General features: G+C 44.8%; 1 protein-coding gene across 1 annotated transcript; it reads right to left on the bottom strand.

Annotated features, from left to right (window-relative positions):
* Nucleotides 1-33,717: 33,717 nt before the first annotated feature.
* LOC120047527 (transforming growth factor beta-2 proprotein-like) lies at nt 33,718-56,621 on the bottom strand. Its single transcript, XM_038993053.1, has 7 exons — nt 55,276-56,621; nt 38,567-38,730; nt 35,526-35,658; nt 35,296-35,406; nt 34,769-34,937; nt 34,257-34,410; nt 33,718-33,971 (listed from the first exon to the last, which is right to left on the bottom strand). The coding sequence occupies exons 1-7, from the start codon at nt 55,619-55,621 to the stop codon at nt 33,813-33,815; spliced, it is 1,236 nt and encodes a 411-aa protein (XP_038848981.1). The 5' UTR covers nt 55,622-56,621; the 3' UTR covers nt 33,718-33,812.
* Nucleotides 56,622-72,089: the final 15,468 nt, after the last annotated feature.

The raw sequence follows: 72,089 nt of genomic DNA, 5'->3' as shown, positions 1-72,089 counted from the left end.
AGCAGTTTATCAAGTTGCGACATTAGGAAAACAATAACAATAACAAAGAGAAAAAGATAAAAAGCGGGGAGGGGGGGATTGAAAGGGATTCTGTTCCGCTGCAGGCCGAGCTGGGTCACCATCGTCCCAGGGCCTGTGAAGTGAGTAGACTCAAACCCACGCTAGAGGGGACCTCCGTTCACACACACACCAAACAATGTGAGGATGGGAGCCTGCTGTGTGTGCGTGCATGCGTGCTTGAGTGAGTGTGTGTGTTAAAGAGAGTGAAAGTATGAGTGCATGTATGTGCATGTGTGTGCGTACATGTTTGTATGTATGTGAGAGAGAGAAAGAGTGCAAGTGTGATAGAGCTTGATAAACGACAGCTCCCTGCCTCTGTCTGTGTTTAGCAAGGCCTGTGCATCGTCTCCTGCAGAGCAGACGGATAACCTCTGACCTCTACTTCCTGCAAACAGAGAAACACAACCTCCACTGACCTTGACAATGGGACAAGGACAGCTGGGGGGGACAGCTGCCTCGGCCCAGGATGGGGAGAGGAGCACTTGGACATGGAGACACAGGGAGAGACAGGGAGACAAAAAATAACAAATCTGTTTTATTGTTTGGCCTCCCGAGTGGCGCAGTGGTCTAAGGCACTGCTTCTCAGTGCTAGAGGCGTCACTATAGACCCTGGTTTGATTCCAGGCTGTATCACAACAGGCCGTGATTGGGAGTCCCATATGGCGGCGCACAATTGGCCCAGCGTCGTCCGGGTTTGGCTGGGGTAGGCCGTCATTGTAAATTAGAATTTGTTCTTAACTGACTTGCCTAGTTAAATAAAGGTTAAATAAATTGTCACACATAGGTGCAGTAAAATGTGTGGATTTACAGGGTCAGCCATAGTAGAACCTCACCCCTGGAGAAAATTAGGGTTAAGTGCCTTGCCCAAGGGCACATTGACAGATTGTTCCCCTTGTTGGCTCGGGTATTCGAACCAACGGCTCAAACACACACACACACACACACACACACACACACACACACACACACACACACACACACACACACACACACACACACACACACACACACACACACACACACACACACACACACACATATCGAGAGACACCCTAGGGATGGGAGGACCAGTGGGGAAGCGTTCCCATGCTGCTCTGACTCAAATGTCTTGGCTGATCCCAGGCAGGGACACACCACAGTCAGTCTTCATACAGGAAGGAGAGAGCTTTTTGCTGACAGTGAAGCAGACATACACCAGCAGGTCTGCACAAACACACACCCACACATGGTGTCTATCCCTTACTACTCCTGTTCTCCTCTCCCACACACACTATACACACATACAGTGTCTACTGACTAATATTTGCAACCGCTTTATGCTTTGTTTATTTTGTTGTATCATGGCCTATTCTTTGAGATAACACAGCGACTTGGGAGCAGATCAATTTGCAGCTAAGTGTCCCTTCCCCACCCAAGTGGAAGCCGAACATAGTGAAGCACCCCGGACCTTGGACTCCCACCCCCTTCCCAGGATGCACTTCTCTGTCCAGGTCATTGGGTTTATCCTCCATTGGTCTCGTCACACTGATGGACAGGGACAGTTGGGTTTCATGGCTCCGAATCAAGGCCGGCACTCGGTCTGGGAGACAACGCTCTATTCAATAAGAGGGACTATTCCACAAGGGAGAAAGCAGCGTTGAGTTATTCAATACACTGCTGTCTCACATGCCCAACCCAAACAACTCTGCCGAAAGAGAGGGAGAAAGGGGGGGGGGGGGGGGGGGGGTGAGACACACACACACACACACACACACACACACGCACGCACAGGTTGACATTTATTGCCATGTGTCTTGTCCTGGAGGCAGAACTGAGCAATTTCCCCTTAGATAGGCAAGCTGCAAAGTCAAAATTTGCTATATTTTAATAATTCATGAAAACAAAAATGTGCTTTTTGGTCTTAATTTAAGGTTAGGGTTAGGCATTAGGGTTAGCAGTGTGGTAAGTTTAGGGTTAAGGGTTAGGTTTAAAATCAGATTTTTATGACTTTGTGGCTGCGCCAGCTAGTTATCACTCTGTAGAGCTGCCTCCAGAACAAGATTCATGACGAAAAACACTAACCTGGCACACGCACGCACACACAAACTCTGGATTACGGAACTAAGAACTGCATGGACAAAAACATTGCCAATCATCCGTGTCCAGGGTTCCTGAAAACGAAAAATACCATTATGAACGAGAGCTGAAGCTTAGTTTTGATTTATGCGATCAAGATAGAGTACCGTGACCCTGATGCTTCAAACAGCAAACATCAGCTTTAGAAGGACTAAAACTGTAATTGGGTTCTCAGAGAGAAAAAGGGGACTCTCAGAATGACAAACTATGCCAAATCCTCCATTTGCTTTTGTAAGCCATAGTTTATCCACATAATGATGTTATCAGATCCTCTGGGGGGAAAGGGGAGAGCTAGCTGGCTACATTGCCTGAGACACTGTCCTCAGTGTGGTGTGACCTGCAACACAACCTCTGTGCCTGTCATTGACCTGCTAAGCCAGTCAACCAACCAGGATTTGACAGATAATGAAGATACAGTGTAGACATTGTTAATGTTGTAAATGACTATTGTAGCTGGAAACAGATTTTTTATGGAATATCTACATAGGCGTACAGAGGCCCATTATCAGCAACCATCACTCCTGTGTTCCATTGGTATGTTGTGTTAGCTAATCCAAGTTTATCATTTTAAAAGGCTAATTGATCATTAGCAATTAGGTTAGCACAGCTGAAAACTGTTGTTCTGATTAAGAATCAATAAAACTGGCCTTCTTTAGACTAGTTGAGTATCGGGAGCATCAGCATTTGTGACCTGATTCAGGAAACTAGGCGTATGTCGCAAGTCACTTCACAGGAGAGCTGTTGGAACGTAAAAAACATGTTTTTTTTAATCCAAATGTGTTTCTTCTCAAACATGTGAACTTTCATGTGCCTTAATACCTTAATAGTATGCCATCTGTAAATACAAATAAAATGGTCAGTGGTCAGTTGTGCACCGGGGCCTCCCACTCTTTCTATTCTGGTTAGAGCCAGTTTGAGCTGTTCTGTGAAGGGAGTAGTACACAGTGTTGTACGAGATCTTCAGTTTCTTGGCAATTTCTCGCATGGAATAGCCTTCATTTCTCAGAACAAGAACAGACTGAAAGGTCTTTGTTTATAGCCAATTGGAGCGTGTAATTGAACCCACAAATGCTGATGCTGTCACGTTCTGACCCTAGTTCTTTTGTTATTTCTTTGTTTTAGTGTGGTCAGGGCGTGAGTTGGGTGGGTTGTCTATGTTAGTTTTTCTATGATTTTCTATTTCTGTGTTTGGCCTGATATGGTTCTCAATCAGAGGCAGCTGTCAATCGTTGTCCCTGATTGAGAACCACATTTAGGTAGCCTGTTTTCTATTGTGTTTTGTGGGTGGTTATTTTCAGTCTTTGTGTGTCTGCACCAGACATAACTGTTTCGGTTGTTTCTTTGTTGTTTTGTTATTCAGTGTTCAAGTTTTGATTATTATTAAATATCATGAACACTTACCACGCTGCACCTTGGTCCTCACCTTCTTCCACCGACGACAGCCGTTACAGAACCACCCACCAAAAAAGGACCAATCAGCGTGGTATCGGGCAGCAGTGATCTCAGGACTCCTGGACATGGGAGGACGTTCTGGACGGCAAGGGAGTCTACACATGGGAGGAGATCCTGGCGGGAAGGGATCGCCTTCCATGGGAACAGGTGGAGGCAGCTAGGAGAGCAGAGGCAGCCGGAGAGAGGAACCAGCGGTATATGGGAACACGGCTGGCAAGGAAGCCCGAGAGGCAGCCCCAAAGATTTCTTGGGGGGAGGGGCACACGGGGAGTGTGGCGAAGTCAGGTAGGAGACTTGCGCCAATTCCCCGTGCTTACCTTGGAGAGAGAGGGACCGGGCAGGCACCGTGTTATGCCGTGAGGCGCACAGTGTCCCCGGTGAGCAGGCATAGTCCGGTGCGGTACATAGCAGTGCCTCGTATTGGCCGGGCTAGAGTGGGCATCGAGCCAGGTGCCATGAAGCCGGCTCAACGCATCTGGTCTCCAGTGCGTGTCCCCGGTTCGCCAACACAGCCGTAGCCAAGCCAGTGCGGCGAGGTGGAATAGGCCGCACTGGCTTGGCTACGGGGAGCATTCAGCCAGGTAGGGTTGGACAGGTTCGGTGCTCAAGACCTGCAGTGCGCCTCCATGGTCCGGTCTGTCCGGTACCACCTCCACGCACCAGCCCTCCGGTGGCAGCCCCCCGCACCAGGCTGTCTCTCTGTCTCCTTACTACAGGTGCTTCCGTCTGTCCAGCACCGCCTGAGTTACCCGTCTGTCCAGCGCTGCCTGAGCTGCCCGTCTGTCCAGCGCCGCCTGAGCTGCCCGTCTGTCCAGCGCCGCCTGAGCTGCCCGTCTGTCCAGCGCCGCCTGAGTTGCCCGTCTGTCCAGAGCCGCCTGAGCTGCCCGTCTGTCCAGAGCCGCCTGAGCCGCCCGTCTGTCCAGCGCCGCCCGTCTGTCCAGCGCCGCCTGAGCCGCCCGTCTGTCCAGCGCCTTCCGAGCCACCCGTCTGTCCAGCGTCGCCCGTCTGTCCTGAGCCGTCTGAGTCCTGAGACGCCAGAGCCGTCCGTCAGTCAGGAGCTGCCAGAGCCGTCCGTCAGTCAGGAGCTGCCAGAGCCGCCCGCCAGTCAGGAGCTGCCAGAGCCGCCCGCCAGTCAGGAGCTGCCAGAGCCGCACGCCAGTCAGGAGCTGCCGGAGCCGCCCGCCAGTCAGGAGCTGCCGGAGCCGCCCGCCAGTCAGGAGCTGCCAGAGCCGCCCGCCAGTCATGAGCTGCCCTTCAGTCCTGAGCTGCCCCTCAGACCTGAGCTGCCCCTCAGTCCGGAGCTGCCCCTCAGTCCGGAGCTACCCCTCAGTCCGGAGCTGCCCCTCAGTCCGGAGCTGCCCCTCAGTCCAGAGGCGTCCTTCAGTCCAGAGGCGTCCTTCAGTCCAGAGGCGTCCCTCAGTCCCGTGGGCCCATTTATTAGGGTTCCCAGGCCAAGGTCGGCGGCGAGGGTCGCAGCTCAAAGGACGCTACTGAAGCGGACTAAGACAATGGTGGAGTGGGGTCCACGTCCAGCGCCAGAGCCGCCACCGCGGACAGATGCCCACCCAGACCCTCCCCTATAGGTTCAGGTTTTGCGGCCGGAGTCCGCACCTTGGGGGGGGGGGGGGGGGTACTGTCACGTTCTGACCCTAGTTCTTTTGTTATTTCTTTGTTTTAGTGTGGTCAGGGCGTGAGTTGGGTGGGTTGTCTATATTAGTTTTTCTATGATTTTCTATTTCTGTGTTTGGCCTGATATGGTTCTCAATCAGAAGCAGCTGTCAATCGTTGTCCCTGATTGAGAACCATATTTAGGTAGCCTGTTTTCTATTGTGTTTTGTGGGTGGTTATTTTCAGTCTTTGTGTGTCTGCACCAGACAGAACTGTTTCGGTTGTTTCTTTGTTGTTTTGTTATTCAGTGTTCAAGTTTTGATTATTCTTAAATATCATGAACACTTACCACGCTGCACCTTGGTCCTCACCTTCTTCCACCGACGACAGCCATTACAGATGCTCCAGATACTCAACTAGTCTAAAGAAGTTTTATTGCTTCTTTAAACAGAACAACAGTTTTCAGCTGTGCTAACCTAATTGCAAAAGGGTTTTCTAATGATCAATTAGCCTTTTAAAATGATACACTTGGATTAGCTAACACAACTTGTCATTGGAACAGAGGAGTGATGGTTGCTGATAATGGGCATCTGTACGCCTATACAGATATTACATAAAAAATCTGCTGTTTCCAGCTACAATAGTAATTTACAACATTAACAATGTCTACACTGTATTTCTGATCAATTCAATGTTATTTTAATTAACAAATGTGCTTTTCTTTCAAAAACAAGGACATTTCTAAGTGACTCAACTTTTGAACAGTAGTGTATTTTTTCCCCATTTATTTAAGCAGGGAGCCATGCTGAGACTAGGGTTGCAAAAGGTCGGACATTTTCCATGGAAGGTTAAACCCGGGACTTTGGGGAATTTTGCTTAAATTCATCAAAAATAAGTTTATAATGGTCAACCTTTTTTTGGGGGATACACATGAGGAAATTCTAGTGTCTTGTGGCATATTTTTGTTAAGCTATCCACAATTCAATGGAATTGCAACCCTCTGCATGCACAGTGCATTCTTCCATCACATGTACAGCTGATTCTCAAGATCTTGCACACTAATGAGATGCTATTGAGCCCACACTACTACACTGCCTGAGCCAAGGACTACATGCTTTCTGGTAAGTTTTGATTACAATACTGGGTGGGGTGAATACCTGGTCCTTGTTTGGGAACACACACACCAAGGCACGCAACAGGCTGACCAATACAAGGGTTGAAAAATTGGTGGCCATCCGGGCAAATCTGAGGCTTTTTGAGCCTGACAACGAGCCAAGATTCAACAAGATTGGAAAGTGACAGTGAAGATGAGGCCTCAGAGTCTTATGCTCAAGAGGTGGACATTGAGGAAGTCCAGGGAGAAGACATGGAAGCCTGAGAGGAAGACAACCACAGCTTTAGTTTCTAGACTATCATTTCACAGATGTATGTTGAAAACGTTTTGGGGAGATGCAATGGATCGTTGGGGATCATTCAATATTCCCTTTCTTTTCTTGTTCAGTGAAGTCATCCCATATGTAGAGTCAACTCATTTAATTAAAGTTCAATTCGTAACTCAATTGGAGATCATTTCACATGAGAAGCGCAAAAAAACTAAAAGCACTATCTCGCCTGAGTCCGGGTTTGGTAACTTAAATGTCTGAAGATTTACAATGAGGTAAGGTATGGAGGAAGTTAATGCAGGAGGGCTTTATAGACAAAAAGACTGCAACGCATACTGTTGCTACAGTATGGACCCCACTCTATCAAACACTGGGTTATGGCCCCAGTCCCAGTTGTAATATGTTGGCTTCAGACATACACTGTCACATGAAAGGGTAGTGCCTCCCTGAGGGATGTGGAGCAGACCACTGGGGTGGGGGTGGGGGGATTTCCTCAGACATCAAGCCGCCCTATGGATTCTCAGAAATGGGACAGGTCTGACCATGTCTTTTCCCCCCCTTACCCCCTTAGTCCATGTCTAGTAGTAGACGGTTCAGACATCGGTTCAGATCTTATAACAGGGAGGGGGGCTCCCTGTTATAAGATCCACAGAAAGTTCAGCCCTGACCATGTATTAGACCCTCCCTTTATAATCCATAGATAGGACTTACCATGTCTTGTGGGAGAGAGGGGGCCCCGGGGACATGAGACCGACTGGGAGCTCCGAGGGAACACAAGGCGTGAGATGATGCAAGGTCCTGCTGTTCCTCAAGCATGGCCAGTGACAGCTCGATTACGGGCGGCAATACAAACCATTAAGTGCTATTAATCTCCCTGGCTGGCAACGAGTCATTATGGGTCATTCATCTCGCTGGGCTGGGGTGTGAGTCATTATGTGTCCTTACTCTCCTACCCGCTGGGTGCTGGGTTAGGGGCGCAGGCAGGACGGGGGCAAGTGGGGTTGAGGTCGCCCCGTTGGACCCCAAGCTGAGCAGGCAGGTCTACCAGGTCAGACGGTTGGCACTGGTGCTGAAATATGTATGGAGGACTCATGAACAACAGCCAAGCCAAAGAAGCCCTATTTGGGGGTAATTGTTTCCTTACACGGTCAACATGTCACAGGGGTTAATCGGACCACTGTGGCTCTCCGTTCAGTCTTAGTCTCAGTCTCTCTAGACTCTCTTTCTGCTCTCTCTCTCTCTCTCTCTCTCTCTCTCTCTCTCTGTTTTTTTCTCTGACTCTCTCTCACTATCTTTTTGCTTTCTCTTTCTCTCCTCTCTCTCTACCAGTGTGCTATAACTTTCAATCACCCATTTTTTCCCCCAATGCACACTCAGAGAAAGGTTTAGGGCCATGTCAATGTACATAAAGCCAAGGCATTAAACTGACTATGTGGCAAAGTGGGGTGGTGACCTCAATGAAACCCTAATGCTATTTCATGGTTGTGGGGTGGGAGTTGAGGGAACTCACTCGACCCCACACCTGGACAAGAACCCTCTATATAAGGCCTTATGGTGGAAATATAGTGGACCTCTCCACCCCTTGCCCCCCCCCTAAGCGTGTCGCCCCCCTCCGTCCTCCCAGCCCATAAAAGTATGGGAAAGTCCCAGCGCTGCTATGTGTCTGTGTAAAACATAATACTGTCTGCAGGACTGTGCCTGAGTCCTGACTGAGTCCTCCGCCACTACAGCGACAGATGTTTTATTTAGAATCCAAAAACACTGGCTAGGTAATTTGCTTAAAGGAGGGGAAACAGAGCAGAGAGTGCTGTTGCGGTGTGACGACCATGCCAGAGCACGTGAGGGAGAGAGAGAGCGAGAGACCAGCTTTGTAGAGTTTCCACTCCTCAGCCCTGATATATCCTCTCTCCAACATCAGCTCTTTCTCACACGCCTGTTTTTCTCTGTCTCTCTTTCTCTCTCTCACAAACACTGTTAATCTCTGTCACAGTCTCCTTCCTATCTCTTTACTCTGTCTATCTAGCCTTGTCTCTGTCAAGCACTCTAATTCTCTCTTTCTCCCTTTCTCATCCGTTTCTTTCCCTCTTTCATTGTCTGACTGACTGTTGGCTATAGGACCAGGTGGTGTTCCCTTCTCTCTTCTCTCCCTACCCTCTTTTTCTCCCCTCCTCCCCCCCGTCTCAACAGGCGGTGCAAATTGACCCTGCTCGTTAAGCGCAGGTTGATAGTTACTCATTTACCAGTGAGTAATACCACAGTGACTGTCATATACTGTAAAATATTGTGTGTGTGTGTGTGTGTGTGTGTGTGTGTGCGTGCGTGCGTGCGTGCGTGCGTGCGTGCGTGCGTGCGTGCGTGCGTGCGTGCGTGCGTGCGTGTGCGTGCGTGTGTGAATGTCATATTGTACTAAGCAGAGCTCTGGTCTAGTGCGCTGTACTAGGGAAGAGTTAAACCCCACACTGGTTGCTGTGAATGTCTTGGCAGCCTCCCCATAATGACAATCCCAGATCGCTATTATCAGAGGTAATATGGATGCCCAGTTCAGCCCCCTCCTCTACACCCCACTCCTCCCCATACACCTCTCCCTTCTCTATTGCCAATGGGAATCCAGCTCACTTTCAACAGCTATCCACTTTTAATTATTATTGTTGATCATGGTAAATGGGATTTTACACGCACAGCTCTAATATTCCATGGTGGTCACTCAACCAATATGGAATAGCTGTTACTCAATCCGCATGTTCTCATCCCCGACTTCCACAAACACAGAGACGTACACACACACACGAACAAGCACACACACACACATACAAACGCACATACACGCATGCACACACACCCACACATACAACATGCATGCGCATGCACACACACATAGCCCTGGGCAAAGCTTCTCTGTGTGGCCCACCCACGCCACACACCAGGAGTTTCCCTTACACACTCACCCTGGGAGAAAACGTGGAGCTAAACTCTCCAGCAGACCCAGGTATACCGGCCAGAGTACACTCAACCCAACTCAACAACAGGCTGGAAGCCACAACAGCAAATCACTCCAACAATGAATGCAGCTGTCTACAGGGTCTACTCTGTGAGGATTTGGATGTGGGTGTTATGTAAAAGTGTGTGCGCCCATTTTATACAGTTATAAATGTAAATGTACATCAAACGAATGAAGATGGTGAGTGAATGAGGGAGTGAGTCAGTGAGTGATTGAGTGACTGAATGACTGACTGACTGACTAAATGTGTGACTGTGTTCTTACATACTGTATAATGTGTGTGTGTGTGGGGAGGTGTTCAATAGCTTGGTTTGGAGCTTTGTCTGGCGAGAGAAAGGCAGGCAGTGTGTGTGTGGGGAGGTGTTCAGTAGCTTGGTTTGGAGCTTTGTCTGGCGAGAGAAAGGCAGGCAGTGTGTGTGTGTGTGTTTGTGTGTGCATGCGTGCAGGCCGGCGCTGAAGGGATTGAATGTCTGGGGCTTCAGGGCTCCCTTCCTGCTTCTATCGTGATATCTCCAAGACGCTTGTCAAACTCAAGGAGAAGGGAGACGGAAGGGGGAAAAAACACTTCGTACTTGGATTCTGTGTGATACTTCAATCTGCCTCCTTTTGTGCCTCTTTCTGTCCGCTCACAAAGAGAGTTGCTAATCCGGAGCTCAAAGGAGAGCTGGCTTTTCCTGTGTAATTACAGATGCAACGCAACACTCTGTCTGCCAGGCAATTACAGCTGCCACACGGGAGAGATGGAGGGAGAGAGAGAAAGTAAGGGGTAAAGGGGAAAAAGAGGTGAAAACTGAGTGATATTGAGTTCAGTCAAATTGCTATCAAAGGCATGTCTTTGCCACACACACACGAACCCACACGCACACACACAAACACGCACACATGTAACGGATGTGAAATGGCTAGTTAGTTAGCGGTGCTGCGCGCTAATAGCATTTCAATCGGTGACGTCACTCACTTTGAGACCCTGAAGTAGTGGTTCCCCTTGCTAGGGCCTGCGGCTTTTGTGGAGCGATGGGTAACGATGCTTCGTGGGTGACTGTTGTTGATGTGTGCAGAGGGTCCCTGGTTCGCGCCCGGGTCGGGGCGAGGGGACGGACTAAAGTTAAACTGTTACACACACACACAGCATATGTTTTACTATCCTTGTGGGGACTTAAAATTGATTGCAATTCAAAATCCTATTTACCCTAACCTCTAACCCTAAACCTCACCTTAATCCTAACCCCAACCCTAACCTTAACCATAACCCTAACCTTAAAGGGAAATTTCATCGCTGCTTTTTCACTGTAAATGTCCATTAAAATGCTATTAACATATATGTGTCATAAAAATCGCGAATTTCCTCCCTGGATGCAAATACGAGCATTTCTGCATCTCACTGGTAGAAATGGGCCATCTAAATTTCCTGGCTGTAAGCAAACCACAATATTCAGAATTCATTGCTTTTTCAGGATGTATTACCGCCCGTGTCAAGTTGGATCCAATTGAGAATGGGTATCAAAAGGTAGCTAGCTAATGATACTCCCTGGATTAGCCATTCATCCATAGAACGTCAGCTTGCAAATAACTATTTATTTGTATTTTTGTGTAGAGAACAACTGTAACATTTTGTCATGGTGTGGTACTCAGTACTTGGATGTGCAAACTACAAGCAAGCACAGGCTGTTGGGGTAACATTTCATTGGTTACCTTACTAAGAAGTCAAGCAGAGGTAAAGTAGCTAACTTAGCTAGCTAACTATATTTGTTTATCTAAACCCAAATCTAGCTAGCTTTCATAATACGCTGGCTAGACATTCCAAAGCAAATCACTGTAATTAGCCAGCTACTATCGGGCGATGTAATTTGTAACTTTGCAAGCTAACATTAGCTATGTTCGGTTACGTTAGCTACAGACTACCGGACCATATCTAACCGTTAGCTAGCTAACTAACTACCGCAGAGGCTAATGTGACTGGCCTATGTGTTCTATTCACAGAGTCCAATTCCATCAACATCTATAGCTTCATAAACATCGAGCTAAGCACCAGGAACCTTTGCTAAATCTTTCCATGACTCCATGATGTGCAAATAAATATACTGGAGCTAGGCATAAACATGGCCTGTGTCTTGCTGTCATAGTTGGTGTGTTTATAAGTAGGCTATAGCTTTTACTGTAGTTTTTCTGTATTAAGGAGGCTTAGTTGATTGTTTATGCAGAGCTTGAGGTCTAAATTGAAGAAAATCTGAGTTATTAGTAAGGAGGGATTGGTGTGGGTGACTGACTGGTGTCTGTTGGGGGTGGGTTTTATTTGTGAAGTTTAGTATGCATGATCTATTGACACGAGGAGGATGGGTCAATATAGTACAGTGTTTGAGTGTGTACTGATGTACTGAAAATAGTCAAATGTTGGCTAATCACTGACTAGTGTATGTCCTACAGACTAATCATGCTGCTGCTGCTGCTCTTACGAAAAAAGATTGCAGTCAGAGTGCAGTATAACTGCAGTTATAGTGCACTATAACTGCAATTATTTTGCAATTACTGCATCCAAAATAGCATAGTTGACTGCAGTTACTACACATTAACTGCAGTTTTAATATATATATATATTTTGTTAGGCCTGTAGACCCATTGGATGAAAGCTTTCAGCCGGGAACACGTTCAAGCTCAACATCATCTGACTCGGATGAGGAAAAGACTGCACATGGCTGGCAAGAGTCAAAGTGTATAGTCTATGAGTGTCAGGTCTGCTGCCATTGCACAACACAAAACGAGGTTCACGCTGCTTGGAAGATTCAGCCAACACAACATCCATATTCAGTTAGACTGATGTTGTAGTATAATATAGAATGCCTAGTATGCTCGCAGCAGTGTTGTGGTATAGATAGTGCAATCTATTCTGCATACGGTGCCTTTGGAAAGTATTCAGACCCCTTCTCCCAAATTTTGTTAGGTTACAGCATTATTCTAAAATTGATGAAATCATTTTTCCCCCTCATCAATCTAAACACATTACCCCATAATGACAAAGCAAAAACAGGTTTTTTGAAATGTTTGCTAATTTATATATACACTGCTCAAAAAAATAAAGGGAACACTTAAACAACACAATGTAACTCCAAGTCAATCACACTTCTGTGAAATCAAACTGTCCACTTAGGAAGCAACACTGATTGACAATAAATTTCACATGCTGTTGTGCAAATGGAATAGACAACAGGTGGAAATTATAGGCAATTAGCAAGACACCCCCAATAAAGGAGTGGTTCTGCAGGTGGTGACCACAGACCACTTCTCAGTTCCTATGCTTCCTGGCTGATGTTTTGGTCACTTTTGAATGCTGGCGGTGCTTTCACTCTAGTGGTAGCATGAGACGGAGTCTACAACCCACACAAGTGGCTCAGGTAGTGCAGCTCATCCAGGATGGCACATCAATGCGAGCTGTGGCAAGGTTTGCTGTGTCTGTCAGCGTAGTGTCCAGAGCATGGAGGCGCTACCAGGAGACAGGCCAGTACATCAGGAGATGTGGAGGAGGCCGTAGGAGGGCAACAACCCAGCAGCAGGACCGCTACCTCCGCCTTTGTGCAAGGAGGAGCACTGCCAGAGCCCTGCAAAATGACATCCAGCAGGCCACAAATGTGCATGTGTCTGCTCAAACGGTCAGAAACAGACTCCATGAGGGTGGTATGAGGGCCCGACGTCCACAGGTGGGGGTTGTGCTTACAGCCCAACACCGTGCAGGACGTTTGGCATTTGCCAGAGAACACCAAGATTGGCAAATTCGCCACTGGCGCCCTGTGTTCTTCACAGATGAAAGCAGGTTCACACTGAGCACGTGACAGACGTGACAGAGTCTGGAGACGCCGTGGAGAACGTTCTGCTGCCTTCAACATCCTCCAGCATGACCGGTTTGGCGGTGGGTCAGTCATGGTGTGGGGTGGCATTTCTTTGGGGGGCCGCACAGCCCTCCATGGGCTCGCCAGAGGTAGCCTGACTGCCATTAGGTACCGAGATGAGATCCTCAGACCCCTTGTGAGACCATATGCTGGTGCGGTTGGCCCTGGGTTCCTCCTAATACAAGACAATGCTAGACCTCATGTGGCTGGATTGTGTCAGCAGTTCCTGCAAGAGGAAGGCATTGATGCTATGGACTGGCCCGCCCGTTCCCCAGACCTGAATCCAATTGAGCACATCTGGGACATCATGTCTCGCTCCATCCACCAACGCCACATTGCACCACAGACTGTCCAGGAGTTGGCGGATGCTTTAGTCCAGGTCTGGGAGGAGATCCCTCAGGAGACCATCCGCCACCTCATCAGGAGCATGCCCAGGCGTTGTAGGAAGGTCATACAGGCACGTGGAGGCCACACACACTACTGAGCCTCATTTTGACTTGTTTTAAGGACATTACATCAAAGTTGGATCAGCCTGTAGTGTGGTTTTCCACTTTAATTTTGAGTGTGACTCCAAATCCAGACCTCCATGGGTTGATAAATTTGATTTCCATTGATAATTTTTGTGTGATTTTGTTGTCAGCACATTCAACTATGTAAAGAAAAAAGTATTTAATAACAATAGTTCATTCATTCAGATCTAGGATGTGTTATTTTAGTGTTCCCTTTATTTTTTTGAGCAGTGTATATATATATATAAAAAAGAAATATAACATTTACATAAGTATTCAGACCCTTTACTCAGTACTTTGTTGAAGCACCTTTGGCATCGATTACAGCCTCGAGTCTTCTTGGGTATGACGCTACAAGCATGGCACACCTGTATTTGAGGAGTTTCTCCCATTCTTCTCTGCAGATCCTCTCAATCTCAAGTCAGGTTGAATGGGGAGTGTCGCTACACAGCTATTTTCAGGTCTCTCCAGAGATGTTTGATCGGGTTGAAGCCCAGGCTCTGGCTGGGCCACTCAAGGACATTCAGAGACTTATCCCAAAGCCACTCCTGCATTGTCTCGGATGTGTGCTTAGGGTCGTTGTCCTGTTGAAAGATGAACCTTCTCCCCAGTCTGAGGTCCTGAGCGCTCTGGAGCAGGTTTTCATCAAGGATCTCTCTGTACTTTGCTCCGTTCATCTTTCTCTCGATCCTGACTAGTCTCCCAGTCCCTGCCACTGAAAAACACCCCCACAGCATGATGCTGCCGCCACCATGCTTCACCGTAGGGATGGTGCCAGGTTTCCTCCAGACGTGACGCTTGGCATTCATGCCATAGAGTTCAATCTTGGTTTCATTAGACGAGAGAATCTTGTTTCTCATGGTCTGAGAGTCTTTAGGTGCCTTTTGGCAAACTCCAAGCGGGCTGTCATATGCGTTTAACTGAGGAGTGGCTTCCGTCTGGCCACTCTACCATGAAGGCCAGATGGTGGAGTGCTGCAGAGATGGTTGTCCTTCTGGAAGGTTCTCCCATCTCCACAGAGGAACTCTTGAGCTCTGTCAGAGTGACCACTGTATTCTTGGTCACCTCCCTGACCAAGGCCTTTCTCCCCCGATTGCTCAGTTTAGCTGGGAGGCCAGCTCTAGGAAGAGTCCTGGTGGTTCCAAACTTCTTCCATTTAAGAATGATGGAGGCCACTATGTTCTTGGGGACCTTCAATACTGCAGAAATGTTTTGATGCCCTTTCCCAGTCTGTGCCTCGACACAATCCTGTCTTGGAGCTCTATGGACAATTCCTTCTTGGTTTTTGCTCTGACAACTGTTGGACCTTATATAGATATGTGTGTGCCTTTCCAAATCATGTCCAATCAGTTCAATTTACCACAGGTGGACTCCAATGAAGTTGGCCAGAAATGCTTATGTGACCATCCCGGAGTCGCATCTTCATTGTTGATGTTGAGACTGGTGTTTTGCGGTTACTATTTAATGAAGCTGCCAGTTGAGGACTTGTGAGGCATCTGTTTCTCAAACTAGACACTCTAATGTACTTGTCCTCTTGGTCAGCTGTGCACCAGGGCCTCCCACTTCTCTTTCTATTCTGGTTAGAGCCAGTTTGAGCTCTTCTGTGAAGGGAGTAGTACACAGTGTTGTACGAGATTTTCAGTTTCTTGGCAATTTCTCGCATGGAATAGCCTTAATTTCTCAGAACAAGAATAGGCTGACGAGTTTCAGAAGAAAGTACTTTGTTTCTGACCATTTTGAGCTTGTAATCAAACCCACAAATGCTGATGCTCCCGATACTCTACTAGTCTAAAGAAGGCCAGTCAGAATCAGAACAACAGTTTTCAGCTGTGCTAACATAATTGCAGAATGGTTTTCTAATGATCAATTAGTTAATCCAAGTTTATAATTTTAAAAGGCTAACACAGTGTGCCATTGGAACACAGGAGTGATGTTTGCTGATAATGGGCCTTTGTACGCCTATGTAGATATTCCATAAAAAATCTGCCGTTTCCAGCTACAATAGTCATTTACAACATTAACAATGTCTACACTGTGTTTCTGATCTATTTGATGTTATTTTAATGGACAAAACGTGTGCTTTTTTTCAAACAAGGACATTTCTAATTGACCCCAAACTTTTGAACGGTAGTGTACTGTATATAAACATAGAGATACAGTATATATTATACAACTTTTGAAGTTAATGCAATGCCATTGTTAAGTGAGAAAACCACTCTGGAGAAGGGCGGAACACCTCCTCTGGATGTGAGCATGAAACAGATTTTGAATTCACTGTCTAGTGATATGAAGAACCATTTCAAAGTAGAGAAGTGTAGGCAAGAGATTTGGGGAAAAATACAGAGAATGTCAAACTCCTTGACAAAGACTCGATGGTCTAACTGCTTTAGCCGAAGTAAGAAAACGGGATGAGAAATTATTTCTGGAGAATCATGACAGGACATTGCAGAGAGATAAAGATAGTTTGAGAGCTCTTGGTGAACAGATAAAAACCTTGAAAGGAGAAATTCAACAATTACAGGCAAGGGTCGTAAAAACAGACTTGGCTCCAACATGTGGACCCTTTGTTCCCTCAATCTACCCTCACACTGAGTTTCGCAAGGCAGATCGGGTTTCAAGCCTCTGGTCAGCATTGCCTGGCTTTGAGTCAACAGATACTGACAGCGGTGACGAACGATGTCTTAGGCCAAGGGCTTGCTTCTGTCAATGCCACCAATTCCGCCACCTGTGCTCATGTTCCTGCAGGTAACGTGCCTGTCACTATCACAAAAGAGGAAGTGTGGGAATGGATGGCTGCAGGATGCAAACTCAACCAAGAAGGTGTGTGGAAATACACCCTGAGATGTGTAGCGCCAAATGCACTCTTACCCTACTTGGTGACACAGATCCACTCTTTGGGACACATTGGTGTGAACAATATAGTTATCGTTTTTGTGGGCAAATGGTGGAATCCTGGTGTGCGGAAAGAGGGTGAGGCTGTTGTGGCGAATTGCAACATTTGTATGGAAAACAACACCAAGGGACGAGTGAAAGTACAGACACGACGAGCGCCTGCCCCACCAGGATCCTTCAGACATCTACATCTACATCACGCCGCCCAAATGTAAAGGACACGAAGATATGCTGGTCGTTGTTGATCGTTTCTCACGATGGGTTGAAGCCTACCCTACTAAGAACGGAACTGCACATCACACAGCTAAAATTCGGATTCGAGAAATCATAGACAAATTCCACCTATGAGGATGACACACAGCTGTACATTTCAATGAAGTATGGTGAAGCCCCAAAATTGCCCTCGCTAGAAGCCTGTGTTTCAGACATAAGGAAGTGGATGGCTGCAAACTTTCTACTTTTAAACTCGGACAAAACAGAGATGCTTGTTCTAGGTCCCAAGAAACAAAGAGATCTTCTGTTGAATCTGACAAATAATCTTGATGGTTGTAAAGTCGTCTCAAATAAAACTGTGAAGGACCTCGGCGTTACTCTGGACCCTGATCTCTCTTTTGACGAACATATCAAGACTGTTTCAAGGACAGCTTTTTTCCATCTATATAACATTGCAAAAATCAGAAACTTTCTGTCCAAAAATGATGCAGAAAAATTAATCCATGCTTTTGTTACTTCTAGGTTAAACTACTGCAATGCTCTACTTTCCGGCTACCCGGATAAAGCACTAAATAAACTTCAGTTAGTGCTAAATACGGCTGCTAGAATCCTGACTAGAACCCCAAAATTTGATCATATTACTCCAGTGCTAGCCTCCCTACACTGGCTTCATGTTAAGGCAAGGGCTGATTTCAAGGTTTTACTGCTAACCTACAAAGCATTGCATGGGCTTGCTCCCACCTATCTTTCCGATTTGGTCCTGCCGTACATACCTACACATACGCTACGGTCACAAGACGCAGGCCTCCTAATTGTCCCTAGAATTTCTAAGCAAACAGCTGGAGGCAGGGCTTTCTCCTATAGAGCTCCATTTTTATGGAATGGTCTGCCTACCCATGTGAGAGACGCAGACTCGGTCTCAACCTTTAAGTCTTTACTGAAGACTCATCTCTTCAGTGGGTCATATGATTGAGTGTAATCTGGCCCAGGAGTGTGAAGGTGGACGGAAAGGCTCTGGAGCAACGAACCGCCCTTGCTGTCTCTGCCTGGCCGGATCCCCTCTCTCCACTGGGATACTCTGCCTCTAACCCTATTACAGGGGCTAAGTCACTGGCTTACTGGTGCTCTTTCATGCCGTCCCTAGGAGGGGTGCGTTACTTGAGTGGGTTGAGTCACTGATGTGATCTTCCTTCCACTGATGTGATCTTCCTTGGGTTGTGCCGTGGCGGAGATCTTTGTGGGCTATACTCGGCCTTGTCTCAGGATGTTAAGTTGGTGGTTGAAGATATCCCTCTAGTGGTGTGGGGGCTGTGCTTTGGCAAAGTGGGTGGGGTTATATCCTTCCTGTTTGGCCCTGTCCGTGGGTATCATCGGATGGGGCCACAGTGTCTCCTGACCCCTCCTGTCTCAGCCTCCAGTATTTATGCTGCAGTAGTTTATGTGTCGGGGGGCTAGGGTCAGTTTATTATATCTGGAGTACTTCTCCTGTCTTATCCGGTGTCCTGTGTGAATTTAAGTATGCTCTCTCTAATGCTCTCTTTCTTTCTCTCTCTCGGAGGACCTGAGCCCTAGGACCATGCCTCAGGACTACCTGGCATGATGACTCCTTGCTGTCCCCAGTCCACCTGGCCGTGCTGCTGCTCCAGTTTTAACTGTTCTGCCTGCGGCTATGGAACCCTGACCTGTTCACCGGACGTGCTACCTGTCCCAGACCTGCTGTTTTCAACTCTCTAGAGACAGCAGGAGCGGTAGAAATACTCTTAATGATCGGCTATGAAAAGCCAACTGACATTTACTCCTGAGGTGCTGACTTGCTGCACCCTCGACAACTACTGTGATTATTATTATTTGACCATGCTGGTAATTTATGAAAATTTGAACATCTTGGCCATGTTCTGGTTCCTCTCTAGGTTTCTTCCTAGGTTTTGGCCTTTCTAGGGAGTTTTTCCTAGCCACCGTACTTCTACACCTGCATTGCTTGCTGTTTGGGGTTTTAGGCTGGGTTTCTGTACAGCACTTTGAGATATCAGCTGATGTAAGAAGGGCTATATAAATAAATTTGATTTGATGTGATAGACAGACAAGTAAAAGAGGCGTGGGGAATAACTCCCGAGGGGAGACATGACGTAATACCAGGACAGTGGGTGATGGTAAAAAAATATGTAACAGACACATTAGGGACAAAATGGGAAGGTCCTTATCAAGTTTTGCTCATAATGAGTTAAAGTCCAGGGAAAATCACGATGAATACATGTCACTCATTGCAAGATTGTCCATTTTGATGACAAAGTGGAGCCTGGAGAATAAAGAACTGATTGAATGGCAATCGGGGGCCTATCTCGGGTGAAGAAGCATTAGTAAGATGATCAGAACATGATAAGCTTCTATGTTGTACACCGGAGTCATCATATTAGGGATATCTAGGTGAAATCTCCAACTTTTTCCTGAACATTGGAACATGCTTACTTCGGGAAATCTATGTGAAATATAATTTTCTCTTGAAACAAGGACTTTCACTCTTTTGTTTCCTTCGTTACAGGTTATGAGAATCTACCATCTGAAGCTGAAGCAATATACCTTGAACCAAGGACTGTACTTGACATGATACAAGATCAACGGTGAAGTGTTCATTACAGAAGTCCTTATCAACCAGTGGAACGGAAGAAGAATTCCTCACTACCAGCAGACTGTCAGAATATAATTTCTAATAGTTATCTATGTGGGACTGATACCAGTGTGGAAGAGCTGGCCACTTTTAAAAGACTTGGTGAATGATTACCTTGCCAATTGGACGATTTAATATTATTGTCTTCCTCCAAATACAGGATGTGGTAGGAATCGTAAGCGACATCATCATTACACATGTCAATACTTATTTTATATAACTTTGTTTGAAATCTATTTCTTATTGTAACAGCAAGTAGAATATGACCTTTGTGTTTTATAGAAATGCAAGGTGTTTCATGTGAATGATTTTATGCTTACTGTCACGACTTCGACCGAGGCAGGCTCTCCTTCCCGTGCGGGTGGCGTTCGGCGGTCGTCGTCACCGGCCTATTAGCTGCCACTGATCCTTTTCTCCCCCTCCCTATGTGGTTATTGGGTTCACCTGTTGTGTATTAGGGTTAATTAGTTGGGCTTATTAGTCAGCCGGCCCGCACGTTTCTTTGTGCGGGATTGTTTGTTTGTAAGTAGTGGTGTTGGTTTTGTGCTACGTGTTTTCTGGACTGTGTTCCTTTCCCCCGTGTCTGGGGTTGGTTAAGTAGTACACCCAGTGTGTTAGTAGGGTGGCCTACTTTGTCCGTGTTCATTAAAGAACATTTTGTATTGGCACCTGCTGTTTCCTGCGCTTTGACTCCACACTCCGACACCCAGGCCTTACACTTACTGCTAATGTTTTTTATACTGTCTATTTTTTTATGTTTTCTATTGTTTTCTAAAAATACATTTTAAGTATATTTATTTTTAAAATGGTCTAGGGGGAGTGTAAGAATATTTAGAAGATAAATACACAATGCAGAGGACGAGAGGTCAATAGAGTATTAACTGTCAAGAGGACTAAAAGCCAATGGAGTACTAACGATCAATGGAAATAGTGTTTTTTTCTGTAATAGGGGATTAATGAGACATGGGAGGAATTGCAGTCTGGGACTCATAGCTACATGGCAAGTTCTCATTGGTCCAAATTGTTTATACATTGAGCCTGAAATATGATACTTGTTATTTGGCCATTGTCCCAGCTAATTGCAAGGAATTCTAATTGGTCAACCACAGGCTAGGGTTGGGTTATAAAACTACATCCTGTCCCTTTGTTCTGTGGAGAGAATCATTGAGGAGAGAATCACTGAGAGAATCACTGAGGACAGGAGAGAATGAACATCTACCTCCCTGCATGATTTGTTCTCTTTGAATAAACCTATTTTCCTCCCCCTGATTTGCTTTGGGGTCTGTGTTATTGACGAGTAACATCAACAGCTAACACATGCGACAAATACAACTGGTGTAGACTTTACAGTGAAATGCTTGCTTACGAACCTTTCCCAACGATGCAGAGTTTAAAGAATAATAATACAAAATTAAATGGTAACTAACACAAGGGGAATAAAATAAAATACACAAGAATGGAGCTATATACAAGGAGTACCAGTACCAGATCAATGTGCAGAGGTACAAGGTACTTGAGGTAGATATGTACACGAAGGCAGGGTAAAGTGACTATGCATCTGGATAGATAGTAATAAGAGCAAAATAAAGAACAGTGTAGCAGTGGCAAATGATGTGTAAAAGTGAGTGATTATGTGTATGTATGTTTGTGTTGTGTTGTGTCGGTATGCGTGTGTGTGTTTTAAGTGTGTATACGTATGTAGTGTTTGAATGTGTGAGAGATTTGTGTGGGACTGACAGTGTGTGTGTGAGTGTGTATATGGTGTGTATATAAAATCGAATGAGTGTGCAAAGGGTCAGTACAAGATAGAGTCATTGTAGATAGTTTATGTACCATTAATTGACTATTTAGCAGTCTTTTGGCTTGGGGGTAGAAGCTGTGTCGGAGCTGTTGGTCCGAGAGCCGATGCTCCGGTACAGTTTGCCGGACGGTAGCAGAGTGAACAGTCTATGGCTTGGTTGGCTTTAGTCTTTGGCAATTTTTCGGGCCTTCCTCTGACAACGCCTGATTGAAAATGAATTACAGAACCCTCAAACAATACTTTGTAGAAGCACCTTTGGCAGCGATTACAACTGTGAGTCTTTCTGGGTAAGTTTCTAAGAGCTTTTCACAACTGGACTGTGCAACATTAGCCCAAAATTCTAAATTCTTCAAGCTCTGTCAAATTGATTGTTGATTATTGCTAGAAAACCATTCTCAGGTCTTACCATATATTTTCAAGTAGATTAAAGTCAAAACTGTAACTTAGCCACTCAGGAACTTTCACTGTCTTCTTGGTGAGCAACTACAGTGTATATTTAGCCTTGGGTTTTATGTTATTATCCTGCTGAAAGGTGAATCCTTCTCCAAGTGTCTGGTGGAAAGCAGACTGAACCAGGTTTTCTAGGATTTTGTCTGTGTTTAGCTCCATTTACTTTATTTTTTATCCCCCCAAAACTCCCCATTCCTTAACGATTACAAGAATACCCATAACATGATGCAGCCACCACTATGCTTGAAAATATGGAGAGTGGTACTCAGTAATGTGTTGGATTGGATTTGCCCCAAACAAACACTTTGTATTCAGGACAAAAAGTTAATTGCTTTGGCACATTATTTGCAGTATTACTTTAGTGTGTTGTTGCAAACAGGATGCATGTTTAGGAATATTTTAAATCTGTACATGCTTCCTTCTTTTCACTGTCAATTAGGTAAATATTGTTGAGTAACTGCAATGTTGTTGATCTATCCTCAGTTTTCATCCATCACAGCAATTAAGCTCTGTAACTGTTTAAGTCACCATTGTCCTTATGGTGAAATCCCTGAGAGGTTTCCATCCTCTCTGACAACTGAGTTAGGAAGCATGCCTGTATCTTTGTAGTGACTGGGTATATTGATACACCATCCAAAAATGTTATTAATAACTTCAGTGTCTGTTTTTTTTTTTTACCCATCTACCAATAGGTGCCCTTTGCGAGGCATTGGAAAACCTCCCTGGTCTTTGTGGTTGAAATTCACTGCTCGACTTAGGGATCTCACAGATAATTGTATGTGTGGGGTACAGAGTTGAGGCGGTCATTCAAAAATCACGTTAAACACTATTAGTCCATACAACTTATGTGACTAAGAAATTTCACACTCCTGAACTTATTTAGGCTCGCCCTAACAAAGGGGTTTAATACTTATTGACTCAATACATTTCAGCTTTTCATTTTTTATTAATTTGTAAACATTTCGAAAAACAGAATTACACTTTGACATTATGGGGTATTCTGTGTAGGCCAGTGAAAAAACATTACATTTATAACATTTTAAATTCAGGCTGTAACACAACAAAATTTGGAAAAAGTCAAGGTGTGTGAATACATTCTGAAGGCACTGTAGCTACAATCTTACTGCTAAAACAAATTATGCAGGGAGTTGGTTTATCATTTCAACTTTTATTTCTTGGCAAGTAAACATATTTCAATAAAACAGTAGCAAATAAATAGACATGGATTGTATTCAAGATAAAGTTTATTTGCTCAGGAGAACGAGGTGAGTTAACACAGCAGTATGCAGGAACAGTTATGACCAAATATACTACTAACACCTATAATAAATACTACAGTTCTACAAAGAGAATACTTGCATATGGTGTGTTTGGTGGGTGCAGTGAGGTGTTCGGAGTCACTTTGATACAACGGGAGATTTCACATCTCCTCTTGAGTCATCAACTTATTTGTATCCAACATGTCCATCTTGTGAGGGATGAATGGCCCCAACAGCACACACAGGCAAGGAGATTCGGTGTCCTGTGCCTAGCTTCTCCCCACATAGAACTAACTCCAAACAGAATCCGTAGGCCACCAAATAGTGTTGCCTGTACGAGAACGACAAACGCTATTAGACTTTCATGAGCAATCGTTGTGTACAGTCTGTATTCCTACTGTAGCAGCACAATGAATAATATTACACATCTCACAGGCATACGTTAGCATTCTAGCTACAACATACAGGTATAGTTACTCAAAGACTAATATGTGTCATAAAACCAAAGTCATTCCATTCTTTGTTGTCATCATCATTATCAACAAAACATTTCTCCAGTTTTGCTAATAAGAATATCCTAATAAGATGCTAGCTATCTAGCTATAACATTAGGCTACAGTACATTTTGGCTATAACAAACAAAGCTACCTAGCTCAACTTGGCTACCTTGGCTTGTAGTGGTCCTAGCAAGCCCCGTTACGGCTGACTCGATCACAAAATTACACTGCACAACACTGCCTTGTGTGAAAAGAGAGCTTATATTGCTAGCCAACTACTGACAGCAAAACAACTTACTCGTTTGTCATTTAACCTCCTGGTCAAGTTGGTCTAGGCTGCCACCGCCAGTTGATCATGGAGGTTCTGAGGAATGTCTCCAACACACCTCTATCCATATTTGCATCGAAACTGTGATGGTCTGTCACAGACACACGATCCAGTAAGAACTGTCGGCCCCGTTTACAGCTGTCAGGCTGCAGTCTGCATGTTGTGGCTCTATTGAACAAGGACATCCATATTTATGCGCTGCTAGTGTGATTGTGCAATCGGCGACACACAAAGGCCAGCATAATCGCTACAAAACATGACTCCATTCAATTTTAGATCAGACAGCAGGCTCAATCAACCAATGACGTCATTGGCTGAACTCTCCCAGCGCAAAAATTCTAAAATACTACTATGGTGCATAATTATGTCTGAAACACCTCTCATCACTCATAATTATGTAGGGAGACTGAAAAAACATTCCAAATAGTAGTGTTTAGTGGTGAAGTTTCCCTTTAACCCCTAACCCACTGTCACACCCTGATCAGTTTCACCTGTCCTCGTTATTGTCTCCACCCTCACCAGGTGTCGCTTGTTTCCCCCAGTGTATTTATCCCTGTGTTTCCTGTCTCTCTGTGCCAGTTCATCTTGTATGTTTCCAAGTCAACCTGCGGTTTTCCCGTTCTCCTGCTTTTGCTATTCTCCTTTTTCTAGTCCTCCCGGTTTTGACCCTTGCCTGTTTCTGGACTTTGAACCTGCCTGCCTGACCATTCTGCCTGCCTTGACCATGAGCCTGTCTGCCACTCTGTACCTCCTGGACTCTGATCTGATTTTGACCTTTTTGCCTGTCCACGAACATTCTCTTGCCTACCCCTTTGGATTATTAAACATTGTAAGACTCCAACTATCTGCCTCCTGTGTCTACATCTGGGTCTCGCCTTGTGCCTTGATACCCACGAGGGAGAATTTCCTTGTTTTACTATCCTTGTGGGGACTTTCGGGGATTTCCAGTACCCATTAGGGTAGCCACACACACACACACACACACACACACACACACACACACACACACACACACACACACACACACACACACACACACACACACACACACACACACACAAACAAACTGTCATCAGACATACATTTTCTGACAAGTAGCCTGAGATTTTCTCTGTGATAATCAGGGCCTGTGCATTGCTCCATGCTGATGTCACCGTTCAGAGTGCCTCTCTCTGATTTCATATTATTGTGTGCCGCCAGCTGCGGCTGAATCACCAAATCGCTTTACTCCCTCGGGACGAGGAGCCCTTTCACCCCAAACCCCTCGCTCTGATCTGCTGGATACTCTCAGGCTTTCACTGTGTGTTTGTGCATGAAGGCCAAGGAGGGAGAACACTTCTGAGGTATTGTGGACATCTAAAAGTGTGTGGTGTGGGCAGTATGGGTGTTTGCAGTATGGGTGTGTATGTGTGTAAGAGAGAAAAAGAATGCATGTGTGCATACGCATGTGTGAGAAAGATCGAATGTCTACGTGCCTGTGCATATGTATGCGTGTGTTAGAGCAGACAAGTGTGCATGTGTGTATACGTTTGTGTATGTGTGTGCCAGCGGGGAGGAAGTTGAGAAGCAGATAAGACATTAAACAGTGTCTCAGAAGTGAATGTGAAATCTCCAGCATTCCCCCTAGGTTACAAACCCTGAGAGAGAGGCCACACCTGGACACAGTAAGAATCACAACAAAGAGGAAACGACAACCCAATTAGACTGCTCATCCTGCTGCCACAGCTGGTCTTTGTCTAAAGCCCAACAGCACTATACTCCCTGAGCTGTGTGTTAGTGTTTCTCAGTTGAATCCCATAGCCCTGCACCTATCAACCATTGGTAATCTTTCCCGTTGTTTATAATGTTTATGACTGCCTATGACAGATGTTATAATGTCTTATGTAGCTGTTATAAAGACTTTATAAATGTATACATAAGGGGAGTTGCAGTAAAGTGTCCCAACCATAACAGGTGAGAAGTTCTTACCTAGCTCTTCCAATGATCAAAATGCTATCTAATACTTTATAAGCATAATTATTTCTAATGGCTTAAACGGTTTGTCACTCTGTTGTCCTCCGTTTGATAATTCATATGAGTAATTATGATGCCATCTTGATGCTTAGGAAGAATTGGGGTGGGCAGGGGAGGGACTGCTGGAAGAAACTCGATGCTGTTCAGTGATTTTTGCACTGCTGGGAACTGTGACATCATCAGTTAGTAGAGCATTTATCTCTCCAAGCACAACTCTGTCTCAATCACAGGAAGTGCCTGTTATTATCAACAGCCTGTGTTCTCCATAAAGGACCAGAATGCTGCTATGGATGGTATTCTATAGATGTGCTTAAGAATTGGTTTGCAAATCTCTGACTATGAGTGAGAAGGTCGTTTCGTACTGTAGTTAGTGATATATTGTTGCATATTGCATATAAATAGTTAATTGCCTAACCCATATTGCAACTTATTAGTTTCAAGTTTTAATGTCACTTGGACAAGTGCAGTGAAATGCCATTCTTGCAAACTAAAAACCCAAGAATGCAACAATCAATAACAACGTATTACTAGAAAAAAACCACGAAAAATAAGAATAAGAAATTTGAAATACACAATAAAGTAAGTAATCATACTATATGTAGGAAATATTTAAGAAGTCAGTTCCAATAGCATATTTACATGTGCAGGGATACTGGAGTGATGGGGGTAGATATGTATAGGGGTAAGGGCACCAGGCAACAGAATATTAGATAAACAGAGTAGAAGCAGCTTGCATGTGAGGGGGTGTGTGGGTGTGTACAGTCAAATGTATGTGCATATTATGTGTGAGCGAGCAAGTGATGGATCGAGTGTTTGTGTGTGACAGTGTGTGTGAGTGTGTAGGCATCTGTGAGTGTGCATAGAGATATTGAAATAAAAGGTAAATTATGATACAAGGTAAACTCGGTGATAGAAGCTGTTCAAGAGCCTGTTGGCAGACTTGATGCACCGGTACCTCTTGCCATGCGGCAGCAGAGAAAATAGTCTATGGCTTGGGTGGTAGGGGTCTTTGACGATTTTTCCGGGCCTTCTTTTCACACCACCTGATATAGAGGTCCTGGACGGCAGGGACCAGCAGCTACTCTTCCTGGGGTCCAGCGAAATTAAGGCACCTGTACATTTTAAAAACATTACAATACATTCATAACAGATTTCACAAAATATTAAGTGTGTGCCCTCAGGCCTCCACTCTACTACCACATAAACTCAACAAAAAAAGAAACGTCCCTTTTTCAGGACCCTGTCTTTAACTTCACTAGGGTAGGGGGCAGCATTCGGAATTGTGGATGAAAAGCGTGCCCAAATTAAACTGCCTGCTACTCAGCCATAAAAGCTAGAATATGCATATAATTAGTAGATTTGGATAGAAAACACTCCGAAGTTTCTAAAATTGTTTGAATGATGTCTGTGAGTATAACAGAACTCATATGGCAGGCAAACACCTGAGAAAAACATGAAGTCCTATGAGTGCCATCTGATGAAGATCATCAAAGGTTAGTGATTAATTTTATCTCTGTTTCTGCTTTTTGTGACTCCTCTCTTTGGCTGGAAAATGGCTGTAGGTTTTTTGTGACTAGGCTCTGACCTAACATAATCATATGGTGTGCTTTCGCTGTAAAGCCTTTTTGAAATCAGACATGATGGGTAGATTAACAAGAAGTTAAGCTTTAATTTGGTGTATTGCACTTGTGAATGTATGAAAGTTAAATATTTCAAAAAAATATTTTTGAATTTCGCGCTCTGCCTTTTCAGCGGATGTTGTCGAGGGGTTCCCTAGCCTCAAGAATTAAGAACACGGATGACTGTGATCATTTTAAAACGTGTGGTGATTACGGACTGGGACAAGGAGAGGTTTAAAATGACCATGAGCAAAAAAAGAAACGTCCTCTCACTGTCAGCTGCGTTTATTTTCAGCAAACTTAACATTAGTAAATATTTTAATGAACATAACAAAATTCAACAACTGATATGTAAACTGAACAAGTTCCACAGACATGTGACTAACAGATATGGAATAATGTGTCCCTGAACAAAGGGGGGGGGGGGTCAAAATCAAAAGTAACAGTCAGTATTTGGTGTGGCCACCAGCTACAGTGGGGCAAAAAAGTATTTAGTCAGCCACCAATTGTGCAAGTTCTCCCACTTAAAAAGATGAGAGAGGCCTGTAATTTTCATCATAGGTACACTTCAACTATGACAGACAAAATTTGAGAAAAAAAATCCAGAAAATCACATTGTAGGATTTTTAATGAATTTATTTGCAAATTATGGTGGAAAATAAGTATTTGGTCAATAACAAAAGTTTATCTCAATACTTTGTTATATACCCTTTGTTGGCAATGACAGAGGTCAAGCGTTTTCTGTAAGTCTTCACAAGGTTTTCACACACTGTTGCTGGTATTTTGGCCCATTCCTCCATGCAGATCTCCTCTAGAGCAGTGATGTTTTGGGGCTGTTGCTGGGCAACACGGACTTTCAACTCCCTCCAAAGATTTCTATGGGGTTGAGATCTGGAGACTGGCTAGGCCACTCCAGGACCTTGAAATGCTTCTTACGAAGCCACTCCTTCGTTGCCCGGGCGGTGTGTTTGGGATCATTGTCATGCTGAAAGACCCAGCCACGTTTCATCTTCAATGCCCTTGCTGATGGAAGGAGGTTTTCACTCAAAATCTCACGATACATGGCCCTATTCATTCTTTCCTTTACACGGATCAGACGTCCTGGTCCCTTTGCAGAAAAACAGCCCCAAAGCATGATGTTTCCACCCCCATGCTTCACAGTAGGTATGGTGTTCTTTGGAAGCAACTCAGCATTCTTTGTCCTCCAAACACGACGAGTTGAGTTTTTACCAAAAAGTTCTATTTTGGTTTCATCTGACCATATGACATTCTCCCAATCTTCTTCTGGATCATCCAAATGGTCTCTAGCAAACTTCAGACGGGCCTGGACATGTACTGGCTTAAGCAGGGGGACACGTCTTGCACTGCAGGATTTGAGTCCCTGGCGGCGTAGTGTGTTACTGATGGTAGGCTTTGTTACTTTGGTCCCAGCACTCTGCAGGTCATTCACTAGGTCCCCCCGTGTGGTTCTGGGATTTTTGCTCACCGCTCTTGTGATCAATTTGACCCCACGGGGTGAGATCTTGCGTGGAGCCCCAGATCGAGGGAGATTATCAGTGGTCTTGTATGTCTTCCATTTCCTAATAATTGCTCCCACAGTTGATTTCTTCAAACCAAGCTGCTTACCTATTGCAGATTCAGTCTTCCCAGCCTGGTGCAGGTCTACAATTTTGTTTCTGGTGTCCTTTGACAGCTCTTTGGTCTTGGCCATAGTGGAGTTTGGAGTGTGACTGTTTGGGGTTGTGGACAGGTGTCTTTTATACTGATAACAAGTTCAAACAGGTGCCATTAATACAGGTAACGAGTGGAGGACAGAGGAGCCTCTTAAAGAAGAAGTTACAGGTCTGTGAGAGCCAGAAATCTTGCTTGTTTGTAGGTGACCAAATACTTATTTTCCACCATAATTTGCAAATAAATTCATAAAAAATTCTACAATGTTTTTTTTGTGGATTTTTTCCCTCATTTTGTCTGTCATAGTTGAAGTGTACCTATGATGAAAATTACAGGCCTCTCTCATCTTTTTAAGTGGGAGAACAATGCACAATTGGTGGCTGACTAAATACTTTTTTGCCCCACTGTACATTAAGTACTGCAGTGCATCTCTTCATGGACTGCACCAGATGTGCCAGTTCTTGCTGTGAGATGTTACCCCACTCTTCCACCAAGGCACCTGCAAGTTCCCGGACATTTCTGGGGGGAATGGTCCTAGCTCTCACCCGCCGATCCAACAGGTCCCAGACGTGCTCAATGGGATTGAGATCCGAGCTCTTCGCTGGTCATGGCAGAACACTGACATTCCTGTCTTGCATGGAATCACGCACAGAACGAGCAGTATGGCTGGTGGCATTGTCATGTTGGAGGGTCATGTCAGGATGAGCCTGCAGGAAGGGTACCACATGAGCGAGGAGGATGTCTTCCCTGTAACGCACAGTGTTGAGATTGCCTGCAATGACAACAAGCTCAGTCCTATGATGCTGTGACACACCGCCCCAGAACATGACGGACCCTCCACCTCCAAATCGATCCCGCTCCAGAGTACAGGCCTTGGTGTTATGCTCATTCCTTCGACAATAAACGTGAATCCGACCATCACCCCTGGTGAGACAAAACCGTGGTCTGCCACAGTGGTCTGCCACTGCGAGGACGATCAGCTGTCCCATCCTGTCTCCCTGTAGCGCTGTCTTAGGCGTTTCACAGTACGGACATTGCAATTTATTGCCCTGGCCACATCTGCAGTACTCATGCCTCCTTGCAGCATGCCTAAGGCACATTCACGCAGATGAGCAGGGACCCTGGGCATCTTTCTTTTGGTGTTTTTCAGAGTCAGTAGAAAGGCCTCTTTAGTGTCCTAAGTTTTCAGAACTTTGACCTTATTTGCCTACCGTCTGTAAGCTGTTAGTGACTTAACGACCGTTCCACAGGTGCATGTTCATTAATTGTTTATGGTTCATTGAACAAGCATGGGAAACTTGATTTCTACGAAATATCTTTGAAAGACAGGGTCCTGAAAAAGGGTTTATATGCCTCCCTGCTTTTCTGCGCGTGCTCTGAGAACGCGCCCTGGAATACGCGGCCTTGCGGGTGTTGACCTGATTAAAGACCTTTCTCACGTCGCCCTTGCAGAGCGAGCTCACCCAGTCCTCTGGGTCGGTGATGGCCCTCACACCCGGCTCGATATTGTTTTTTTCAAACGTCCCAGTTTTCAAAGCGTGCATAAAATGCATTGAGAATGAAGTGTTGAACATTGCAGTCGTGTCCAACGGGGTCATTTGAGAATAGAACTGACCCCCCATTGGTTCAGGCTCAGATGATGCCAGAGTCTCGTTGGGTCCAGCAGAGATGTTGAGACATGTTTTATAAGGGGCCAGATGTCTTTAGAGTGGAGCCAGGCACTAGGTTGGCCTAGAGGGTGTGTGCGTGTCTTCCTTAGTTACCACACAGTAAGCCCAGCTATGCCTGGGACCACACTGTCTTTATTTATCTCAGCGGTTACGTAGATATCTGCCATGTCATATTTCTCCCTGGGCAGCCTGCCTGTCTCCCTCTCACTTTCAAGGTGAGAAGCGTCATACCAGAACAAACTGACTCACACCTCCCACATACTTTTAACACTGTTCATAATCCTTCCATCTCTCTTTACTTTCCTGCACCCTATCTGTGCACACACTCCCTCTTTTTCCCTCCTCATCTGCAGACTCCCTTTCGTTCCCTTAGTCAATATCTGGCAGTTACTCTTCTGGAGAGTTATTAAATTCTGGCAAATACTGTAAATGTATATTCATGGAGTACTAACAACGTGCCATTCTAGCTTACCTCCATAGCTTTTCACAGTAAGAAATAGAGAGAGATGCATTCAGTGCTTGTGTTGGAGATGGAAATGACAGCACACTCATGCAACATAAGAAAATCATAATGTTATTGTTTTGCTCAATGGGAGTGTCAAAGAAAATCTGTTTTTGAAACTTCTCTCTCAATGTTTGATCAAATGTTTGTAATATCACGCTTCGTTTAACACAGATTAACAGAAAAAAGAAAAGGCGAATTGTGTTATTCCCTTGTAATTTAAATAATTTATTTACCACTAGAGTACAACAACAATAATGTGTTACAATACATCATAGTGGGTCAACAACAACAAAAACATAATTATCATAAACAACAACAACGAAAAATAATAGCTCTATCATGACAAGATTGGTGCCTCGCTCCTCTTCCTGGTTTTCCAGGAAGTCCACTGGCGCGGGTGCCCAAAGGGGGGTGGGGTTAGGGGCGGGGTGGTGTCACCTACACTTCCTGCTCTAAGTCACATCATCAAAACTCCTCATTTAATAAGGGGGAAGTAACGACTAATAAAAAATAAAAAACAGAATCAAAATAGCGTCAGTGCAATTCTTTGTATCCAACAATTTTTATTCCTACAAAGGACAAAAACCTATGACTGAATAATGGCTTTACACTTTGAGGGAGGCGGGCGAGACGAAGCTTTTCAGATGCAAATGAGCAGATATAACGCTGGTGTCCATAACAACTACTGCACAAATGCAAATATGACCTTTTGACCTCCGACCTAAAGTAATCTCAGACCTAATGGAATGGTCTCAAAGGTTCATGGAGAATCTCTGAACCAGGTCACATCTACTGTCCATTCTCACCTATTGTACCCCTTCTCTCGAATTATCACTACAACACTACTATACCTCCCTAACTAATATACCTCCCCATTCCTATACCACTGCGTCATATAGACAAGGACAACCCTGTTCCAATAAGAACAAACCAACATATCCACAGAAATCTTAAATGTGTGTTTATGGTGACATACCTTGTGTGGTTGATGGAATCACTGTTGGGCTCCCTAAAGCATTCAAGATTCAATGCACAAGGTAAACAGAGCTCAACAGTACTTTGGGACACTTTTACATTTTTTAAAAATCAAAATGTCAGAACTGTTCATTCCAGCAGTCTGAATATGTTGCCTGCTGCAGGGTTCGGGATGGGTGTGTGCTTTTTTGATGAATATGCCTGTGTGAGGATGAGTCTCTGTTGAAAAGGTAGGCATACTAGGTGTGCTTATTTTCTTTCATTCTGTCTCTCTCTCGCAGTCTCCCGCTTACAGTCTCCGAGCCTCTTTCTGCCTTACGTGGCTGTTACAGCACATATAAACAGCATATGGGATGCGATTATAACACGACTATGTTATAACATATTAGTAAACTGACATTGGGGAGTGGATTCATCCACCACTTCTCGAGAGAGTTGAAAACGCGTTGGGTGCTAACCATAAAACACTGGATTTGAAATAGGCAATACAATTATCAAAAAATCAAAACAAAATATAAAATTACATTAGTTTCAAAAGGATGCAAAACGAGACAAACAAAATCAAGGAGATGGCTTGCTTTGAATGATGAAACCGGGGGGCGGTCGTCTTTGTTTCTCAGACGTATTATTTCACATATAGACACGTATACTTTTTTTCCAGTGTTTGCCGTACTCTTGCGTCTTTGTGTGACAAGTGTGTGAGGTGAGGCATGTTAACAGGGCCTTTCTAAACACAAAAACACAGGCACGCCTGTACAAAAGCCACAGCTGTGTGTGCGTGTGTGCACATGCGTGTGTGTGTGTGTGTGTGTGTGTGTGTGTGTGTGTGTGTGTGTGTGTGTGTGTGTGTGTGTGTGTGTGTGTGTGTGTGTGTGTGTGCATGGTTGTTTCGGGAGACATGTTTTCTGTACCTAGATCTGCTCAGCACCTTTTCCACTTGTGCTTGTAGGAGATCAAATATGTCTTTACAATAGTGCAGGAGAGTGATCGTGTGACTGACTGTGTGAATGTACAGTATGTGTTTGTTGATGAATGTGTGTATGTGTATATGTACAGTATGTGTATTTGTGTGTGTGTGTACATGTGTGTGTACGTGTGGGTGGGTGGGTGTGTGTGTGTGTGTGTGTGTGTGTGTGTGTGTGTGTGTGTGTGTTTGTGTGTGTGTTTGTGTGACTGAATATGCACGCGTGTATGAATATGTATGACTGAATGTGTGTGTATGCACATGTGTGTTGCCTTGTAACAGTTCCTAGCTGCACTTGCAGGACTTGACGATCATGTTGGAGAGCTGCTCTATCTTGGGGGTCTTGCCGATGTAGTAGAGGATGGTGAGAGGTTCAAGATCCTGAGACACACAGCAGGGCGAAGCTGACGCCTCCGGGTTGATGGTGTTGTACAGACCTAGCACCTGAAGCGAAGAATCACACACAGAGGTCAAGTATGAGGCTTGATGTGGACAAAGGCAATGGTCTTTGACCAGTGCTGCTTGAAACTATGAAAAAAACAAAAAAATAGGAATGAGACGATCTACAGAAGAACTCCACTGCACAACGCTGCCACAATGATCGCTACGCCACACTGCTACTCTCACCACTGCTCTACACTACCACTCTGACCTCTGCTGGCTCTAAACTGTGGATTATTTGGATTATTATCCTGTGGATTATTTAACCTTTGACCCTTGACTTCTCACCTTGGAATGCTGGGTGTCAGCGCTCCATAGATAGGGACAGGCACCGGCGCAGAAGTTAGCGTTGTAACCCTTGGGCTCGTGGATCCACCTCCAGCCCAGATCCTTCTTGAAGTCGATGTAGAGCGACCGCAAGCAGCAGTTATCCTGGACGTTTCTGTGTGTAGGAAGACCGAGAGAGTTAGGAGTGAGGGATGGATACGGTTCTGTGGGAGCCACACGTGTGTGTGTGTTTGTCTGTGTGTGGGGGTGTGTGTGTAAGAGAGTGAATACATGCATAGCTGTGAGCAGAGAGAGTTCTGCAATAAGAACAATTGAGAAGTGTGTGTGTGTCACTGAGAGGGTGAACTGCTGACAGAGAAGGTAACTATTTACTCGGTATGTAAAGTATCTATTAGGTGTGTGTGTGTGTGTATGCGCACATGCTTGTGTGTGTGTTGAGTTCCCGACAGCAGAGTGGTGTCGGGGTCATGTGAGAATCAGTGGGATCAGTAGGGATCAGTATGGGTCAGTACCTGGAGCAGAAGGCAGCGTCCAGGGCTCGTTTGGAGCGGTGGCTCTTGTGCTGGGACTCCAGGCGGTAGGAGGGCAGCAGCATCATGAGCAGGTGTGGAGCCTGGGCGCTGTGGCGCCGCTTCCTATACACCTTCAGGTCTCCGCTGTGGTGGAAGCTGTCATCTATACCTGTCAATCACACACATACATATCATCAATATTCATCATGTTCATACAATGTCAAATCAAGTTAGGGGAAATCAAGTGTGACATTTTAAAGTGGAAATGACACATTTTTGAAGTTTAAAAAAAACCTTGAATACACTACAATTTGCATTTCCTGCTGCACAGGAAAATTCTCTGTGACACTTAAAAATTTCAGACTTGATTTTCCCAAATGAAAAATGTATCAACCCCTTCAAAACTGTCCATAATAATTCACATTTCCTGTTGCTGCAGGATTCTTTTCCTGCTGTGAGAAACTGGTCAAATTAAGATAGCATCTGTATACCTGTAGAGTAACACACTTATACTGTCCAATACATACCTGCAAAGTGGGTTTCCAGCTCCTCACTCTTATTGGGGATGATGTAGTTGTTTGAGGGCACAAACGTGCAGCACGGACAGTGCAAGCTGATCTTGAATCCACTGTTTCTGTCTGGGGGAGATATAGACAGGATTGTTCATATACAACAGGCCAATGAGATTTCAGCAACATGTACTGTCTGATCAGTGATTCAGTTGTAGTATAGGAGGTAAAAAACCTCTGTGTCCTACCTCTGTGAAGCAACCATTCACTGACTGCCTCTGTCACGTCAAAAGACAGCCACTCCCCCTCCATGCGCGTGCGTACCACCTTGCTGTCGATGTAGCGCTGCGTCGGGGAAGCCAGGTCCTTGTGACTTAAAATCTGTGGAAACACATCAAGCGCACAACACAAGTCCTATGTATGAGAACAACCTGGAGGGAAATTCTGGTAAGTCCCAGAAGTCGCTCCTGGTTCAGTTACTCGGGTCTAGTAGTGGTCCCCCCTGTCCCCCCCAGTCTCCCAGACTGCTCTCTCCCTGATCGATTGAGCAGGTCTAGGAGGAGCCGAGCTGGGCCGGAAACAGATGCCGGACAGAGCGTTGTTATTCTGCTGTCCTTCATAACCATGTATTGATGTTGGCCATGCTCTCCTTAATGTGAAAAACACTGCTCCTCTACTCCACCACTGTCTGCTACACCACTGAGATCTACTGCTGCTACAGGGAAGCCTGACGAGAGACGCGAGAGAGGGAGGGAGAAGAGGTAGGGGAAAGGCGAGAGAGAGGCAGAGAGAGAGAGAGAGGCAGAGCGAGAGAAAAAGGAGGTTGAGACCAGTCAAAATCTCTGAAAAGTAAGCCTACAGAGACTGTAGCCAATTGCTTACAAACCCTTGAGATGAGAGACAGACATGGGGGGCCCATCGACCTGGATGGTCACTTACTTCAACATATCTAGGCCCTAGCTATCTTTCCTCTAGGCCCTGGTTAGTCTTCACTAGGCCCTGGCGAGTGAACCATCTCAGGGCCCGATCACTCCTCAACAGTCATGGCAAAGAGAAAACCTTCCTAGTAGTTAATGTATAGTATCACTGTATCTCTGAAAAATACATAATTATGATAGGCTCAATTCCACTCTGTATCTAAATGTGTGTGGAACTACACACATCGGCGTAAGGTTTTGGGTGTCCAGTTCATGTACAGCGCGACTTGAATGTATTACTGAAGGTTGTCAGTTGATCTCCTTGGAGAAACGCTCCCTGGTTGTACCGGCTCTATCCGTCCTCCCTCACACGCTTTCAATCGCCTGTGTTCGCGTGAGAAAATCCTTCATGTTGAGCTGTGTTTAGGCCACCTGTCATTCACCCTGGCTGGACATAAACACTACCACGCCCTGGGAATGGGCTGGTGCCGACGGTCCTACACTGTGTGGAGGTAGTAGACATTGGGCTGGCTGGGCCGGAGCGCAGCCCTCGGAGACTCAGCACCGGGTCTAAATCACCGCTCTGCATTCCACACTCCTCTCTCGACTCACAAATAACGCTGGACTGATCCATGAGCCGCCCGGCTCCCGACACTACTGACTCACACATTTCTAACAGGCCCACGCTGAGCTTCATAATGTGTGTGTGAGTGCACGCATGTACGTTCAAGTACGGCATATAGTAATTTAGTGGTAAGCATTACGTACTGGTGTGAAGTGGTAAAACTTGGGGGATTAAAACAAAAAATAGTATATTTGTGGAATACCACCATATTGTTATTCATGCTATGTCAAATGTGCTAATAGAGACACAGTATGTATATAGTATGGAGTGGTTGAGTAAAGAATAAAGGAAAATACACACCATAATGTACATCAGCCGTGCACAGTAAATCACCTGCTGAGTGTCGATGAATGGTGGCGATTGAACATGTAGAATCGTCGGGAAATTAACAGAAAATTACAGCTGTTGTTCTGTGGTCAGAGGTGATAAAATGGCCACTCACTGCTTTTAATTCGCTGGCACGTTCTGTTTTGTCCTTAAGTGGAAATGACACTAGATCCAGCTCAGAGTGGTTCATCAACTAGGTTTTCATCCAATTGGCGAAAGATTTTCATGCAAATATTCTAAAATCCGCATAAAAACAATATGCACATTCTCCCACCGGAGATGTGTTTTCATAAAATGGACTTGTTGTGGATAAAAAGCTGTGCGTGATGACATAGTGCACATGTACCGAATAAAAAAGTAAAATGGGTTTCCAATGCATTTTCAACTCTACTGATGGTTTTCTCACAAAAGATGTTGCGTTATATAGCGAGTGTGCCCACTGGTATTGACACATGCGCTCTAGCCAACAGATACACTGCGGTTAGGCCTATAGCCTACAAAATGAGATTATTATGGACAAAAGAGCAAGATTATTTGTATTTGTCAAACGCCAAGCATCGATGATCACGTCACCAAAATAAGACCCTCGGTATTTATTGGAAAGGAGCATCAAGCTCATCACATTGCACTTTCACCAACCTGTGAAGTTCATCTTAATTGATTTAATCTGTAACCTAATAAATTGCATGCTTTCCTGGACAAGTCGTAGTGGGAGTACCACACAACATGTCATCGTGTCACTCCAAGTTTACTTCAATATGATGGTTATTATATCAATATTGGTGAATAAAAGCATTTCCACCGACATTTCTCGCATAATTAATTATACTGACACAAAAAGATGCCAACTTGTCTAGTGTACTTTGTTCAGTCTACATTTGGTAAGTTTACTGAAAAATGTTCTGTTTCCATCAGGCTCGTCTTACATTTTTTATCCAACATGTACTTCACTCACATAAAAAGGTTGGAGTGGCGTCACTACAGACTTAGGTTCGAACCCAGGCTGTATCACAACCGGCCGTGATCGGGAGTCCCATAAGGCGGCGCACAGCGTCGTCCGGGTTAGGGGAGGGTTTGGCCGGGGGGCTTTACTTGGCTCATCACGCTCTAGCGACTCCTTGTGGCGGGCCGGGCGCCTGCAGGCTGACTTCGGATGTCAGTTGAACGGTGTTTCCTCTGACACATTGGTGCAGCTGGTTTCCAGGTTAAGCGGGCGGGTATTAAGAAGTGTGGTTTGGCGGGTCATGTTTCGGAGGACGCATGACTGGACATTTGCCTCCCGAGCACGTTGGGGAGTTTCAGCGATGAGACAAGATCGAAATTGGGGAGAAAAAGGGGGTTAAAAAAAATCGAATACATAAAAATAAAAAAAAAAATGGATGGAAACCTGGTTAGAGATGAGGACAGAAGGGAGGTTTACCTGGTACAGCTCAATCCTCTGTTCAGACACACGGGCATTGGTGTTCTGGAGACGGAAGACGCGTAGCTCAGCTTTGACCAGGTTAGAGGCATTCTTTTCCATGGAGGTCACGTCGAAGGTGAGCCGTCTGTAGTACGGGTTGTAGTGCATGGGAGAGATGACATCTGAAATACAGGAAGGAGGGCGAAGTTTAGCAACACGACTGACGATTGTGTTTGTGTGTGTGTAAAGACAAGACCAATCCAAATGTAATGGCTGACAGTGTGGAAATTCTTCCCTACTTTTACTCTTCCCCAGTTAATTCACTCACTGTGTTCAGTTGAGAGGTCATAAAAAGGCAAAATGACATTCCCTCTCATCTTTGCAACTTCAAAGAATTCTCATAGTTTCTCTATGAGAAACCACAGCAGTTATCAAAATGGCTCACACACCAGATTAGAATTGATGCCATTCGCTCTCTTGCAATGTTAAGACACACACATCTCCCTGTCTCTCGCGAGGGTCACTTGGGGGTAATGCTGCAGTTCATATGGTTCCTATAGGAACCCGGTACTATCGTAACACTCACTGAATACTCCCGAACATGTGTGTAGCTCTGTGTAACTATCTGATATGGGATCTGCACAGTAGTACTGTAACACTCACACACAACTCAAAACCATGTGTGGTGGAAGCGTGTGTTTGACAGAAGCTTACACAGTGGAACCGGGTGACACACTTAACACTGACAACCCTGTGTGTAGTGGTGCGCCTGACAGCCGTGCTTGGGCGCAGAAAGTAATGCAACACACGTAATGTTGGGAACCATGTGTGCGGTGGTGTGTGTTTGACAGTTCCCTACACCACGGTGTATTAGGAGGCCCGGAGCCTTAAATTGATGGCTGCAACGTTAGGCAGAAGCCCAGGATTAGCCAGCCACCATGGTTTGTTTAAAGAGAGTATACAACCGCAACGACCATCAAGACAGGAGGGAGAGAGAGGAGAGAAACTGCTAAGCAGTTGTACTTGGAGCCAGACCTAAATGGACAACTACAGACAAAATACAATTTACTTTACTCAACACTGAGATAAATTAGTTGAATTATAATAGCTTGCGTGTGTGTGTGGTTTGTATGCGTGTTAAACACAAAGCTGTGACAATGCTCTTGTGTCAGAGGGACCATGGGTGAGGTGACTGTGTCTAATGTGACCTTTGACCTTCTTAGTGAGATACCCACTCAGGTCTCTCACAGGCACCTACCAAATACCCGTCCCAGCGTCATGTTTCAGAGCAGTTCCTGTCTTTTTTATCAGTCTATCAATCTTTCTTCTCTCTCTCTGTGTGTTGCGCCAGTGACCAATGGTCTGGGCGCGCCAACACTAACCCTTCTCTGTGTGACCAGAGAGTCAGATGAGCCAAGACTAACTACGCTCTTGCTCGCTTCCTTCCCATCCGTCAACAGAGAAAGTCACACTTCCAAGTCCCAATGGGCCAGCTTAAGGCGGTGTGTAACTTCTTCACAGCAGCGCTGCCTCATGAATGAGGCCGCTGTGCTTAACACAACACTGGCCGCATTGACCGAGGGCACAGGAAATAGTGCAGCTGGACTAACCACAATGAACACACACTCACCTAATGTACAGGTCTGGATATCCATTCGCACACATACAATCTATTTGCATACACTTCAAACAGACATACATACCCCCACCAGACACGCCACAACGTGTTTCTTCATGGTACCCAAACCAAAAACAGATTTAATGCATTGCTCAGTTATGTATAGAGCCATGTCATCGTGGAATGCTCTTCCACCAGATGTTACTTAAGCAAAACGCAAGTTTAGCTTTAAAAATACATTGTGCATCACAGCGCCTCCTCTTTCTAAAGATGTAATTTAACTGTACTGTATTTAAGAAAATGAATATGTATATATGAATTGTGTGTAAAATAGTATTTTTTTGGTCTCCACCTGTCTTTCCTATACAGTGGGGCAAAAAAGTATTTAGTCAGCCACCAATTGTGCAAGTTCTCCCACTTAAAAAGATGAGAGAGGCCTGTAATTTTCATCATAGGTACACTTCAACTATGACAGACAAAATGAGAAAAAAAAATCCAGAAAATCACATTGTAGGATTTTTTATGAATTTATTTGCAAATTATGGTGGAAAATAAGTATTTGGTCACCTACAAACAAGCAAGATTTCTGGCTCTCACAGACCTGTAACTTCTTCTTTAAGAGGCTCCTCTGTCCTCCACTTGTTACCTGTATTAATGGCACCTGTTTGAACTTGTTATCAGTATAAAAGACACCTGTCCACAACCTCAAACAGTCACACTCCAAACTCCACTATGGCCAAGACCAAAGAGCTGTCAAAGGACACCAGAGACAAAATTGTAGACCTGCACCAGGCTGGGAGGACTGAATCTGCAATAGGTAAGCAGCTTGGTTTGAAGAAATCAACTGTGGGAGCAATTATTAGGAAATGGAATACATACAAGACCACTGATAATCTCCCTCGATCTGGGGCTCCACGCAAGATCTCACCCCGTGGGGTCAAAATGATTACAAGAACAGTGAGCAAAAATCCCAGAATCACACGGGGGGACCTAGTGAATGACCGGCAGAGAGCTGGGACCAAAGTAACAAAGCCTACCATCAGTAACACAACGCCGGCAGGGACTCAAATCCTGCACTGCCAGACGTGTCCCCATGCTTAAGCCAGTACATGTCCAGGCCCGTCTGAAGTTTGCTAGAGAGCATTTGGATGATCCAGAAGAAGATTGGGAGAATGTCATATGGTCAGATGAAACCAAAATATAACTTTTTGGTAAAAACTCAACTCGTCGTGTTTGGAGGACAAAGAATGCTGAGTTGCATCCAAAGAACACCATACCTACTGTGAAGCATGGGGGTGGAAACATCATGCTTTGGGGATGTTTTTCTGCAAAGGGACCAGGACGACTGATCCGTGTAAAGGAAAGAATGAATGGGGCCATGTATCGTGAGATTTTGAGTGAAAACCTCCTTCCATCAGCAAGGGTATTGAAGATGAAACGTGGCTGGGTCTTTCAGCATGACAATGATCCCAAACACACCGCCCGGGCAACGAAGGAGTGGCTTCGTAAGAAGCATTTCAAGGTCCTGGAGTGGCCTAGCCAGTCTCCAGATCTCAACCCCATAGAAAATCTTTGGAGGGAGTTGAAAGTCCGTGTTGCCCAGGAACAGCCCCAAAACATCACTGCTCTAGAGGAGATCTGCATGGAGGAATGGGCCAAAATACCAGCAACAGTGTGTGAAAACCTTGTGAAGACTTACAGAAAATGTTTGACCTCTGTCATTGCCAACAAAGGGTATATAAAAAAGTATTGAGATAAACTTTTGTTATTGACCAAATACTTATTTTCCACCATAATTTGCAAATAAATTCATTAAAAATCCTACAATGTGATTTTCTGGATTTTTTTTCTCATTTTGTCTGTCATAGTTGAAGTGTACCTATGATGAAAATTACAGGCCTCTCTCATCTTTTTAAGTGGGAGAACTTGCACAATTGGTGGCTGACTAAATACTTTTTTGCCCCACTGTATAACTCTTATTTAATAAAAAAAAGGTATAATTTAATGTATCTTGTCTATAACTGTTCTGTACTTCGTTATGTATTTGTACGTTTTATGTGGACCCCAGGAATAGTAGCTGCTGCATGTACAGTAGCTACTGAGGATCGTAATAAACTAAACCAAACACACGCAAGCACACACAAAGATACTGTATATCCGTTATGTACACATGGAATGCTCTCTCACACACAACTACTGCACAATAGGTCCTTTCACTCAACAAAACATAAACAGTCAAGCAGACACACACAATACAGTAATACATCCTCAAGTCAACTGGGGAATTCTGGGTGACTCAATAAGCTGGTTGACATGAGGTTCAGTGGCAGAGAGAGTGAGAGAGAGTCAGTCTGACCACGGTAACACTGATTTATACGAACATGACACCAAAAATGATCCACCACAACTGGCGCCGCTGTGGTCTGTCTGTGTGCACTGCACCCGGGCTCATTCAGGGAATTGAGACGCGAGGAGACAGTGGTGATGTCACACATGGAACGGAACACACCAAGCGCAGGCTCATTGGGAGGGGGTTGGTTAGAGGGGCTGCACTATACTTTCATTAACCAGACCAAGGCCTCCCTTCTTCCCCCTTTCCTCCCAGAGGGGAGCCTGATGTCACATGAGAGCTGTCACACACAGCGAATAAACAGCCCCCCTGATCCCTCTCATCGTTCCCTTCATTACTCATCACTTCCATGACATTACAGGCCAATGACAAAATAGTCAGGCATGTGCTGCTGGGAGAAAAATACTATACTGCCCCCATGTATATTCAGAAGCCAAGCAATGATTGTCATGGACTTTTCAAAAATAAACAACAAGCACATAGTTTTATTTCTTATCACATATTTCAATCAGGCAAGTCAGTTATGTGGCAAGTCACATACAAGCAACTGAGGGAGGAAAAAAACTGGGCTTATCTTTCAGGGAGCACACTGTTTCATAATAATACACCATGAATTTCTTCCTGTGCGGGGAGGAAGAACCCTGTCCTGGGATACTTCAAACATCAGCTTATAACATTTATTCAAAACAACCTTTGGAAACATACAGTGCCGGAAAGTATTCAGACCCCTTGACTTTTCCCTCATTTTGTTACGTTTTGCCTTATTCTAAAATGGATTCTAAAATATATAATAATCAGCAATCTACACACAATAGCCCATAATGACAAAGCGAAAACAGGAATTGTCTGTCGAAGGAATTGTCCGTAGAGCTCCAAGACAGGATTGTGTCGAGGCACAGATCTGGGGAAGGGTACCAAAACATGTCTGCAGCATTGAAGGTCCCAAAAACACAGTGGCCTCCATCATTCTTAAATGGATGAAGTTTGGAACCACCAAGACTCTTCCTAGAGCTGACCACCTGGCCAAACTGAGCAATCAGGGGAGAAGGACCTTGGTCAGGGAGGTGACAAAGAACCCGATGGCCACTCTGACAGAGCTCTAGAGTTCCTCTGCGGAGATGGGAGAACCTTCCAGAAGGACAACCATATCTGTAGCACTCCACCAATTAGGCCTTTATGGTAGAGTGGCCAGACGGAAACCACTCCTCAGAAAAAAAAGGCACATGACAGCCCACTTGGAGTTTGCCAAAAGGCACCGTATAGACTCTCAGACCATGATAATCAAGTTTATATGGAGATTCAACTCTTGTTTATATCAAGATTCAACTCTTGGTCCTGAATTCCAAGCGTCACGTCTGGAGGAAACCTGTCACCATTCCTACGGTGAAGCATGATGGTGGTGGCATCATGCTGTGGGGGTGTTTTTCAGTGTCAACGACTGGGAGACTAGCTCGGATTGAGGCAAAGATACCGACGCAAAGTACAGAGCGATCCTTGATGAAAACCTGCTCCAGAGTGCTCAGGACCTCAGACTGGGGTGAAGGTTCACCTTCCAACAGGACAACGACCCTAAGCACACAGACAAGATATCGCAGGAGTGGCTTCGGGACAAGTCTCTGAATGTCCTTGAGTGGCCCAGCCAGAGCCTGGACTTGACCCCGATAGAACATCTCTGGAGAGACCTGAAAATAGATGTGCAGCAACGCTCCCCATCCAACCTGACAAAGCTTGAGAGTATCTGCAGCGAAGAATGGGGAAAAACTCCCAAATACAGGTGTGCCAAGCTTGTAGCGTCATACCCAAGAAGACTCGAGGCTGTAATTGCTGCCAAAGGTGATTCAACAAAGTACTGAGCAAAGGGTCTGAATACTTATGTAAATGTGATATTATATATATTTTTTCTTCTAAAAAACTGTTTTTGCTTTGTCATTATGAGGTATTGTATGTAGATTGATGAGGGGGAAAAAACAATTCAATACATTTTAGAATAAAGCTATAAACGAATAAAATGTGGAAGAAGTCAAGGGGTCTGAATACTTTCCGAAGGCACTGTATATACCTGCTCACCGAACATCTCATTCCAAAATCATGGGCATTAATATGCTCTCCTCACAAGTGGAGTCCTATAGAGTAGTGGTTCCCAAACTCTGGCGTCAGCAGAGGGTTCGCGGGGGTCCACCCCCTCTCACAATATACAGCTCTGCAAAAAATTAAGAGACCACTGCAAAATTATCAGTTTCTCTGGTTTTACTATTTATAGGTATGTGTTTGGGTAAAATTAACATTTTTGTTTTATTCTATAAACTACTGACAACATTTCTCCCAAATTCCCCCCCAAAATATTGTCATTTAGATCATTTACTTGCAGAAAATGACAACTGGTCAAATTAACAAAAAAAGATGCAGTGTTGTCAGACCTCAAATAATGCAAAGAAAATATGTTGACTAGCGTTTATCTTGGGGGAATTACATTAAATATGCATCTTTCCCACGGCTCCAGAGCCGGGAGGACTGTGAACTGCTCAATGTCTGCTGTGCAGTTATCTAAACAGCAGAGTCACAGGGACCTGTGCCAACCAATGGAACCCCTCCCAGCGTCCTTCACTCCTCACACTGTCACTGACCTCCACTGACCCTACACACACTTCCTGCACCCTGGCTCCACCCCCTTGCTTCCTGTCCCCAGAGCAGTTCCAGAACTGCAGCCAGCATCATCTTTGTCTTTTAATGCACTCCAGACATGCAGGTTTTATAAAGTACACCGTGGTGTGTGTGTGTTGCCCAAACTCTCTCAGTTTATACTGTAATGACACTAAAACTGCCCTTAATTGCAGACTGTTTGTCAAATAGTGATGTGTCAAGCTGTGTCTGACTTCTACTTTAGAGAGCGACATTAAGGAGAGGTTTTTTTTACATGAAAGGGACTTTATGGTGCTTGGCACAGGTCAGTGAAACACCTGAAGTGGGCAAACATTTGACCTTCGAGAAAGGAAAAAACTATTTAAGGCCGAACTGTTAAATTTGGAGTTGGTCTGTGCTGGTTTCGGCTGAGCCCACTGCTCCAGCAGCACTTGACTTTGACTCCTTTTGCTAATGGTCAGCCAATAAAAATGTCTGCACAGTTTTTACTTAGGATCTACACACTATTTTAAAATCTCATTCAACAAGCTCTTTCGTCTCCTTAACTGAAGACAACTTGATTTTTCCTGTCCTCACTCCCTGATAATAAAGAGTGAAAATCATTGAGAAACAGCTGAAGAGTGCCTACAAAAGTTTAAATACCTAACTCACAAGGTTCTGCTCTGGAGAAAACTTGCCTGGTCCCAGATCTGTGTTTGCTGTCTTGCCAATGATCATTGTCATGCCAAACATTTAGCATGACAACAACCCAAAGTTAGCTATACAGCACAAGCAGATCTGGGACCAGGCTAAAAACTGCAGTTTCAATAAAAACCTGTGATACTATCACAGGCTATTAGGATTTCATAACAACACCTGCAAGTGTTTTTGCAGATAAATTGGCATGGTGCATGCAAACACAGTCTCACACACACGCACGCACGCACACACACACACACACACACACACACACACACACACACACACACACACACACACACACACACACACACACACACACACACACACACACACACACACACACACACACACACACACACACACACACACACACACACAGGGGGATATTACAGGGTGTTTTGTGTAATATTAAAACATTTGAGTTGCCTGGAGACCTTTATGGCATAACATGTGGCTTTAATAAAATATGACATTAAGTGGTATATATTTTACGAGGAGACATTCATTTTCTTTATTGTTGGAATGGTCCTACAAGCCATGAATTACCAGGAAAATATCAAAATGTTTGTTCAGATTTCCCAAAAGTCTGATATATGACTTTGTAAAATTACTGGATGCAACTGTTTGCTACCTCAGAGTCATTTTCACCATTTGAAAATGGAAATTGAGACCAAATATTGGTTTGCAGGGCCGAGATACCGGGACAGACCGAAGGGGAAATTATTTGACCTACTTTGGAGCATTTCTCACTTCTGTAAGACATGCTCTCAGATTCCCCAGGCTTACTCTATGGATGGACAGTCTGTTCTCTCTCACACACACTGGACCGGCAAGTGGTACCGATGCACCAAGTCGGGAACCAACAGGACACTGAACAGCTTCTACCAGGAGTAGCCATAAGACTACTAAATAGTTAACCAAATAGCTACCCAGACTATCTCAGGACTTTACAGTGCGACCATTTACTCACATATGTGCCCAAACATTTTTCTGTGCGACCTACATTTTTTATTTATTTGCCTTAAATATTTAACATTGTGCTTCAACATTTCTTTGTGTCCGCCTACATTTTTCCACTTTTTTTTGTAAAAAAAAGTCAGCGTAGAGTATCTGCATTTGCAGTATCTGCATTTGACCCTCTTGCACTAACTCTTTTGACTCATCAAATACGCTGCTGCTGTTTATTATCTATCCTGTTGCCTAGTCATTTTACCCCTACCTATATTTTTGAAAATGTTGTTCCGTTACAGCCTTATTCTAAAACGGATTAAATAGTTTTTTCCCCCTCATCAATCCACACACAATACCCAAAATGTATTACAAAGAAAAAAATGAAATATCACATTTACATAAGTATTCAGAACCTTTACTCAATACTTTGTTGAAGCACCTTTGACAGCAATTACAGCCTTGACTCTTCTTGGGTATGATGCTACAAGCATGGCACACCTGTATTTGGGGAGTTTCTCCTATTCTTCTCTGCAGATCCTCTCAAGCTGTGTCAGGTTGGATGGGGAGCGCCGCTGAACTGCTATTTTTAGGTCTCCCCAGAAATGTTCGATCAGGTTCAAGTCCAGGCTCTGGCTGCGCCACTCAAGGACATTCAGCGACTTGTCTCGAAGCCACTCCTGTCGTTATCCAGTTGAAAGGTGAACCTTCACCCCAGTCTGAGGTCCTAAGTGCTCTGGAGCAGGTTTTCATCACAGATCTCTCTGTGCTCTGTCCATCTTTCCCTTGATCCTGACTAGTCTCCCAGTCCCTGCCACTGAAAAACATCCCCACAGCATGATGCTGCCACCACCATGCTTCACCGTGGGAATGGGGCCAGATTTCCTCCAGACGTGACGCTTGGCATTCAGGCCAAAGAGTTCAATCTTGGTTTCATCAGACCAGAGATTCTTGTTTCTCATGGTCTGAGATTCCTTTAGGTGCCTTTTGGCAAACTCCAAGCAGGCTGTAATGTGCCTTTTACTGAGGAGTGGCTTCCACAGAGGAACTCTAGAGCTCTGTCAGAGTGACCATCGGGTTCTTGATCACCTCCCTGACCAAGGCCCATCTCCCCCGATTGCTCAGTTTGGCTGGGTGGCCAGCTCTAGGAAGAGTCTTGGTGGTTCCAAACTTCTTCCATTTAAGAATGATGGAGGCTACTTTGTTCTTGGGGACCTTCAATGCTGCAGACATTTTTTGGTACCCTTCCCCAGATCTGTGCCTCGACACAATCCTGTCTTGGAGCTCTACGGACAATTCCTTTGACCTCATGGCTTGGTTAAAACATTATCTAAAAACCTGTCTTTGCTTTGTCATTATGGGCTATCGTGTATAGATTGATGAGGAAAATGTTTTATTTAATCCATTTTAGAATAAGGCTGTAACGTAACGAAATGTGGAAAAAGGGAAGTGGTCTAAATACTTTCCGAATGCACTGTATCTACCGCAATTACCTTGTACCCCCGCACATCAACTCGGTACTGGTACCCCGTGTATATAGCCAAGTTGTTGTTACTCATTGTGTATTTATTCCTTGTCTTATTATTTATTCTATATTTTTCTCTCTGCATTGTTGGGAAGGGCCCGTAAGTAACCATTTCCCTGTTAGTCTACACCTGTTGTTTTACGAAGCATGTGACAAATAAAATGTTATTTGAGATGAGGAGACGTGGAGAGGAGAGAGAAGATAGAAGGGAGGAATGCAAAGGTGAGCGGGAGAGGGGGAGAGACAGATCCTGTGTGGAATCAAGACGACCATCTGAGGATGAAAAAAAAAGGCATGAGCAATGACAAAGGAGAGAAATATTTGTCAAGAAAAGGTAACGAAGAGGTCGAGGAAAGGAGAGGAGAGGAAAGGAGAGAGGAGAGGTAAAGTCGACTGGCTGAGAAAGTCAAACTTGACAGATGGAATAGGAGAACAACGAGACAGCGATAAAGAGAGAAGTCGAGAAGGAAACAGGGACAGACAAACAGGAGATCACAGAGGAAAGAGTGGGGGGAGAGTGAGAGTAAAGGGGAAAAAGACGACAGAAAGTGAGAGAGAGAGAGGGAATGTGAGACGGAAGAGAGCTCCCGCCTGTCTCGTTCCCTGCAGACGCCTCCGCCCAGCCACTCACCTGCCAATAGCAAATTGAAAACAACTCTGCACATAATCCCTGGGAACTAAAAATACCCGGTGCTTTGAAGCCCCTTCCACGAAGGCCTGTCAGTCTCCAAAGGCCTCTATCCCAGCAACAGACCAACACACACACACACAGAAATGTATATACACACATACACAGAAACACAGAGAGAGAGAGAGAGAGAGAGAGAGAAAGAGAGAGAGAAAGAGAGAGACTCAGATGAGAGGGGCTTTTGGGCTTCAGCCACCAGTCAGACACATGGTCCCTCTCCACTGTTGCTGTATGGCAACCAGAAAACAAGCAAACTAGGTAGCAGCATAACAGAGCAGCGATGGAGAAAGACGAGGAGAGATAGTGTAAGAGAGATATATAGAGAAAGGGGGAAGGAGAGAGATACCTCATGGCGGTGTGTGTATGTTTGTGTTTGTGTTTAAATGTGTGTGTATGAGAGAGAGAGAGCGAGAGAGAGCAAAAGAGAGCGAGAGAGGGCGAGCAAGAGAGGGCGAGCAAGAGAGCGAGGGTGTGCATGCATGCTGGGTAGCAGTGGCCTGGTCCAAACTCAGTGGGAGAATACCTCACCTCATTAATCGCTGAATACATAAACCTTCGGAACACTATGACACACACAGCAATACACTATCCTCTGCTCGGCGATTGCGTAACATTACAAACCGCAATCACACATTCAACAGTCCCATAAAACGTGCCTCTCTGCAGGACACATTCACTAAACTGCCCTCCACTAACAGCAGAACTAGCTCTCACTCCCTCCTACTACTCTCATGTTAGAGTATCACCTTACACGGGAACCTGTCCCATTGTTGTAAACAATACGAAAAGTTGTCGGAGAAACAGCTGTTATTCTTTTGCTTACTCTTTCTCTCTCTTTCCCCGGTATCTTTTTTTAATCTTTCCCTCGGTTATGCAATGCTGCTTGGCCACGGTTGTCCTCCAGTTCAAATGGCAGCAGCGTCCAGGTCTTGCGTAAGTCTAGCGGAGGATCGAGCCCCATTCTCAACAACAATCCCACAGTGCTGCTGCTGCTGATACCTCCTGGCTCTCTGTCTCTCCCTCTCCCTCTCTAAGAACACCAGTGAGACATCAACAGGGTGCACAACAGCAGAGAAACTGACACTGACAAAGACCTACTGCAGATACCCCAGTCAAAGAACTACACAACACCAAGGCTACGTGGCATTATGATTCCATATCCAACACAGTTTCATTATGATAGAACTCAGCTCCATGACACAGAAACAACTTAGCCACCAGTGTAAAGAAAGACAGGATTACGTATCACAGCCATATACCTGAAACAGGGATACAGGGGAAACACATTGACAATGGGAGTTGCTTTCAGACAATATCCCTTCAAGACTGATGTGCAATTGCTTGAGGTACAGTGGCACCAAACCCAGGAAAATCACTCTCCCTTGAAACAGCTTGGTGAAAGTCAGATGCAGCTAATAATAGTGGCAAACACAGCGTGAGCGCGAGGCTTCGTCTCGCCCACAAATAGTTCAAACGGGCCCGCTCTCCACAGTGTGTTTGTCTTCATCTGTTTGGCTGTTGTTTGTACAGCCCTCTCCTCACGAAGCAGCAACACACGCACGAACGCACATGCGGACACACGCGCCACAAGACCATGGTATTTACCGAAGTTCAGGGGAGATAGGCAAGAGTGTTCACTTAAACTAACTAAACACAATCCATCACACACATCGAGCCACACCAGGCTCAACACACACAAGGCTTTCAACATACTGAGCTAACACATCCGAACACACAAACACCAGCAGTCAAACAGAAACTAACAAAGATGCTGATATTATAGAAAAGGCCCAATGCAGTCAAAAACTAGATTTGCCTGTATTTCATATTTCTGCACTATGAGGGAATAATACTGTGAAAAAGTGCAAATGATGACAACGCTCTTTTAGTGTAAGAGCTGTTCAAAAGACTGCCTGAAATTTCTGCCTGTTTTGGTGGGATGGAGTTTTGACCTGCCTGGTGACATCACCAGGCGTTAAATTAGTTAATAGACCAATAAGAAAGAGAGTCCCAAACCTCTCTGTCAATAACAGCTCGTTTTCCACCCTCCCCACTCAGACCACTCCCAGACAGTCCTAGAGAAAATCTTGCTTGAGAAATTGCTCTTTGCTAAGAAGCTATTTTTGTTTCTTTTTGACCATTTTAATTTAAACCAATCTTAATTGTTACCCAAAAATGATTTGATATTGAGATAAAAACGGCTACATTGGACCGTTAGCATACTAGACAGGCACACAGACAAGAACACAAGCACATACAGTACCAGTAAAAAGTTTGGACACACCTACTCATTCTTTATTTGTACAATTTTCTACATTGTAGAATAGTAGTGAAGACATCAAAACTATGAAATAACACATATGGATTCATGTAGTAACCAAACAAGTGTTAAACAAATCAAAATATATTTTATATTTTAGACTCTTCAAACCAGCCACCCTTTGCCTTGATGACAGCTTTATACACTCTTGGCATTCTCTCAACCAGATTCATGAGATAGTCACCTGGAATGTATTTCAATTAACAGGTGTGCCTTGTTAAAAGTTAATTTATGGAATTTATTTCCTTCTTAATGTGTTTGAGCCAATCAGTTGTGTTGTGACAAGGTAGGGGTGGTATAAAGAAGATACAAATAAAGAAAAACCTTTGAATGAGTAGGTGTGTCCAAACTTTTGACTGGTATTGTACATGCTTGAATGCACACAAGCACACATGTAACACTAACACGGGCGGACACACACACATGCATGCACACAATACACACCATTAAATCTTAATACAGGCAGTGCTATTCATAAATGTGCATTTGTCTTTAAGTCCTATGTAAGTCTGACACTCTCTGCCTCCCATAATACAAGTGACACATCCTTCCTGCAGACAGTTTAAAAAGCTGATTAGAAGTAATTCTGTAACTCAAACACTTGACACATACACACTGGGCTTTTCTAAAGTGATTCAAACTTGCCATAATGCATTTTATTTTAACCATGTAAAGTTTAATGTTCAGAACCTGTTCGAAGTGTCATGTGTTATCGAAAGGCTAGGTAATTAGTGCTCCATTGAATCGTCACTACTAGATAAAGGCAGAATCAACATGTGGTCTCTATTTACATTGGTACAACAGGTAGATGCTTTCCACAGACTGTGTTAGCTCCTTAACAGCTGACTTCTCTTAAAACACTGAAATGTTTGCCCAACAACGTCTCATAAATTGGAAATAAGTCAAGTTATTTGCTGTGAGTACAATATATCAATGTCTAATGCATTGAGTGTAGTTTAGATAGTGTCGTAAATTGTACTACACTACGTACAATGTACGCTTCTATTCTACAATGTACATTTCCAAAGTTAACATTAATGTAAATCAAATGCTATATATAGTTTAATACAAACACTCCCAGTGATATGACTAAAATCATGGGAGGAGTAGGCTGCTCTGAACAACGATTGCACTTCTATATTGAACAAAAATATAAATACAACATGTAAAGTGTTGGTCCCATGTTTCATGAGCTGAAATAAAAGATGCTGTGTACATGACATCATCTAAATCCCATTTTATAAAAGCAAGCAACACATATAGTTTAAACATACATACACAAATCATAAAGACAGCTTAGTGTAATACACAAACCATGTGCCACAGTAAAGGGAATGGCAAAACTATCCCACAACAGACACACACACACAAACACAAACACACACACACACACACACACACACACACACACACACACACACACACACACACACACACACACACACACACACACACACACACACACACACACACACACACACACACTAGGGTCACTGTGTTCCTGGAAGCCTCTAGTCCACAGGAGAGCTATAACACACTGGAGACATACAATAACTTAGAGAGTAGGCAGGGCTATGCTAAACAAGCATTTATGTATAGGGCAATGAGGGCATGCTAACAGGCCAATGTACAGTCCATTATGAACAAGACTAATGCAGCATCATGAGAGACTGTCCCATGACATAGCCTAGGTAACAAGGTTGAAAAACACGCAGCAAGCACACATGCAGGCAATGCATGCAGCACGCACACACACATACGAGATTGGGAAAGGGGGGGGGGGGGTGAGAGAAGGCAAACATTGGGAAGAGTTTAATTGGGGGCCAATGAGTATCAATGAGGGGCAAAAATGAGTGCGGATGAGAAAAAGAGAGGACGAGATTGGGATGGGGGAAGGATAGGTTCTCTTTCTACCAACCACTCCACAGCCCAGCAACAGTGGGTCTCCAGCTGGAATTTTCCATGGAGCAAGTGGCAGAGCAGAGCCCAGGGCAGCATTCAGTATTATATGTACAATGCCTGCTTGCTGGTTTAAATAGTGCACTGTGGGCCCTGCCAGGCTTCTCTCTCTGCCCCCACTATGCCCTCCCCAAACCCCACCCATCCCCCACCTGCTCCGGCCGACTCCTCCCCTCCACAGCCCATCCTCTCCCCCTTTTAGTGGGAGTTACAGTGCCGTGGTGCCCCGCAGTGCTGCCTCTGAGGACTTCCTGGCGCCCTACCAAATAAGGTTGATACCCTTGTGCGTTTGTGTGTCTGTGTGCATTACTAGCTGGCAAAGACATTCACATGTTGACACTGGATCACACACACACACACACACACACACACACACACACACACACACACACACACACACACACACACACACACACACACACACACACACACACACACACAGTCAACTGTTAAAAAAAGAGCCACCTGTATCGTCTTTGGCTGTGCACTATGGGACTAACAACTGGTGGTTTGACTCCCTCTCCCTCTCTCACGTCTCTCTCTTTGTCATCTTTCTTCCCAGGAGCTAGAGTGGAGCAGTGTCAGAAGTGAAAATCAAAAAGGATAAATTAAAAAATAATCTGTTTTTTTTCTCTGGATGTTGACTCAGGATTATTTATACCCTAAAAATGCCTTCCTGACTGCGCTTGGCACATTGCCTGATCTATTCATATTTAGGGTATTTATACAACGGGCAGGGCCAAGGATAATATTTAATGCAAAATATACTTTGGGGGCATATAAAATATCTCCTAATTAATGGCACAATAGCAGTGTTCAATAGTATTATTGTGTTGTGTTATTGTGTTATGTAAAAATGTAGTTATTAACACAGTGGTTTATTACTTGCAAGCATTGGGGGGGGGTAAAAGCAACTTTAAATTAGGTAATTGTAGTGACTCTGGGAGGCCAGGTTTAGCAGTCCCAGACCCCTATTAATCCAATCCAATTTGGGAGTGTAGGTCACACAAAACACACACACACCATTCTCTCAATATCACCCCCTGCCCCCGGAGACGAAAGGAATAAAACTTGATATCTCAAAACTGTTCTGACAATATATTAGATTGCCCTCCTCTTGATACTTTATAGCAGTCAGAGAAATCAGGAATTCAGAGGCGTCCACTGAGAATAAGAGGTTGTCACTGATATAATCCACTCTGTCAATGTGATATAAATACTCATAGGCCTCTCTATGTGTTAATGAGTCATTTGCCATTGGTGCTCACCCTGTCCCTATCTACACAGCAGCTCCAGGCTGGAGAGACTCAGGCAAGGACACGCTGAATTAACATAACATTTGGGAAAACTTTCGTGTTAAGTTACAAATGTACTCACATACGCAATACAAGGTACTCCTTCTTTAGAGTGTAAGTGTTGGATCAGTGTTTCATTGTAGTCTGTTTCTACTACCTCATAACTATGCAATAACACATTGTCAAGCCGGTGGCGGGAGTCAGCCTAGAAGGAAATCGATCTCACGAGAAGTTCATGTCAGGCAACTTCTTTCGATGACCGCTCTAGCAGCACAGGCCCGCATTATCGTTGTTTTACCTGCCTGGATGCAACAGTGCCAGGAATAGTTTATAATAGTTTCCACAAACACACATGATGACATACATAAAGGGATGGCGATCTTTGAATACTTTGCAGATAATAATACTACCCACTGGGCAAAAACGTCTCCACGTCATTTCAACCCCAAAACTCACAGTGGAAAACTGCAGTCATCCAACTTTTAACCTAAATCCAATGACATGGTGACATGTTTTGTTGATTTCACTTTAGTTGACAACTCAACCAAATGTAGATCAAAACTATACATTGAACTGACTTCTGTGCCCAGTGGGTAATTCCCTGTTATTGGACCTTTTAAATTATGCCTTTAACCATAACATTACACATGTGCGCAGGCGCTCTGGCACGTATTCAGGCGCGCACACAAACACACACACTTACTCTCAGAGGGGTAGAGGGGTTGCATGTCGATTTTGTGAACCTCTTTTGCATAGTACTCCTCCTCGCTTCGTTGGCGCTCACACGTTGCTGCCCGTTCGTTGGCTTTCTCCTGCAACAGGTCCCTCGTGCTGTTATAGATGGCGATGATATCCCGCGACACCTCCTCTGGCTTGGGGTATGTCTCCGGGGGGCTCGTGAGCTTCAGCTTGCTCAGTATCTGTCCCCGGATGGCTTCTATGCGCTTTTTCATAAACTGATCCATGTCCAGCGTACTGCATGTAGACAAACTGACGGCCACAGTGGCTAAATCCAAGGTCAGGAGAAGACTTAAAACGCAGTAGTTCATTGTGAACTCTAAAAGTAGACTACAGCAGCGTCTTGAAATATTGACAAAAAAATTATAAAGCGGCCTTGCAAAGGGAATTTAGATATAACAGTAAAAGGCAATATAAACATGAAAAAAATGCCAAAATATTGGATTTTTTTTACAACTAAATATAGGCCTACACACTTAACTACTTGTAGCCTAAATATTGGGAAACGTGGTCGTTTTGTGATCCCAGTTTCAGCACAGTATTTCAAATTGTACCTGGACATCCATTTAACAACCATGGAAGGGAAATAATCTGTAAAATCCGTTATACGGGCAGCGGGGAGCAGACAGCAGCAGTAGGCTATGTATATTACCAATCACTTCACAATAAACGCATACTAAACGCGCGTAAAGTTACAATTGTCCAAACAAAAAGACCGAATTGTGGCCATTAAATGGCAATCAAAGTTCAATACAAAAACCTTGAAGTAAAACAAACTACAACCAGCTAGCTCGCTATCTCCAGTTGTACAGAACAGACGTGTAGCCTGTGGGTTAGCGCACACCTCCACCGCATCAGAGCGCTGCAAGCTTTCCAACGGTGGCCAGTAACGCGCTCAGCACAAGTCCGTCTTTGATTTCTCTATCTCAAGATCAAGATGGGCTTCGCTGAGCAGTTGCATCGCGGTTCTTGACAGAAGAACATTCAACAGTGCAAAAATCCACCCGTCCTGGTACTCGCAAGGTGTCGTCTCGAGGAGATATAACCTATTAAAGTTGTTATAACGCATGTGTTGGGTCAATATAAATGGAGAAAGTGCGGGATTATTTAAATCAAAAGTATGGCAAGTACGTTGAAGTATAAAGATAATAATTCCTTTTAATACAATGGTAAACCGTTGACGCGTTCCTCCATCCCTTCTTGCTGGAAATCGGTCCACAGAGCTGATGTTGCCAGTGGCACAACAGCATGCGGCCGGTTGTAGAGGGATATTTATAAGACTTACTTAACCACGTGCTCCCCCTTCTTCAAATTGATGTTGTGGTCGTCACTTTCAGACCGGGGGACTCCTTCAACTTCAGGTTACGAGACGATTTATTGTAACGAGTGTTTAGTGTGCCCATCCGGACAGTGCAGACAGTGCAGCGGGTAATGTCCCTGCGCGCAACCACGGGGTCCTAACGCCAGATGGTTAATTTGGCGTCCACTAGCTAAATAACCATATTCACAAGTACGGTGTAAAACACACTTATTTTGCTACCGCATTACGCAATGGACAAAGTAGACCAGAAATATTTTAAGATTCGAGTTGGGATGGCTCGAAAGAAACATATTGCAGATGAAAACTCCGAAAATACAAGAACATACAATTTAGCTTCCTGAGAAATGATATGAACTGGATAAATAAATTATATAGGCTGATTTGATTTGTGGGCTCTGGGTAAGCCTTTTCATTTCTCAATCCTCCTCAATAACATGACAGATGTTGGCAAGAATACTGCTTCCCGTAGGTTTAAATAACTTCAATAAAAAACAACATCACTACTACAAGGTGTTATTTTTTATGCCCATTCTTTTTAAAACCCTTTATCCAGCTCTTAAATGGGGGATGTTTAGAATGGTTCCCCCCTGGGTCTTTGTCAGGGAGTGGTACATTACAGCTCTCTCTTCATCCCTGCACCTGTCTTAGGTGGACTGTACCATGTCAGCCATGAGAGTCCATGGACATTCCCGCATCCACTCTATTTTTCAATTTTCTTGTATTCTCACTCCCACAGTCATAATGCACCAGGTTGATTTACATTTACGCCCCCAAGAAAATCCCACTGTTTTCATCCTTTGCCAAGGCTTTTTTCCTGTCTCTGCTAAAACCTCCCTCTCTCACCCTGCCTCCACACCTCCAACACCACTCCACTCCACCCAAACCAAAGCCTGCAATTCATCAGCTGTGACAGGCTCTCAGAAACTCTCAGAGCTCAGCCTTACTGGTGTAAACCAGATGTCACTAAATCAGTACCCACACAGACATCTTAGGCCAACAAGAGGTGTGAGTGTGTGTGTGTGTAAGGTGCATGGAAAGTAGAGGTAGATATCGCACACAGGGAGGGCAGTTCCTGCATGTCCTCTCCAACACCTGCTCACTGTGTTGAAGACACCATGACCTCAGTCAGTGTATACGGTACAGTAACAAAGACAGAACACCATTATTACTTTAAGCCCTCTAAACATATGTAGTGAGTGACCCTGTCATGTTTAATCCCCTTCTGCACCTGCAGATACCCCTATATCATTCCTTTACACCCAGTGAACCTGTATTAGTAACTCCTGCTCTACAATCCCTGTACACCGGCTCAGGAAAACCCTTGGGTCGTGTTCATTTAGGCATACTGACAAAATGATGGAAAACAAAAACAAGTGCGTCTTATTGGGCAAATTCAGGAAGTGCCTTGCTGATTACCTACACTTTCTTCCATTCTGTGCCTAATGAACATGGCCCAGGTTAGAGCAACAAAGGGACAGCTGGACCGAATAAAGAGGGACAGAGGGAAATACCATATAGACTGAAGAGGATGAGATGACATAGCAGGCTGGTTCTCTAGCAGTGTGTCAACAGAGCCAGGAGAGCCCTGGCATTCCATAGCGGCAGGTCGCAGTGTTGCCATGACAAATGAGCGTTCTACGCGGTGGAGACAGGTCGGCTGAGTCGTGGCGGCATTCTCCTTGCGGCGATAAGGGCGCTCTGCAAATATTTCCACTACTTGTGTGTGTGTGTGGCAAGGGTCAGACAGGAAGAGAGGGAGTAAAAAAATAAAAGAAGAGAAAGGGAGAGAAAGAGAAAAGAGGAGTCAGCAAAAGCAGTCTCCACATCAACTTGGCACTCCGGGTCACTCCGAGGCGAGGGCCGTCACCGTGGCAACCATCCAGTAGACACACGCAGGCAAGCAGTGTGTAAAACGGGGTGAGCGTCACAAAACGAGAAGTTTATGTAGTGGGACAGCATCTCTATGTCACCAGCTGTTCCGTGCTCTCTGGCACACACACATTTCCTCTCTGAGGGGTCATAAGTAGCGCACCTCACATTCTCCGACAGATAGGGAGCATGTCTACCATGTATTTTGTTTGTCATAGGATAACTACAACCATAACACATACAAATATATATACAGTATATATAATTGATGAAATACACTAGATACTGTACAAAACATTAAGTACAACTTCCTAATATTGAGTTGCACCAATCCCCCTTTTGACCTCAGAACAGCCTCCACAAGGTGCCGAAAGCATTCCACAGGGATACTGGCCCATGTTGACTCCAATGCTTCCCACAGTTGTGTCAAATTGGCTGGATGTCCTTTGGGTGGTGGACCATTCTTGATACACACAGGAAACTGTTGAGCGGGAAAAACCCAGCAACGTTTCAGTTCTTAAATATTTTGTGTCTTGCCCATTCACCCCTTGAATGGCACACAAACAGTCCATGTCTCAATTGTCTCAAGGCTTAAAAATCCTTCTTTAACCTGTCTCCTCCCCTTCATCTACACTGATTGAAGTGGAATTAACAAGTGACATCAATAAGGGATCATAGCTTTCACCTGGTCAGTCTGTCATGGAAATAGCAGGTGTGCATGTTTTGTACACAGTGTATAAACACATTGTTAAACTAGTGCTATAACTAGTACTATAACTAAATTAGTATTCAGTGAAAGGCTACATTAGCCCTCAGTTCACCTAAAAAGACCTAATCACAAAAATGAAAAGGGAAATGTTTATCAACTGGCTTTTTATTGAGGGACATGCAACTGTTATGAAAAAAAAAAAGGTCTATATACAACAGAGTTCAGACAGAAAAATGTTCAGTGGGACATTTACAAGTCAGAGAGCACCAGCATTAAACAAACTAGGCATCCTGCCGCAAATAATTGTGCGCCAGAACAGGACCTTGACCCCAGTCTTTCTTCAGCTCCTGGTTCCATATAGAAAACTCAAAAGAGGGGTCTTTGGGCCTGGTAGGGCTGCCTCTGTGGGAAGAGGAGAGGGAGGCTGGGGACAGGGCTGATCTCAGCGATGCAGGACCCTTCAGCTCCATTCCTCACAGTGGACTCAAAGGCACGGTCTTGTGTACACACACTCCTGGGTGTGCTCAGTCATACACATACTTACACAGATGGGCCTGTCTGCTCAGTCCGACTCGCTGTTGTAGTCCTCTGCACCCCCCGGTGCCTCCTCCTCGTCGCTCTCCTTGTCCCAGTCCTTCATGGAGGCTCCCATCATGAAGTCGTCTCTCAGCACGCTCCAAGCTGGCTTCTCTTCTGCCTCCCTGCCAGTCTATACACAAACAAAAGATATTAGCTTTTTAACAAAGATGGTACTTATTGTCCATAAATGACCCGTTTCTTATATCAAATATATTTCCGCTTCCGGTGTATGATCAAACACAGGACTAGACCACCACTATAACTCCCAACTCTTCAGTCTCATCAACTGAGATGCAGCGGTCTAAGGCACTGCATCTCAGTGCTTGAGGCGTCACTACAGACACCCTGAATCCAGGCTGTATCACAAAACGGCCGTGATTGGGAATCCAATAGGGCGGCACACAATTGGCCCAGCGTCATCCAGGTTTGGCTGGTATAGGCCGTCAATTCTAAATAAGAATTTGTTCTTAACTGACTTGCCTAGTTAAATGATGGTTAAATAAAAATAAATACAAATTCATAACAATAGTCTCCTAGAAAGTTTCACAACATCCCAAAGCCAACGGTGCCACCATGTGGACATCTAGGGAAACTACACTTAAGACAACAGGACACTTCAGAGAATATTTATTCAATGATATGCAATTAAATAAGATGTGTTGAAGGCAATTATTACAGACCTGCCCTATACATTACGCAGTTTATTATTGTTAAAATCCCATGTTTGTCAACAGAAAAAAATCCTGGCTTTGGGCTTGGGAAAAACTTCCTAGACACAATAGATGGTAGTTTGGGGATGGACATCAATCTAAGCCCTTCAATCTCCAGTGCCAGCCCAGCTATAACACTGACCCGCTAACCCTGAAGCTCAGAGGCCCTGTTAGTATATGCACATGTATGTCAACAGACTGTCCCTATGGTGCTGCTGTTAGTATGAGAGCAGCACTTGTCTCTATATATTTATACAGACGTTGTGAGATGGATTTGGCCTATGTTCCCCGTTACGGCCATCTTCACATTCCCAATCAACACAGTGGATCTCTGCACCATAACTACCACCATATCAAACTACTTCAGTCAAGTACCCTCTTGCTTGAGAATCAGTCTTTTAGATAAAAAAACAAACACTACTTATCACATGCTATATCCAAGCTAACATAGGTCTTTACTTAATTTATTCCTTATTTTACCAGGTGAATTGGGTTGCAAAGAGGGCTGACCCCATTTAGTCAACTGGTCGATTGTTTGGTCGACCGAGATTTCTTTAGTTGAGAAGTAGCAACAACAAAACAAAAAAAATCATGGTGTACAAGACACCTGTGGACTGATCCATTGCGGAGGCTGTGGGGATGGCACAGTCCATGCTGCAACATGAATATTTTTTATTATTATCTTATAACAAATTAGCTTTCTACCGCATTGGATAGTGAAACCACAACTAAAGTACATCAATAAGAAAAGACTTGCTTGGGCCAAGAAACACGAGCAATGGACATTAGACTGGTGGAAATCTGTCCGTTGGTCTGATGAGTCCAAATCGGAGATTTTTGGTTCTAACGGCGGTGTCTTTGTGAGAAGCAGAGTAGGTGAACGGATGATCTCTGCATGTGTGGTTCCCACCGTGAAGCATGGAGGTGGTGGTGTGATGGTGCTTTGCTGGTGACACTGTCAGTGATTTATTTAGAATTCAAGGCAAACTTAACCAGCATGGCTACCACAGCATTCTGCAGCAATACGCCACCCCAACTGGTTTGCGCTTAGTGGGAATATAATCTATTTTTTAACAGGACAATGACCCAACACACCTCCAGGCTGTGTAAGGGCTATTTTAGCAAGAAGGAGAGTGATGGAGTGCTGCATCTGATGACCTGGCCTCCACAATCACCCGACCCAATTGAAATGGTTTGGGATGAGTTGGACGGCAGAGTGAAGGAAAAGCAGCCAACAAGTGCTCAGCATATGTGGGAACTCCTTCAAGACAGTTGGAAAAGCATTCCAGGTGAAGCTGGTTGAAAGAATGTGTGCAAAGCTGCCATCAAGGCAAAAGGCGGCTACTTTGAAAAATCTCAAATATATTTTGATTTGTTGGTTACTAAATGATTCCATATACGTATGTTATTTCATAGTTTATTCTACAATGTAGAAAACAGTAAAAATAAAAGAAAACCCTTGAATGAGAAGGTGTGTCCAAACTTTTGACTGTATGTAAATAAGGTTTTTCAGTTTTTTCTTTTAGATAAATTAGCAAAAATGCCTAAAAACCTATTTTCACTTTGTCATTATGGGGAATTGTGTGTAGATTGCTGAGAAAAAACATCTTATTTAATCCATTTTAGAATAAGGCTGTAACGTAACAAAATGTGGATAAAGTTAAGGGGTCATCCCCTTACTGTTTTCTACATTGTAGAATAAACTATGAAATAACATTGGAAGGTGAACCTTCGCCCCAGTCTGAGGTCCTGAGCACTCTGGAGAAGGTTTTCATCAAGGCTCTCTCTGTACTTTGATCCATTCATCTTTCCCTTGATCCTGACTAGTCTCCCAGTCCCTGCCGCTGAAAAACATCCCCACAGCATGATGCTGCCACCACCAGCATCATGCTTCACCGTAGGCATGTTGCCAGGTTTCCTCCAGACGTGATGCTTGGCATTCAGGCCAAAGAGTTCAATCTTGGTTTCATCAGACCAGAGAATCTTGTTTCTCATGGTCTGAGAGTACTTTAGGTGCCTTTTGGCAAACTCCAAGTGGGCTGTCATGTGCTTTTACTGAGGAGTGGCTTCTGTCTGGCCACTCTACCATTAAGGCCTGATTGGTGGAGTGCTGTTCCCCCGATGGTCATCCTTTTGGAAGGTTCTCCCATCTCTATAGAGGAACTCTGGAGCTCTGTCAGAGTGACCATCGGGTTCCCTGACCAATCCCCCCGATTACTCAGTTTAGCCGGGCGGCCAGCTCTAAGTCTTCAGCTCTAAGTTTCCAAACTTCTTCCATTTAAGAAGGATGGAGGCCACTGTGTTCTTGAGGACCTTCAAAGCTGCAGACATTTTTTGGTACCCTTTTTGGTACTCCTCCACATCTATGCCTCGACACAATCTTGTCTCGGAGCTCTACGGACAATTCCTTCGACCACATTGCTTGGTTTTTGCACTGATTTGCACTGTCAACTGTGGGACCTTATATAGACAGGTGTGTGCCTTTCCAAATCTTGTCTGATCAATAGAATTTAAAACAGGTGGACTCAAATCAAGTCGTAGAAACATCTCAAGGATGATCAACGGAAACAGAATGCACCTGAGTTCAATTTCGAGTCTCATAGCAAAAGGTCTGAATACTTAAGTAAATAAGGTCTGTTTTTTATTTTGAAGAAACCTGCAAAAAAAAATCTAAAAACATGTTTTCGCCTTGTCATTATGGGGTAGTGTGTGTAGATTGAGGAGGGAAAAAGTTTATTCAATCAATTTTAGAATAAGGCTTTAAAGTAACAAAATATAGGAAAGGGGAAGGGGTCTGAATACTTTCCGAATGCACTGTATATAGGCTACTGTATCAATCAATCATCTGTTCGTTCATGTCATCATACAGCATACGAGTCATTCATGATTTGAAATGCAATCAAGCATTTTCGTTTTAAAATAAAAGAATAAAGCGACCATTGAATAATTAACATAAACAATAAATAGACCTAAAGCGTTCCATTTCGGAAATTGTATTCACAAATTAATGCGACTTTAGTTTTTGCTGTAATAATGGGTATAAAAAAATACAACCTTACAACAGACTCTGGTACACTTATAATTTATTTAGTGTTGTTTACATTGTTCCAAATGGTCAGAAAAATGATATTGTAATCTAACAGCACCTGTTTGGCACACATAAAATGCACGTAGAACTTGCTCCTTACCTTCTTTTTCTTGATCTCTGGTATTTTCCACAACTGGTTTTATTTCGCACATCTGACTTCACTTTTACCTCCAGAGCAATCAGTAAACATTCCCCCCGTTTCGAGTTTGTCACATCCTCTGCATCCATTTTGCTGTTACGTGTTAAGGTGTTCAGAGGTTGTTATAACCAATTTATTGATGTTACTATGATACACTATAGGTCAGGCCCTATTGGTCACGTGCATGCGATGCATACATGTATCACGTAAAGAATGCAAGGGTCGAGGGAATGTTTTTCCCTTAACACATTAGGGATGTCGGTAACATAACTACAGTCAGAAATGTCTGTAATTATGTTGCCGCTTCAGAAACACGGACAGCGCGATACACACTGTTGATGTTCTGTGCTGGTCACTGCAGCAGGGAGGAGAGAGAGACAACAGGTGCTTGTCACACAGTCACAGTCTTTTTTAATTTTTTATAACAGTCCAGCAAGTCTGAGCCAGGCAATCAAATCAATTGCCATCGGACTCCCTCTAATCATTTGTGTGTCTTAATTATTTCATCAAACATGTTCGCTTAAAGCATCAGACAAGCTCAGTGCATATAATTGATTTGAATAAAACACATAGGATGTGTCTATACTGTATATGGAAAAATACACGTTTAAAAATTTGGACTGAAAGAACAGACGACTCTTGGCCAAGATTTATTTTAGTCGGGGACTGCCCGAGTTGCAATACAATTAATGGAAACAGAAAGGACACATTGACTCTTTAATGCTTATCTAGTATGGACCCCTGACCAATGGATGATTAAGAGCAAAAAACCCTCCCGAAGACAGGTGTTTAAGCAAAAAATAATCCCATGACTGAAACATAAATCGATCTCAGCTCGATTGTCTGCGGTGCCAAGTTAACTTCCCCTTTCATGTAAAAACAAGTCATGACCATCATGCTTTTAGGGAAAGAGGATCATTTTGTATATGAACCAAACTGCGAGTTTGACCAATTCCAGTCACCTTGTTTAGGGGGTCAGTCCAGTGTCCTCCCCGGAATAATTGAGAAGCTCAGTTCTGGTGACTTTTTTAAAAGGACATTCTACCCAAAACGAATGAAAATAAAAAATGTATTTATTTATTTCACCTTTATTTAACCAGGTAGGCAAGTTGAGAACACGTTCTCATTTACAATTGCGACCTGGCCAAGATAAAGTAAAGCAGTTCGACACATACAACAACACAGAGTTACACATGGAGTAAAACAAACATACAGTCAATAATACAGTAGAAGAATAAGTCTATATACAATGTGAGCAAGTGAGGTGAGATAAGGGAGGTGAAGGCAAAAAAAGGCCATGGTGGCGAAGTAAATACAATATAGCAAGTAAAACACTGGAATGGTTGATTTGCAGTGGAAGAATGTGCAAAGTAGAGATAGAAATAATGGGGTGCAAAGGAGCAAAATAAATAAATACAGTAGGGAAAGAGGTAGTTGTTTGGGCTAAATTATAGATGGGCTATGTACAGGTGCAGTAATCTATGAGCTGCTCTGATAGCTGGTGCTTATAGCTAGTGGGGGAGATAAGTGTTTCCAGTTTCAGAGATTTTTGTAGTTCGTTCCAGTCATTGGCAGCAGAGAACTGGAAGGAGAGGCGGCCAAAGGAAGAGTTGGTTTTGGGGGTGACCAGAGAGATATACCTGCTGGAGCGCGTGCTACAGGTGGGTGCTGCTATGGTGACCAGCGAGCTGAGTAAAGGGGGGACTTTACCTAGCAGGGTCTTGTAGATGACCTGGAGCCAGTGGGTTTGGCGACGAGTATGAAGCGAGGGCCAGCCAACGAGAGTGTTCAGGTCACAGTGGTGGATAGTATATGGGGCTTTGGTGACAAAACGGATGGCACTGTGATAGACTGCATCCAATTTATTGAGTAGGGTATTGGAGGCTATTATGTAAATTACATCACCGAAGTCAAGTATTGGTAGGATGGTCAGTTATACAAGGGTATGTTTGGCAGCATGAGTGAAGGATGGTTTGTTGCGGAATAGGAAGCCAATTCTAGATTTAACTTTGGATTGGAGATGTTTGATGTGAGTCTGGAAGGAGAGTTTACAGTCTAACCAGACACCTAGGTATTTGTAGTTGTCCACATATTCTAAGTCAGAGCCGTCCAGAGTAGTGATGTTGGACAGGCGGGCAGGTGCAGGCAGCGATCGGTTGAAGAGCATGCATTTAGTTTTACTTGTAATTAAGAGCAATTGGAGGCCACGGAAGGAGAGTTGTATGGCATTGAAGCTCGCCTGGAGGGTAGTTAACACAGTGTCCAAAGAAGGGCCAGAAGTATACAGAATGGTGTCGTCTGCGTAGAGGTGGATCAGAGACTCACCAGCAGCAAGAGAGACATCATTGATGTATACAGAGAAAGGAGTCGGCCCAAGAATTTAACCCTGTGGCACCCCCATAGAGAATGCCAGAGATCCGGACAACAGGCCCTCCGATTTGACACACTGAACTCTATCTCAGAAGTAGTTAGAGAACCAGGCGAGGCAGTCATTAGAGAAACCAAGGCTGTTGAGTCTGCCGATAAGAATACGGTGATTGACAGAGTCGGAAGCCTTGGCCAGGTCGATGAAGACGGCTGCACAGTACTGTCTTTTATCGATGGCGGTTATGATATCGTTTAGGACCTTGAGCGTGGCTGAGGTCCACCTGTGACCAGCTCGGAAACCAGATTGCATAGCGGAGAAGGTACGGTGGAATTCGAAATGGTCGGTGATCTGTTTGTTCTCTTGTTTGTTCCCTCCCTTTCGAAGACTTTAGAAAGGCAGGGCAGGATGGATATACAGTTGAAGTCGGAAGTTTACATACACCTTAGCCAAATACATTTAAACTCAGTTTTTCACAATTCCTGACATTTAATCCTTGTAAAAATGTACTTTCTTAGTTCAGTTAGGATCACCACTTTATTTTAAAAATGTGACGTTTCAGAATAATAGCAGAGAATGATTTATTTCAGCTTTTATTTCTTTCATCACATTCCCAGTTGGTCAGAAGTTTACATACACTCAATTAGTATTTGGTAGCATTGCCTTTAATGTCACGATCTTTCAAGATCGAACCCAGAAGCAGACCAGGACAAGGAGCGTAGGAAGAAGGTGAGTATTTATTTACAGTGAAATGTGAAAAGGTAGATATATCCAAATGGCGTAGCGGGCAGCGGTGGTGAGTAGATGAGAGGAAATAGGTGAATCCAATGTAGTAGCAGAATCCTCTGTCAACCAGGCGGGAATGGAGTGAATGATCCAGATGAGTAACTGAAGACAAAACAAACGGAGGTAAGTTCAAGGCAAGCAATACGTAAATGAAAACAACAAAACAAATTCTATCCAACTGGAGTCTGGTACTCAGGCACAACATACTGTTCATGGCTAACGATCCGGCAGGGAATGGAAGTCAGGTCAGAGCTTTTGAAGGGTAGAGATGATGATCAGGACAGGTGTGCAGATTACTGACGGGAAACAGGTGCGGGTGAAATCAATCTCCCAATGAGCTAATTCGCCCGGCAACCAGACAGGGTGCGTTCCAGGACACCTGAAACACACTCCAGGACAGACACACAGGCAAACCCAGACTCAGGAAGCGGGATTCGTGACAGTACCCCCCCTCCGACGAACGCCACCGGGCGGACTACCTGGAGCGCCAGGATGGAGGCGGTAGAAGTCACGAATCAGGTCGTCATCCAGAATCTGTCGCCGAGGAATCCAACTCCTCTCCTCTGGACCATATCCTTCCCAGTCCACTAGAAACTGGTACCCTCGACCCCGCCGTCTGGAGTCCATGATGCGGCGCACCGTGTAGACAGGACCACCTCCGATCATCCGAGGAGGAGGAGGACGAGGAGGCAACAGAAGACTGAGGTGAACCGGCTTGAGACAGGAGACATGAAAAGTGGGATGCACTCTAAGTGTTGCAGGCAACTTGAGTCGAACCACCACAGGATTTATGATTCTCTCCACTACAAACGGACCAATGAACTTAGGTGACAACTTCCTTGACTCCGTCCGTAGAGGAAGATCCCGTGTAGCCAACCAAACCTTATCTCCAACCGTATAAGCTGGGGCAGGAATACGGCGACGGTTCGCCTGTATCTGATACCGGTCAGAAACTCTAAGGAGAGCCTTCCTGGCCCGATGCCAGGTCCGGTGGCAACGACGAATATGGGTCTGGACAGAGGGAACCGAGAGATCCCTCTCCTGAGAAGGAAACAAAGGAGGTTGGTATCCGTAAAGGCATTGGAAGGGGGACATCCCAGTGGCAGATGAAGGAAGGGTATTATGGGCATACTCAACCCAGGGTAATTGAGATGACCAAGAGGTGGGATCAGAGGAGACAAGACAACGCAGCGTGGACTCCATCTTCTGGTTGGCTCTCTCCGCTTGACCATTAGATTGTGGGTGAAATCCAGAAGTGAGACTGACTGTAGCTCCAATGGCCAAACAGAAGGATTTCCAGACAGCAGAGGTAAACTGAGGACCACGGTCAGACACAATGTCACTGGGCAATCCGTGAACCCTGAAAACCTCCCTGACCAGGATCTCGGACGTCTCCGTAGCCGATGGAAGCTTGGAGAGAGGAACAAAATGAGCAAACTTGCTGAATCTGTCCACAATGGTCAGAATGACCGTGTTCCCAACAGAAGGGGGCAATCCCGTGACAAAATCCAGGGCCAGATGCGACCAAGGTCGCCGAGGAATAGGTAGGGGGTGAAGAAGCCCAGAGCTGGGCCGATTGGTACTCTTGTTCTGGGCACAAACAGGACATGCGGCAACAAACCTCCGGGTATCTTCTCCCATGGCAGGCCACCAAAAACGTCTGCGCAGTAGTGCCATAGTCCGAGCAACGCCAGGGTGACAAGCTATCTTGCTGGCGTGGGACCACTGAAGGACAGCAGAACGGACCGACTCGGGTACGAACAACCGACCGGGTGGACCGTTACCGGGGCCGGGCTGCGTCCGAAGGGCCGCCATCACATCCTCCTCTATCCTCCATGTAACGGCTCCCACGACAACATTCTGGGGAAGAATCGTCTCAGTCTTGACCCCACTCTCCTCCGTCTTAGAGAACATCCGGGACAGGGCGTCCGCCTTCCCGTTCTTAGACCCAGGTCGGAACGTCAGGGAAAAATTGAAACGTCCAAAAAACAAGGCCCACCTAGCCTGACGGGCGTTGAGACGTTTAGCCGATTGTACGTAAGCCAGATTCTTGTGGTCAGTCCAGACCACAAACGGTTGCTCCGCTCCCTCCAACCAGTGCCGCCACTCCTCCAAGGCAAGCTTCACAGCGAGAAGCTCCCGGTTACCCACATCGTAGTTTCTTTCAGCTGGAGAAAGACGACCAGAGTAGAAAGCGCAGGGATGGAGTTTACCGTCAGTGGAGCTACGCTGGGACAGGATGGCGCCCACACCCACATCAGAAGCATCCACTTCCACAACGAACTGACGGGAAGTGTCAGGTTGAGAGAGAATCGGGGCGTTGGTGAATCGGCTCTTCAAGTCCAGAAATGCTCGGTCTGCCTCAGGAGTCCAACAGAACTTTCTGGTGCAAGACGTCAGGGCAGTTAAAGGTGCAGCCACCCGGCTGTAGTCACGGATAAACCTCCGATAAAAATTCGCAAACCCCAGGAATCTCTGGAGCTGCAATCTTGTACCGGGCTGGACCCAATCCCGAACCGCCCGAACCTTCTCTTGGTCCATCTTGATCTCTCCCCTGGATATGATGTACCCGAGGAAGGACGTTGTATGGGCGTGAAAATCACACTTCTCCGCCTTCACGAACAGACGGTTCTCCAATAACCGCTGCAGGACCTGCTTGACATGCAGAACGTGGCTAGAAAGCTCCTTTGAGAAGATGAGGATATCATCCAGGTAAACGAACACAAAAATACCAATCATATCTCTCAAAACGTCATTCACCATACTTTGGAACACCGCCGGAGCGTTGGTCAGTCCAAACGGCATCACCTGGTACTCAAAATGTCCCATCGGAGTATTGAACCCAGTCAACCACTCGTCCCCCTCCTTGATCCGAACCAAATGATAAGCATTACGTAAATCAAGCTTCGTAAAAACCGTAGCACCCTGTAAGGAATCGAAAGCCGAGCTCATCAAGGGCAGGGGATACTTGTTCTTAACCGTAATCTCATTCAAACCCCGATAATCAATACACGGTCGAAGAGAACCATCCTTCTTGCTCACAAAAAAAAATCCTGCTCCCAAAGGTGATGACGATGGCCGAATGAGACCTGTAGCTAGAGACTCCTTGATGTAGGTCTCCAAGGCCTCACGTTCCGGTCGAGAGATACTGTATAACCGTCCCTTGGGAAAGGCAGATCCAGGAAACAGATTAATCGCACAATCATAAGGTCGGTGGGGAGGAAGAGACAGAGCCTTCTGTTTACTGAATACCTCACCCAACTCGTGATATGTTTCTGGAACCAGGGACAAATCAGGAGGAGCAGAGTCACTGACCTGACTGGAAACAGCAGGAGAACAGGCAGTCCTAAGGCAGTTAGCATGACACTCAATGTTCCAACTAGTTACCTTCCCTGTCACCCAATCAAACGAGGGATTGTGTTCCTTCAGCCAGGGGTAACCAAGAACCAGAGGAACATGGGGCGAGGACAAAATGAAGAAAGAGATAAACTCTGAATGATTTCCCGACACCAACATCTTAACCGGTTCAGTCCTCATAGTGATCCGTGCCAGACTACTGCCGTTCAGAGTGGTTGCTTCAATGGCTTCCGGCAATTGCTCCTTGGAAAGCCCCAGCTGTTCCACCAAGTCGGCATCCATAAAGTTGCCATCGGCACCTGAATCGATAAAAGCGTTCAGGTCAAAACTCTGATCCTTATTCATAAGGGTCGCAGGAAAACGGGGTCTGACAAGATCCTTGAGAGATTGAAACTGGCTCGCTAAAATTCCTCCCAAATTTAGCGAGCCGGGCAGTTTAACGGGCGCTGTGGACAAGCGGAGTTGTAATGTCCCGATCTACCACAGTAGAAAGAGCTATTGGTCTCACGTCTACGTTGGCGCTCCTCCTTAGTTAGCCCGTGTCGCCCCACTTGCATTGGTTCAGAATCTGGTGGCAAGACTCCTCCACTAATCCCGTGTGGAGAATAACGATCAATACGTCCTGGTTCACCTCCTGAACCGAATGGTAACCGAGTTACAGATTGATTGGATAGACCCCACTGCTTCTCCCTCCTTCTCTCTCGGACTCTATTATCAACCCGAATAGATAAAGCGACCAAGCTGTCTAAGTCACTAGGCTCTGGATAAGAAATCAGCTCATCCTTAAGTTCATCTGACAACCCCTTGTAAAAAACCGCTTGTAGTGACTCCTCATTCCAACCACTCTCCACAGCCAATGTCCTGAACTCAATCATAAAATCTGCCACACTGCGATCTCCTTGGCGAAGAGAGAACAAACGTTTAGCTGCGTCCTTACCTCGGACTGGATGATCAAAAAGCTTCCTCATCTCTCCCGTGAACTCCTGATATGAAGCCGTGCAGGTTCCCTGTCGTTCCCAAACGGCTGAAGCCCATTCCAGAGCTCTTCCACGCAACAGTTCAATAACCAAGGCTATCCTAGCCTTGTCAGTGGCGTAAGAATGGGGCTGTAGATCAAACACTAACCCACACTGCATAAGAAACGAACGGCATTTTCCCAAATCCCCTTCATATTTATCAGGCGTCGGTACCTTGGGTTCACGAAATGGAACCGCTTCAGACACGGCAGGTGAGATGGGTGAAACCGGTGGTGAATGAATCACCTGCAAACTGAGCTGATCCTGGACTTGTGTCAAGCTAGCAGATAAATTCTGGATCGAACTCGCTATCTCCTGTAGCGCCGTATTGTGTTGTCCCAATTTCTTCTCCTGCAGGGTAATGGCATGGCAAACGGAGTCCAGGTCCGCTGGGTTCATTACTGGCCGGATCGTTCTGTCACGATCTTTCAAGATCGAACCCAGAAGCAGACCAGGACAAGGAGCGTAGGAAGAAGGTGAGTATTTATTTACAATGAAATGTGAAAAGGTAGATATATCCAGATGGCGTAGCGGGCAGCGGTGGTGAGTAGATGAGAGGAAATAGGTGAATCCAATGTAGTAGCAGAATCCTCTGTCAACCAGGCGGGAATGGAGTGAATGATCCAGGTGAGTAACTGAAGACAAAACAAACGGAGGTAAGTTCAAGGCAAGCAATACGTAAATGAAAACAACAAAACAAATTCTATCCAACTGGAGTCTGGTACTCAGGCACAACATACTGTTCATGGCTAACGATCCGGCAGGGAATGGAAGTCAGGTCAGAGCTTTTGAAGGGTAGAGATGATGATCAGGACAGGTGTGCAGATTACTGACGGGAAA

This window comes from Salvelinus namaycush, chromosome 5 (genome assembly GCF_016432855.1).
Source record: "Salvelinus namaycush isolate Seneca chromosome 5, SaNama_1.0, whole genome shotgun sequence".
Taxonomy (NCBI): Eukaryota; Metazoa; Chordata; class Actinopteri; order Salmoniformes; family Salmonidae; genus Salvelinus; species Salvelinus namaycush.
Note: the sequence above shows the minus strand (reverse complement) of the source record. Positions and strands in the feature narration are given on the sequence as shown.

What these genes read in the sequence shown, in the direction of transcription:
- LOC120047527 (XM_038993053.1), bottom strand. Translation starts at nt 55,621, where the DNA reads ATGAACTACTGCGTTTTAAGTCTTCTCCTGACCTTGGATTTAGCCACT. An exon ending in GCTGGAAACCCACTTTGCAG is followed by an intron (nt 34,938 to 35,295) that starts GTATGTATTGGA and finishes TGTGATTGACAG; the next exon opens with GTATAGATGACAGCTTCCAC. An exon ending in CTGACACCCAGCATTCCAAG is followed by an intron (nt 33,972 to 34,256) that starts GTGAGAAGTCAA and finishes TCTTCGCTTCAG; the next exon opens with GTGCTAGGTCTGTACAACAC.